The sequence below is a fragment of the Engystomops pustulosus genome, chromosome 4, assembly GCF_040894005.1.
Source record: "Engystomops pustulosus chromosome 4, aEngPut4.maternal, whole genome shotgun sequence".
Lineage (NCBI taxonomy): Eukaryota > Metazoa > Chordata > Amphibia > Anura > Leptodactylidae > Engystomops > Engystomops pustulosus.
The window spans coordinates 13604494-13676582 of record NC_092414.1 but is presented as its reverse complement, the minus strand read 5'-3'; the positions used below and the strand labels follow the sequence as shown (position 1 = coordinate 13676582).

General features: G+C 46.8%; 3 protein-coding genes across 4 annotated transcripts; all 3 read left to right on the top strand.

Annotated features, from left to right (window-relative positions):
• Nucleotides 1-2481: 2481 nt before the first annotated feature.
• Nucleotides 2482-10894, top strand: SSBP1 (single stranded DNA binding protein 1). 2 transcript variants are annotated; one of them, XM_072150558.1, is made up of 7 exons: nucleotides 2482-2616; nucleotides 2846-2913; nucleotides 3018-3072; nucleotides 5425-5565; nucleotides 5809-5899; nucleotides 5989-6077; nucleotides 10744-10894. In XM_072150558.1, the coding sequence occupies exons 2-7, from the start codon at nucleotides 2890-2892 to the stop codon at nucleotides 10782-10784; spliced, it is 441 nt and encodes a 146-aa protein (XP_072006659.1). In that variant the 5' UTR covers nucleotides 2482-2616; nucleotides 2846-2889; the 3' UTR covers nucleotides 10785-10894. The 2 variants fall into 2 exon arrangements, with proteins under 2 accessions (XP_072006659.1, XP_072006660.1); XM_072150559.1 differs by having other exon boundaries at nucleotides 2533-2611.
• An 18661-nt stretch (nucleotides 10895-29555) lies between these two features.
• Nucleotides 29556-66810, top strand: CREB3L2 (cAMP responsive element binding protein 3 like 2). Its single transcript, XM_072145201.1, has 12 exons — nucleotides 29556-30055; nucleotides 56925-57141; nucleotides 59364-59554; nucleotides 59664-59751; nucleotides 60230-60417; nucleotides 61458-61604; nucleotides 61723-61781; nucleotides 61902-61970; nucleotides 62097-62196; nucleotides 65003-65132; nucleotides 65213-65426; nucleotides 65544-66810. The coding sequence occupies exons 1-12, from the start codon at nucleotides 29960-29962 to the stop codon at nucleotides 65617-65619; spliced, it is 1575 nt and encodes a 524-aa protein (XP_072001302.1). The 5' UTR covers nucleotides 29556-29959; the 3' UTR covers nucleotides 65620-66810.
• A 1810-nt stretch (nucleotides 66811-68620) lies between these two features.
• Nucleotides 68621-71792, top strand: LOC140126091 (E3 ubiquitin-protein ligase TRIM11-like). Its single transcript, XM_072145197.1, has one exon. The coding sequence runs from the start codon at nucleotides 68757-68759 to the stop codon at nucleotides 70359-70361; it is 1605 nt and encodes a 534-aa protein (XP_072001298.1). The 5' UTR covers nucleotides 68621-68756; the 3' UTR covers nucleotides 70362-71792.
• Nucleotides 71793-72089: the final 297 nt, after the last annotated feature.

The following is a 72089-nucleotide window of genomic DNA, read 5'->3' as shown; positions in this document are numbered from 1 at the left end:
CTTTCCCTTGGAATAATAAAGAAAGGGTGAGCCTCACTGCTTTAGAAGACATGCGGCCCGCTCCATTCCTGTTCCGAGCGCCACTTCGGGTGCTCGTAGTCGAAACCGGAAGTGACTATGCATCACTTCCGGTGCGCGCTATCCACTCACCCCCGTTGTCCTACCAGCCAAGTTCCGGCCGCGGTTCTGCACGCACAGAGGGAGGAAGCGCCACTACCTCATCCCCACACCGGAGGATAGAACTGACGGCGTCCCACACTCCTTTCATGGAGAAGGGTAAGTGAGACACCGCAGGGACACCTTCATCACGGCGTGCTCAGGTCTCCTTCCAAGGACAGGAAACCAAACTGAGTTGGAGTAGGAGGAGCCTCTTTTTTATGCTCAGGTTTCCTGTTCTTGGAGGGCGGATCCCTATCTCTCTGGTGGTGCCGTCGTGATGAAGGGTAAAAAAAAGTTTTGCCTCTCTAAGTTTATTGTCCCGTCACATTGGTAGTCGTCATGTTCTCATGATCTCTGTGGGGTCCCATCAGTCACACCCAGCAATAACCTACCTTCTATCCTGTATGTAACACCCCAGGTAAGATCTGCCGCTGCACGTGAGGCCCAATTGTCGGTCCAATAACCTGATTTGCTGCTCTTACCCTATGTGGGGTGTCGATGGCCCTGTGAATAAGATGCAGGACTATTGGCCATAATATGGACATTCATGTCTCTTGGGCCGGTATTGTACCACCAGACAGATAATTGTTTAAAAGGGGTTTTCCCCTGGAGAAAATATTCTTAATGTACTCAGGATAACAAAAAAAACATTCTCTTATACACTGTTATTAACAAATACAGCATTTCACAGATATAAGTCTAACCTGTCTCTATTAGTCCCGGCGTACACAATTATGGTTGTCCTTGGATACAACCGTAAATTTTATGACTGGTCGGATTGTTCTCTTGAATAGCTTCTCCTGTCTGCACACTGCAGTGCTCTCTGCCTCCTTCCCCTCCACCTGCATTAAAGACCAGTTCAGGCATTTCCTATTGGCAAGCCGCAGTGTATAGCAGGGGAAAGAGGTATAGCAGAGCTGACTGTTCTAGTTAAGACAAATCCGAAGTGGAGTCCATTGTGTGTTATATTCATCTCATGGATCTCCATCTATGCTCTCTATTTCTGATATGTGTCAGATACAAGTAGAATGTTTAAAACCTAAATACATGTAGAGATAAACCCTGTACCCTGATAATCTAAGCACATTGTCAGTACATAGCATTTTACAGCACAGAGGGATCATGAAGTTTCTGCTTAGAGACCCTGCCCACACCCTGGAATTTTGCACTGAGAGAGCTTTATTGCTGTTTTAGCTGGTAAAGAAAGGGGTTAATGATCTTATGTAAACATCACAAGGGGATTAAAATTTGAGAACTTTCTTTCATGGGCATGGTCCCAGCCCTGGCATACTAGAGCTGCAGAGAATTGGGATGTGGAGGCTACAATATGAGAGGGATCATGGAGGGCAGGACTATATAAAAGGGATGGATGAGGACAAAAGAGAAGGACAATATGAGTGGGATCACAGAGGACACAATATGAGAGGGATGGAGGACAGGAGGCCACAATATGAGGGAGGATGGAGGACAGGAGGCCACAATATGAGGGAGGATGGAGGACAGGAGGACACAATATGAGGGAGGATGGAGGACAGAGGCCACAATATGAGGGAGGATGGAGGACAGGAGGCCACAATATGAGGGAGGATGGAGGACAGGAGGCCACAGTATGAGGGAGGATGGAGGACAGGGGGCACAATATGAGGGAGGATGGAGGACAGAGGCCACAATATGAGGGAGGGTGGAGGACAGGAGGCCACAGTATGAGGGAGGATGGAGGACAGGAGGCCACTATATGAGGGAGGATGGAGGACAGGAGGCCACAATATGAGGGAGGATGGAGGACAGGAGGCCACAATATGAGGGAGGATGGAGGACAGAGGCCACAATATGAGGGAGGATAAAGATTATGTTTGAGGGTGGGACAATGTTCCTTGGTTCCTGAAACAAAATGTCCCTCTTTCTCTAGCCCAAAAGTTGTGAGGGTTCAGACGTTACATTGCTCACTGCTATTTTTTGGGAAAATGTGTTTCCTATGACCACAATGTGAAGGAAAATGATTCAATATTATAGTCATGTTACCATTACCACAGCCACAGCCCTGATATATAGCATTACACTGGTTATAATAGTCCACCTCTATCATCACATCACAACGACATGCAGCGCCACCTACAGGCGACTCCAGGAATTACCTACACAATCCCCTACTGACAGCGCCACCCGCTGACAGCGTCAGGAATTGCATCAGAGCAAGATTCAAAATCGGAATAAATACTCACAAATCAGATGCTTAGCAAAACGCAAAGTCTGACTGGGATTATCGCTGTCTTTAGCTCGAAGGAAATTTCTTTGTTTTGTTTATTAAAGTTTACTTCAAACCGGAAGTGGGGCTGACGGGACGGTGCCGGAAGTGGGGCGGATATGACGGACCTGTGCCGGAAGTGAGGCGTTGTGTAGCCGAATTTGTCTTCCCCCAGCTGCTGATCACGTGTAGGAGACAGTGACCCTGGTGAGGTGAGTGCGAGGCAGTGGGGTTAGGAAAGATATGATATCACCCCTGTATATAATGGACTACACGTATGTGGCATGCTGGGACTTGTAGTTCCACATAAGATATAGTGATGGATATAGAGGAAATTGTTCCACAGAAATGTCAGTCGCAGAGTGAAGGATTAGCCCTAAAATACTGTTCCCCCATAGTAGAGAAGGGTCTGACCTAAAATTTTGTATCTTTTTTACATAGGTGATAAATATTTTTGGAGGATCCGGACGCATAGATCGTCGCTGATGTTTCGCAGAGCCGCCACGCAGGTCTGTATCATCACCTTTGTGTATCCCAGCCTGTACAGCCAATCAGATCCCTGCTGTCAACCTTCTAGAATCAATTTTTTTTTTCGTTTTATTTTTGTTTACAGATTTTCCGGCAGTCTGTCCGGTTTCAGACTTCAGATTCTGGGGTTCTGGAAAGATGTGAGTAAAAAGGGTCCAATGAGTCAGAACTCCTCCCCTCAAGCAATCAGATACTTGTGTCCTATACTGAAAAAAAAGATAAATGTCCTTTGGTGTTTCCCTTAAAGGGGTTTTCTCACCAAAGCAAAGATGGGCCCTAACTTGCTGATCAGTGGGGGTCTCAGTGATGAGACCCGAGCAGATCCCCAAAACGAGGGATCACTCGTTGCTCTGTCCGACTAATGGAGCAGACGGCTGCGCATGACCATTCTGCTCTATTAATCTCTATGGAGAATTTCCGTCAGCTCCATAGAGATTACCGTAATAGAGCAGAATGGTCATGCCCGGCCGTCTGCTCCATTCTGATGGAACGACGAGGGGTCTGATGGATCCTTCGTTCTCACAATCTGTGGGAGTCTCAGCACTGAGACCCCCACTGATCAGCAAGTTAGGCCCTATCCCGTGGATAGGCCCTAACTTTGCTTCGTGGGAAAACCCTTTTAAAATAAAGGGCTAATGTAGTAGTAATAATAATTCCTATATATATTGCGCACACAGATTACACAGCTCTGCACAGAGCTTGTCACATCCGTCCTGTGCATGTACTGTCCCAGGAGTGCACTAGAGAAGAAGCCAGATCGTGCAGGAACTCCTAGACCCACCTTACCCCAAACAGGACCAGTTCCTACCGATTGAACGTATTCAAACCCTATATCAGACCCTAGACTTCTAAGGTCCTGAGTCTCTAGTACTTGTTGTTGTACTGTCCCAGGAGTTCATAGAAGTCCTACTCCACCGGCCTGCGCTACAGCACACAAGGTCCTGATGCTGACTAGCATGAGGCTTGTCTTATATCTTGTCTAAGGTGGTCACTAGAGAAGAAGCCAGATAGTGTAGGGACTCAAAGACCTGAAACCTAGATGAATTTAGACCTTCAAACTGATTCAGATCCCAGATTTTTAGGCAACACAGCACATAATGTCCTGGCATGAGCCGTTTATTACATCTTGCTTGCATTGTCCCAGGAGTTCACTAGAGAAGAAGCTACAGGGTATAGGAACTCCTTGACCTGATACCTAGTCAAATTCAGACCCCAAACCAGAGCAGTGAACTGATATAGACCCCAGATTTTTAGGCAACACATCATACAAGGACCTGATTCTGACTGCCATGAGTCTTATGTTGTATCTGGTTTGCCTCATGTGTGCACTAGAGAAGAAGCCAGACAGCGTAAGACCTCCAACCCTGAGACTTAGACAAATTCAGACCCCAAACCAGAACCTTAAACTGATTTAGACCCCAGATTTTTTTAGGCAACACAGCGCCTGAGTCTTGTGTTACATCTTGGTTGCAAAGTCCGAGGAGTGCAATAGAGAAGCTACATAGTATAGGAACTCCTTGACCTGATACCTAGACAAATTCAGACCCCAAACCAGACGATTGAATTGATTTAGACCCCACACACATCACATATGGTCCTGATATCCTTACATGAGTCTTATGTTACATCTTGGTTGCAAATTCCCAGGGGTGCAATAGAGAAGAAGCTACATTGTATAGAAACTCCTTGACCTGATGCCTAAAAATTGACCCCAAACCCTAATACTGATTTAGACCCCAGATTTTAGGCAACACATCACACAAGGACCTGATTCTGACTGCCATTAGTCTTATATCTGGTTTTCCTCATGTGTGCACTAGAGAAGGAGCCAGAGAGTGTAAGACCTCCAATACTGAGACTTAGGCAAATTCAGACCCCAAACCAGACCCTTAAACTGATTCAGACCCCAGATTAATTTTCAATACCGCGCTCAAGATGCTGAAGCTGACTGCCATGAGACTTGTGTTATATCTTGTTTGTGCACTAGAGACGAAGTCTGATGGTGTGGCAGCTCTCAGACCTGAATCCTAAACAAATTGAGACCCCAAACCCGACCCTTAAACTGATCCCCCAGATTTTCCGGCACCTAAGGTCCTAATACTGACTAGTACTGGTCTTTTTTCATACCTGCAATAGAGAAGAAGCCAAATAGTGTAGGAACTCCCAGATCTGAACCGTAGATCTATTGTGACCCCCAAACCAGAACCTTAACTTAATTCGGACCCAAAGCTTCCAGATACAACCGTACACAAGGTCCTGATGCTTGCAGGTTCCAGGACCTTTGACATGGGACCTCCCCTATAGTTCCTGTTAGCAGAACTGCCATCATAGATGTATTGAATATATGACATCAGGACCAACTGGTTCTTGATTCGGACCTAGGTCCTTCAATAGGATTGAAGAATGTGGGACACATAATATTTCAGGAATAATGGGAAAAATAAACATTAAAAAAAAAATGACAATTAAATAAATCGTGGTTTTTTTTCCAGCTCTGAACCGGGTGCAGCTTTTGGGCCGAGTCGGGCAGGATCCGGTAATGAGACAAGCCGACGGCAAGAACCCGGTTACTATCTTCTCGGTGGCCACCAATGAACTCTGGAGGTCGGGAGAGAGCGAGGTCTATCAGACAAGTGAGGACATGATGTGAACGTTTTAACCCCACTACAATTATACCCAATAGTCACAACTAATTAGAAAACAGCGCCACCTCCCTATATGTGGCCATTGCCGGTACTGCAGCTGCATTCATTTCTTAGAGTCCCACCATCAAATTCTACTGCCGGGGGGTGCACAGCCATCTTTGAAGGGGAGGGGCTTAAGATATACATATTAGGAAATGTGATGTCATCACCTGTGACCTCATTCTTTATCAGCGGGAGACATCAACCAGAAGACGACCTGGCACAGGATTTCGGTTTTCCGCCCTGGGCTCCGGGATGTAGCGTATCAGCACATCAAGAAAGGGTGAGTCCTCCAGCTGGCAGGATATGATGGGAGTTGTAGTCTCTCCACCGAATTGCTTATATGACCATTCTGTAAATTTCTTTTCCCAGGGCTCGGGTCTATGTAGAAGGCAAAATTGACTACGGCGAGTACGTGGACAAGAACAACGTCCGCAGGCAGGCGACCACTGTCATTGCAGGTGGGTGCGGTGATATCCTCCTTATTAAAATCCCTTTTTATCAATATTTTCCTGCTAAAGTGATCTGCATAGCTCCGCCCACTATCTCCTAGCCAATACCATCAAGTTTTAAAGGATTTTGAGCCGCCTCACCAATAGGCGGAGATTACATAAGATTTATTTGGCTCCCAATCACTGAAATCTGTATGCAATGAGCTCCCCCTAGTGGTAGGATCTGTGCATATAACTTTCTAGCTGCGGGTTTGGGGCTTTGTGTTGGAAAAAGAGCCGAGGTATAAGATGAATGAATGAGGATTTCGGATATAGAAATGACTGTCTTTTACGATCTGCCAGCAGGGGGCAATAGTGTAACATGTATGTACACAGTGACTGCACCAGCAGCAGAATAGTGAGTGCAGCTCTGGAGTATAATACAGGATGTAACTCAGGATCAGTACAGGATAAGTAATGTCATGTATGTACACAGTGACTGCACCAGCAGCAGAATAGTGAGTGCAGCTCTGGGGTATAATACAGGATGTAACTCAGGATCAGTACAGGATAAGTAATGTCATGTATGTACACAGTGACTGCACCAGCAGCAGAATAGTGAGTGCAGCTCTGGAGTATAATACAGGATGTAACTCAGGATCAGTACAGGATAAGTAATGTCATGTATGTACACAGTGACTGCACCAGCAGCAGAATAGTGAGTGCAGCTCTGGGGTATAATACAGGATGTAACTCAGGATCAGTACAGGATAAGTAATGTCATGTATGTACACAGTGACTGCACCAGCAGCAGAATAGTGAGTGCAGCTCTGGGGTATAATACAGGATGTAACTCAGGATCAGTACAGGATAAGTAATGTCATGTATGTACACAGTGACCGCACCAGCAGCAGAATAGTGAGTGCAGCTCTGGAGTATAGTACAGGATGTAACTCAGGATCAGTACAGGATAAGTAATGTCATGTATGTACACAGTGACTGCACCAGCAGCAGAATAGTGAGTGCAGCTCTGGGGTATAATACAGGATGTAACTCAGGATCAGTACAGGATAAGTAATGTCATGTATGTACACAGTGACTGCACCAGCAGCAGAATAGTGAGTGCAGCTCTGGGGTATAATACAGGATGTAACTCAGGATCAGTACAGGATAAGTAATGTCATGTATGTACAGTGACTGCACCAGCAGCAGAATAGTGAGTGCAGCTCTGGGGTATATTACAGGATGTAACTCAGGATCAGTACAGGATAAGTAATGTCATGTATGTACACAGTGACTGCACCAGCAGCAGAATAGTGAGTGCAGCTCTGGAGTATAATACAGGATGTAACTCAGGATCAGTACAGGATAAGTAATGTCATGTATGTACACAGTGACTGCACCAGCAGCAGAATAGTGAGTGCGGCTCTGGGGTATAATACAGGATGTATTTGGTGATGGATGATGAGGTATTAGTGGGGGCTGCAGGGTGTAGGTCGGGGCATCTCCCGCTGCAGGTTGCGGCTCCTCTCGGGACGTTCTGTGCTCTGCAGATTATTGCAGCAGAGAAAATATTTGCTGTTATTAATAAATTCCCGGGTCCGGTTGTCAGTGGTGACTGGATAATTACTGGGCCGGGATCCAAACATGAATGGTGAGAGGCGACAGGACACGACTGGGGATCGGTTGGAGCTTGGACTACAACTCCCATCGTCTCCTGTTAGTTAGCTAACAAAGGCAGAAGGTCACACTCAGAATTACCAATTTGCCCCCGTACAGATTGTAACCCAGCTTTCCTAGGTTCTTGAGTTCGTAGGAATGTGTCACTGATTGTGTAGACTTGCCTGCCATTCAGGAGCCTGTGAAAGCTGAATACCAACTCTTGTTGGAAAGGAAGCAGCAGCCATATTGGTTTTCAATATAAATTCCAGGTTTATTATAACTAATCTTGCTTAATTTGCTTTTCAGGACACTGGGAAAGTTTAGTGACAACCCATGTAGTGGTGTCATGTTTATATTGGTAATCATCCAGCTTTTCCAGAAACAGTAAATCTTGGCCAAAGAGAAGTTCTGGATGTTTTCTCAATTGATTTGACATTCAGGAGACTGGGAAAGCTGAGTGATACACCGTTAGTGTCTTTATTTGTGATCACCCGGCTTTTTTAGGTTTCTAGAGGGAAGCACAGGATGTATTATTACTTGTCTAGGCAGATTTGGCATTCAGGGCCTGGGAAAGCTGAGTGACCACCAATGTGAAGCAACTGCAAATCTTCAGCAAAGAAATGCAAGCACCGGATGCATCACTACTTGTCTGGGGAGTTTTGACATTCAGGGGCCTGGGGAAGCTGAGTGACAGCCTATGTGATGGCTGTAGTTGAAAATCTTATGCAAAGAAATGTGATCACTTTCTAGTAGGCAACGTTGCAGTTCAGGAATATTGGAAAGCTGAGTAGCAGCACTTAAGAATTCTACAGTATGGGGTATTCAGCTTTAGCAAACCCACCTTGATGGCGTGTCACTGCTTGTCATGGTTGGAAAAGCTGAGTGACTGTCCCTATGGGAACTGCAAAAGTGTTTATCATCAATCACCTAACTTTGTTACACTCTGGAACAGAAATTAAATTGCTAATAGGTAGCAATGTATCAGTGCTTGTCTAGACTGATTTGTCATTCAGGAGTCTGGGACAGCTGAGTGATCATCTGGGAACAGTAATGGTGTCCAAATTAGTATCCACCCAGCTTTCCTACACTCTAGAACACCATGCAAACAGATGGAAACCTGGGATATATAGTTGGCTGTGTAGGGTCATCTTCCTTTCAGGAGTCTGTAAAAGCTGAGTAGCAACCCTTGAGGAAAAGAAGATCATCTAATTTTTTTTCTATCCAGCTTTTCTAAACTTCAGAACAGCAACTCTTAAGACGTGACAATGTGTCACTGCTTGTCTAGGTTAATTTGCCATTCAGGAGACTGGAAAAGTTGAGTGACAATTTGTTTTGTAATGTTGTCCTTGTTCGTAATCACCCAGCTTTCCGACACTCCAGAAGACTATGGTTCCAGAGATCATGGACAAGCGGTGGTTTATACTTGCACTATTTTGGGGTTTGGGAAAGCTGAGTAGTGACACTCATGGTGTACCCAGCTTTCCCAAACTGCATAATGGCAAATACTATGAATATTGATGATTTGCTGCTTGTTTAGGTTGGAAAATTCAGGAGGCTGGAAAAGCTGAATGACCATTCATTTGGGGTCTGTATTGGTAATCACCCAGCTTTTCCATACTCCAGACTATGGGGAACATAGTATAAACTACTGTTTGTCTAGGCTCTATTACCATTCAGGGGTTCCGTAAAGCTGAATAGCTTGTGGTCCTATTATTTTCACACAGCTTTGCCAGATCACAAGATAGCAAATCTTATGAAAATGAATGATGTGTCGTTGCTTGTTTAGATTGATGTGACATTCAGGAGCCTGGGAAAGCTGAGTGACCATTTGGTATCTGTCCTGGGGCCCATATTGGTAATAACCCATTTTTCCCACACTCCAGAACACTAAGAAATGGGAACCTGGGATATATCTTACCTTTGCTTAGCTGCCGTTCAGAAGTCTGGAAAAGCTGAGTAGCAACACTTGTGGAGCCACCATGATTGTCATACTATTTTTACCCAGCTTTCCTAAGCCCCTTTACAGCAAATCCTTTGAATATTGAAGTTGCTTTGCAATCAGGCATTGCTGATTGTTTACATTTATGTGACATTCAGGAGGCTGGAAAAGCTGAGTGACCGTTTGGGAACTGTATTGGTGTTCCAGCTAGTTGTCCAGCTTCCCACATTTCAGATGACTATGTACATAGTATACACTACTGCTTGTCTAGGCTCTATTACCATTCAGGAGTTTGGGAAAGCTGAGCAGCAACACTTATTGTTTTCACCCAGCTTTCCAAAACGCCATAACAGCAAATCCTATTGAATATTGATGATGTGTTAGTGCTTGTTTAGGTTGATGTGACATTCAGGAGCCTGGTAAAGCTGAGTGGCCATTCATTTGGGAACTGTTATGGTGTCTATGTTTGTAGTCTCTCAGCTTTCCCACACTCCAGAACACTAAGAACTGAAATCCTGAGAACAATCATTCATCTTATCTAGGCTGAGATGCTGTTTAGATGTCTGGAAAAGCTGAGTAGCAACACTCGGGCAGCCACCATGATGGTCATAAAATTTTCACCCAGCTTTCCCAAATGCTATGAATATTGATGATGTGTTGCTGATTGTTTAGGTTGATGTGACATTCAGGAGGCTGGAAAAGCTGAATGACTGTTCATGTGGTGGACACAGATAATCACCCAGCTTTCCCACACTCAAGAATATTATTGGGAAAACATAATATAAACCACTGCTTTTCTATGCTTTGTTACCATTCAGGGGTCTGGGAAAGCCAAGTAGCGACATTTAACGATGGTTATTACATTTTCACCCAGCTTTCCCAAGCCCCATGATGGCAAACCCAATGACTATTGATAATGCCTCGCTACTTGTTTTGGTTGATGTTGCATTCAGGAGCCTGGAAAAGCTGAGTGACCGTTTGCGAACTGTATTGGTAGTCATATTGGTAGTCACTCAGCTGCCGTTCAGGAGTCTTGAAAAGCTGAGTTTATTCAAATACTTCAATTCCCGATTCCATCTTCTTCTTCTTCCACAGATAACATCATCTTCCTGAGCGACATGCGGGACCGGTCATGATGTCCTCCCGCCTGCGGGGGCGCCCTGTACATAGAGCTCTTAGCCTAGAAGGCGTTAGAACATTTTCTTTTCTTTGTATATTCTTAAGGGAATAAAATATTTTCTAAGAACGGAGCGTCCTGGTCTCATGACTCGCGGATAGAATTCCGGAATGACGGAAGATCCGGATGTGGCAAACGCTTACATACATGCGCTGAGGATATCAGGACACCCGTCATCTGCTTTATTACAGCACATGCTCATTATCTTAAAGGGAATGTGTCACTACATCGGGGGTGCCCCAAATCTGGTCACCCATCTTGGTCAGAACCCGGCACCTGTGACCGTTTTTCGCGTGTCAGTCTTCACTGTCGCTCTAGGATTCTAGGATATATATAAAGGGAACCTGTCAGCTGTGTTTAGGGCCCCTAAACTGGAAGCCTATCCTTATAATGTGGGGGGTTAGGTGACCCCAGTCAGGACTGTTTTGGGCACCATGATTCCCAGTTGTATAAGGATACGCCCCTTGTTTAGGGGTCCCAAATACAATGACAGGTTCCCTTGTTGATGAATAGAATTTTAGAAATACGGTAAAGACTGACACATGGAAATCATTTACAAGCCCTGCTCTTCCATGGAGAGAGGGGGTAGGACTGGAAGCACTGCTTCCTTGTGTCGGAGTCCCTGGGGAGAGTCGGAGTCCCTGGGGAGAGTCGGAGTCCCTGGGGAGAGTCGGAGTCCCTGGGGAGAGTCGGAGTCCCTGGGGAGAGTCGGAGTCCCTGGGGAGAGTCGGAGTCCCTGGGGAGAGTCGGAGTCCCTGGGGAGAGTCGGAGTCCCTGGGGAGAGTCGGAGTCCCTGGGGAGAGTCGGAGTCCTTATCCCAAAACGACAGTGAAGACTGACACATGGGAAACTTTACATGCTCTGAATGGAGCGAGGGGTGTCACCGCGAACCCTGATGCGTAAAAAAAAGACCAGCCTTTCCGATGGGTTGTCCTTAATTATCTGGGAATAGAATCCGAAAAATGGCGGTCACTACGGACACCCACGGATAATAATGGACGATTTGTCACAATAAATGTTAAAAAACGGACAATAACCGACACGTCTTCAGTTTATTTATCATCCGTTTTTTCTGACGGAGATGGAGAGAATTCCTGAGTGTAGCGTGAACTTGGCCTTAGGCTCCCTACACAGCTGGATGGTGATTGGATATTGAGGAATTGTCTAGGATGGCTCCTCCCCCTGGATATTGAATTTGTCTCCGATCCTAGTTCCTTTTATAGTGCGTTTTCCACCGGAGCGAAACGTCCATTACTGTTCTGCAAACATTTGCTTTGGCGCGGGATCCTCCAGGTTGATGGATGTTAAAGCTACAGCCGCACTACGTCTGTTATCCTTCCACCCTGCATCCCCTTTAAATCCGCTTCACCTGCTGTCACACTATTAAATACTCTGACTATACGCCAGCTGTCTAGTTATACAGAGACACACCCCCATAGGTTGGAAAATTTGGTGCCCGCCCCTTTAAGAGCACTAACCATTAATGGTCACCCATCTTTCTACAGAACAGAGAAAGATCCCCTAGATTAAATCGTAGCAACATCTGCGCTCCAGTTGTTGGAAGACTACAATTCCCAGCATGCACTGCAGTAAACGTCACGTAAAGGGGGCACATATTTTTGCTTTTTACCAGCAAACTACATCTCTCAGCATGCCCTATAGTGGAGGTAAGTTAGGAGGAGGTGTACATTATGACATAACAGCTCTTATTAGAGGGAGGGGGCTTATTGATAGCAAGCATTACTACATCTCGTCAAACTACAACTCCCACTGTGCCCTGCAGTTGATGTAAGATGCCACTATGGGGGGTCCCATATTTTACAATGAAATACAAAAAAAATTAACATGCCCCCCCCATTTAGTAGAGTGGTTCCTTCCATTAGCCGCATGGCATGCTGGGAGTTGTAGTTTCCTAAGAAAAGGCTAAATATCACTGTTCAAATCTTCTAAAGGGTCTAGTCACGGCATGCTGGGAGTTGTAGTGTCCAACTACCCTACACTATAGAATCCAAAGTATGTGCCCCCCCTCATAATAAAAGCTTGCTCTGATCAGGGCATGCTGGGAGTTGTAGTTTCCAAGTCACTTGCCTACTCTATACAATATGTGGTTCTCCAGTTGTTGGAAACTACAACTCCCAACATGCCCTGATCTGGGAAACCCTCCGTTTAGAGAGGAGCACATACTTTTGATCCTCTAGGGCAGTGGTGGCGAACCTATGGCACTGGTGCCAGAGATGGCACTCGGAGGCCTCTCTGTGGGCACACAGGCTGTCTCCCAGGCACAGAGTTTGCGAGACATGGCATCTTCCTGCAGTCTCAGGCAGTCCAAGTAGTGCCCTGCTATTGTAAAGTGACCCATCCTGTGCTGCCTGGTCCTGTCCGAAGAGTGAAAAGGTGTCGGATTGGAGCTCAAAGATTCTGGTAGCAATAAGTTTGTTACTGCCTAAATTGCTGTGATGGCACTTTGGGAAAAGCTAGTGGTTTTTGAGTCTCACTTTGGGCACTCGATCTCTAAAAGGTTCACCAACACTGCTCTAGGGTAAAGCAGCGGTATTCAATCTGTTGTTAGGACACTACAACTCCCAGCATGCCCTCACACCCAACAAAAACAAACATTCTACTTATAAGTGGGGGTCACATACTTTTAGTTCTCTAGTGTAGGGTGGTGGTCCTTAACAAGTGATCCTCTTATTAGTTGGAGAACTACAACTCTCACCGTTCCCTGACTGAAGTATACATTGTAAGTATAGGGAAGCTCAGCCTGAGGACATGCTGGGAGTTGTAGTCTCGTGGTGTTTTGTGTTGGAGCGCTGTTTGCTCTGTACTTTCCCTTATGTAAACATGTTCCTCCGTCATTTTAATCAACTATAATAATTCTCTCAGTCATCCCTCGCCCGCACACCCATGGCAATTATACTTTATTAAACGCCCTTATTGGATTTCCGTGTGACATTCATTCCAAGAAACGGCCACTAAGTCCATAAGTCAACTTAAAGGGAAACTCCATTTTGGCTCCACATAAACAATTGCTTTCTTCCACAAACAGCGCCACTCCTATCTACAGGTCATGTGTGGTAATGTACCTCCAGCACAACCTGTGGACACTTGTGACACTGTTTACCAAGGCCCAGACAGGCCTCAAATTAAAACTACTTATGATACTCATAGCAACCAATCACAGCACGGCTTTCATTTTGAATTTATCTATTGAAACATGACAGCTGCTCTGTGATTGCTTTCAATGGACATCAAAGGCCTTTTCACTTTTATACTAATTAATTGCCATTTTTAAGATCTCTGCTTGCTGTGAATGTACTGAATTATATTCTAGTTATGTCCAGATGCTAAAAACTGACCCTAATTATATGCTGTTCACAGATGCGGTACTTGGTACAGTGTTTTAAGGCTTTCTCTTGCAATTGTACATGAAGGACATGGCCTATGGATGTAAATAAGAGTATTTCTATTCACTGACTGCTATGTAGACCCTTGCAGAATATTTATGCAAGTGTATATGAAAGTGGAATACCCCTTTAAGTTTTAAGGACATAAATTCACCCCTAATTCTTATTTTTTATTTTTATATATGCTGCTGATACATCTTTAGGGGGGTTTTCTTCTAAGATTTCTGTGTTTGATGTCAATAAATTAGGCTACATTCACACGAATGTGTGGGGTACGTATACATGTCCTCCATACACTTCTATGGGCTCACGGTGCTGTACGGGAGCGGTGCAGCACCATAACACGGTGCCGTGCGCTGTATATTCCTATGGAGAGGGCCGGGGGTGAGCTCCTCTGCGCAGCGCCGATGTATGCCCGTCACGGTACGGCGGGAATACATCGTGTGAATGTAGCTTTAAAGGGGTTCTCTATCTTTGTGAGGCCGGTCTTGAATTTTATGTCACTGGCAAAGCTGAACTGCTTTAACCGTGCCCGTTTGAGAGCTGGACTTCCGCGTTCTGGATGATCAATGGGTGTGTTGAGTTTTGAACCCCCATTGATATGATAGGTTATCAGTAAAATACAAGACCCTGTTCATTTTAGATATTTCCCTCCATATCTGTCAACAGCAACTTGCTGATGGTTTCCACTTTGCATCTTTCAGTTTAATTGTTCTGCAATCGTTTGCTCAGCCGGATCTTCAGGTGCTATTACATGGGCGCTACGGCAGATCTGCGTCTTTGTTGCAGTTCATTACCAGTACAATAAACCCATGTTTGCCTAGGATGGTCCTGTGTACGTCAAACGAGGCAAACTTCACTGGGAGGGACACGGTTAACTTCCCTGGGAGTGTTTGCCGCGTACACAATGGGACGTCAGAGGCATGTCATGGCATTATCTCAGGTCGATGCCCTAAATAATCCACAATATCTAAATCAAGCATATGATAATAGTGACACTATATATGCAAAGCAAAAAAATGATTACAATGGGTGATGCCGGGTGACGGAGTACTGCGCGGGCGCGACTACTTGTACTGCACACTACGTCAACGAGTAACCAATGTATGCATAAATTACAGGCAGTCCCCGGGTTACGTACAAGATAGGTTCTGTAGGTCTGTTCTTAAGTTGAATTTGTATGTAAGTCGAACCCATGGAGTGGGCAAAGGGTTTCTGCCACAACATTTTGGAGATACATGCAGGGGTGCAGACACCAGGAGGCGAGTTGAGCCTTTTGCCAAAGGCAGCACCCCTTGCTGCAAAATGGGGTGTGCAGCATCGGGGGCCCCACTTACAAAAAAATATATATATATAAATACATAACCTGTTACATTACTAATTAGTAGTGATGTGAACAACGGGAGCCGGCTCCCGTTGGGCTCACTTAACCCCGCCCCTAACCGGCTCACCACGCCCCCTTTAACCCCATACAATCTGGTTAAAAGTGGAGTGGTGTGGTGTGGGGTGACTGACTGGCCTCCGGCTCCCTATTACAGGCAGCCCCCGGGTTATATACAAGATAGGGTCCATAGGTTTGTACTTGAAGCAAGAGAGAAATAATTCTCGAAAATGTACATAATTCTGTAAAAATTCACAGATTTTAGACCAGATTTACCACAGATTTTACCACCTGTCCGCCAAATCTAAAGAAAAAGCTGTGTTTGTTAGGCAAAGTGTCGTCTGACAGTCTGATACCTCAGATTTAACACCTTGTCCTCCAACTCTATAGAAAGAACAGTGGTCATTAGGAAAAGTGTCCATAGCATGGACACAGTCCAATTCACAGATTTCGGCCTTGATTTATCACAGATGTACTGCTTTCTCTGACAACTTTATAGAAAAAGCGGCAGTTGTCCATATAACCTAATGATAGAGGAAAAATCCTTGAAGAATTTGCAGATTTTCCACATACATGCAGTCCCCGGGTTACATACAAGATAGGGTATGTAGGTTTGTTCTTAAGTTGAATTTGTATGTAAGTCGGAACTGTATATTTTATCATTGTAGCCCCAGCCAGAATTTTTTTGTTCTCTGTGACAATTGGATTTTAAAAATGTTGGATTGTCATAAGAACCAGGATTAACAATAAAGCTTAATTACAGATACATTTAATAACTGTTACAGCTGTTTATTGTAGCCTAGGGCTAAAGTACAGTAAATGACTAATATCCAGTGGTCCGTTTGTAAGTAGGGGTTGTCTGTAAGTAGGGTGTTCTTAAAGGAAACCTACCACCACAAATCTACCTATAAAGGTAGATCGGGTGGTAGGTGAATCAATGGGATGTGCGGATAGCCCTTTTAAGGGCTAATCCTCGCGTCCCCGCACTTTTATTACCCTAATATGTAAATTTTGTTATGCGGCTACTGGGGCGTGGAGTAGCCGCATCTGAGGTTACACGAGGCGGCTACTCCACGCCCCGGTAGCCACTTTACCCCTCCTACTCACCATCTTCGGCGCGCAGCTGCTCGTAGCTGTGCGCCCTCGTCCGACGATCCTGCGGTCTGCGCATGCGCAGAACAGTAGGCCCGCGCCTGCGCGGTCATTGCTCCGAAGCCGGGGCTGCACAGGCGCAGGCCTGCTGTTCTGCGCATGCGCACACGGCAGGATCGTCGGACGAGGGCGCGCAGCTACGAGCAGCTGCGCGCCGAAGATGGTGAGTAGGAGGAGTAAAGTGGCTACCGGGGCGTGGAGTAGCCGCCTCGTGTAACCTCAGATGCGGCTACACCACGCCCCAGTAGCCCCATAACAAAATTTACATATTAGGGTAATAAAAGTTTCCAAAAAAGTGCGGGGACGCGAGGATTAGCCCTTAAAAGGGCTATCCTCACATCCCATTGATTCACCTACCACCCGATCTACCTTTATAGGTAGATTTGTGGTGGTAGGTGCCCTTTAAGTAGGGGACAGCCTGTATTTTGTTTGACAATTCTATAGAAGTGACTGTGGCTAGTTGGTCTATGAGAGTAATTCTCTGAGAATTCACAAATTTTGAGCCGGATTTACCACATATTTAATGCTCTGTCTGACACCACAGTACTATGTCTGCTGTTTTACTAATCAGATTTTTTTTCTGACAAAAATACATGAGGTAAAAAATTCTTCTAGGAAGGGTTTCTCCTTTAAGATAAGTTCTATAAAATAATGAACCCTTGAAATCTCATATTAACCGTAGAGAGGGGGGATTATAGACAGCAGGTAACACAGGAGCCATTGTACCCGTCCGGGAGCAGAATAGGAGGTCTTTGTGAGACAGTGTTTCCTCGCCTTGTGTGTATAAGGATCAGGGTCACTGAGGTCTCCCACCTGAAGAAGGTCTGAGGTGGGGTGTTAACAGGAAGAGCGTCGGGGAGGGGGGCGCTATACAGAGGACTTTACTTGTAAGAGGTATTCACCATTATGTAAGACGGCTTAGCAGCACAGTGTGCTATTTATACCCGTCTCCCGGCTTACACAGGGGCCTGTCATCCGCCAAATTCTCTGAAATAATACAAGCCGGGCCACTGACAACGAGGCCCTGTCCTGACAAGGACCTTGCTAAATTTACCTGCACGCGCTTTCTGACCGCCCTCGACGCCGGTAATTAGGATAATCAAAGTGTCATTAAGTATAATAAGCCCATATTGGATTAGGCGAACAATACATGGGGGATTTTGTCACGTGATGAGTCTCAATGTCCCAATGCATGGCCACATAGACATGGTCACCCTATAAAACTTTGTCTCTTTTCCATAAGTTGGAGTGACATGGAGGTTGCATACAACTTATGTGATCGACGACAAATGTCTGTTTGCTTTATAGGGGTCCGCAAGTACCCCAGAATCCCCCAGAGCTCTATTCACTTCTAGGGTACTATGGTCAGGGGCGTAACTAGTAGAAGCAGGGCCCCATAGCAGACGTTTGAATGGGGCCCCCTTCCCGCTTTCAAATATGCATATTACCCTCACATATAACACTTATATATCTGTATACATAAACATACAGTTTTTCACTAATTCACACACTTTTATAGACTCTTGTACCCACACATATAGAGCATATACACACACACACATATACAGCATATATACATCATATATATGTTATGTACATATGCTGTACAATGTACATATACTGTATATATATATATATATATATGCAACATCCCCCACCGGGGCCTAGCCCTTGAGGTGAGGCCTGGAGACAGCCGGGGCCCGCGGTACCGGAGTGGCTGGCGGTTGCGGCCTAAGCACGCTATTGTCACGGTGCTTGGTACGGGGTAACCGGAGGGCTGTCCTACAGCCTGGCAGGTCTCCAGCAGGGTGGTGTTGGCAAGAAAAGATGAGGGAGCGGCTGCTATAGCGGATCTCCCTGGGGCAACCCCTTAATGTCCCGAGTGTGAGTCTCTGGGTGATGGACAGGGTGCCGGTGATGTAGGCAGGGGTAATAGCAGGGACCAGACGGAGGCAGAAGTTGAAGGAAACAACTTACAGTTCGTTTATTGCAACCGGCAGGAACTGCAGAAAACGTGCCTTTAACAGGTGGAGTACTGGAGAGGTATTTGGAGGGAGCCACAGGATGTAGATCACCAGCCTGGATGTAAGAGCAGGCTGGGAGACAGCTGTGTCCTTAGAGGATGCTTCAGCTCGGTCCTGGATCTCTTCAGGTATCACCCTTGAAGGTAAGATGATACCCCTTTCCTCACTACACTAGCTCTAGTCTTATCTTCCACTTCAGGCAGGGGCTAGGCTCTTCCTGCACTGGTCTGGTGTGCTAGAGACTCTGAGCTACTGCTCAGCTAACTACTCTCTGCTTGCGTCCTGCAGACCCAGAGGGCCTGACTAGGACCGGTCTCTCTCCTGAGAGAGATTTCTCTCTTTCTCCTCTAGAACATTCCAGGCTAGGGGGTTTTATTACCTCCCTTTTGTCAGGTGGTGGCTGCTCCTCCAATTACCTCTCAGTGCACAGAGACAGGATGCAACACATATCATTGGATAATAGAAATTACATCACATATTAACATCTGCCTTGCCAGGCAGGATTAACCACTGCAATTTCCCCTTGATCCTATAAGGACCATGTAGTGTAATGTGGTGTTACCTACAAGTGGGACGTATTCGCAAGCACTACCTCGCCATTGCATCGGCGAGGGTGTTGCATACCCCGGGGGCAATTGAAAGAGCCGCCCTCGGCTCGACTACAGATGTTTTGGGGCACAGAGGGGGCTAAGGGCACTTCTGGAAAGTGCAGGCTATGTGAGGTGTAGGGACAAACCGCCCATGGTCCTGGAGACAGGCACCTGGGTTGGTGTCGGACTAAGACAAAAATATGTAGCTGTATGACAGTTGGTCGCTGACGCCATTAAACCGAACTGTACAGTAGGAAAGGTGTGGTGTCATGTCCTGTAATCCACTCCTTGCACCAAGGCCTGTATATTTGTTTGATCAACGCTTCTTCCCTGGCGGCAATTATATGGTGTCTATCTGCATTGCGTTAGCATATGCGACACAAGTACCTCCTGACTGACAACCTTACCCATGTATGAGTGGCATCCAGGTGCTATCTGTGTAACACCCCCGGTCCCCTAAAGACCCGCAGTTTACGGACTACCCCCATGTGCAAACCTCAGTTTGAGGGATCAGGTAGCGGTCAGTGTTTTACACAAAAAGACGGTCCGACACAGCCACACTACAACCTGAAAAGCCTATAAAAGGGTTAATGCAGACTACTGGCAGATATGACAGTGTGCAACAGGTTAAGATCACATTGGCTTAGGAGCCCAATGGGTACACATCTTATAACGTGACAACGTTACATAGGTAAATAGGCTACTCAGGGTAGCAGCATAAAATGTCTCTTTTCCTGAAAAGGAAAGGCATAAAAGTGCATGCATAATGTCCGTACCTAAAAAGGAAGGCATTAAGTGCAGAATAATAAGTCAATAGACATAGCAACTTTTCCCTGGAGTATCTGGCAAAAGTCTCACAGAAGGTCTCTAATGATAAAGTCCATCTTCTGGGTACAGCCCTTGATGTGGGGGAAAAGTGCAATGAAGAAGCAAAGGGTCTCCTCTATTTGGAGAGGGACAGAGTCCTTTGAAGAAATCTCTGCTGTGGCAGAGGAAGAGGTGCTATCATAGCACATGGCAATGTATAATCTCTTGACTGAGATAAATAAGGGTAAGAGTCTCAGGACTGTCTCTGGCTCTTTGGGGAAAATGGAGCTATACACACAATATGTACAAAGTACCTGGAGAGGGCTACAGCCCTTCAGGGATTAGTCAGTATCGCTGGGTTCAGCAAAGACAGGATCCAGCTCCTGCAGGGAATCCTGTGCGTCCTCAGCGGGAGTAGGTACCGGCTGGGGACACCCGGTGGCAGCAGTGGGTACTGCAGGTGCAGCAACATCCTCCGGACCTTCAGGGGGAGGAGCGCTGTCGCCCGGGGTGTCGGCTGTTCCAGCCGGGGGCTCAACTGAGCCAGGGACCACGGAGGGGTCCAGGAAAAAATAAACGGAGTCCAGCGGCCGCGCCGCGGCTCCTTCCAGCTCCGGTTCTTCCGGGGCCGGGTCATCACCCCATTGGTAACCGGCAAGGGGAGATGCGGGCCTAGATGGAACCTCCGGACAAGGTTCGCTAGCCGGGATGTCTTCTCCCACAGAAGAGCCGCGGGACCTGGCAATGCTCCCGGCAGGGGAACCGGTGGGGGTGGCGCCCTGTATCATGCCCGGCCCATGGATGGCAATGGGACCCGTACTCACAATTACTGTGGATGGGGCATTCACGTGGGTCACCGCCCGGGGACTTGCAGCCGAGGAGGAAGAGGTGTTCGGAGACTCCGGCCACTCGTCGTCCTCATACCAGTCGTCCTGCGGGAAGTAGCGGTCCTCGTCGGAATCGGGGATCCGGATCACGCCAGCCGCCCAGGGTCCTCGAGGTCCTTCCTGCAGGGAGAACTCGATGCACTCTCCCGGCTTCAGGTTGTGCAGGCTCTCCGGCAGATCAGGTCTCTTGACGGACCGGCGGGGTATAAATACTTCCCGTCCGGTGTAGTCCTGGGTGGCGAAGCCATAGCCCTTCCGCTTGTCGAAGAACCGGACCATGCCGGTGGTGCGGTTCTTCTCGACCCAAGCTCCAGCTGTAGATCGACCGGCCATGTACCGCTGGGCCTCCTTCTCTCTGCGTCGCTGGTCCGAGACAGCGTCTCGGAGTCGCCGGCGGGCGGCCTCACCTCGGCCTTGAGGCTGCGGAGGTTTCGGTGCTGGGGCTCGTGGCTCCGGTTCAGGCTCGGATCTCCTTGGGCGACAGGTCGGTGCCGGAACAGGAGCAGGAACCACCGGAGGGTCAGGAGCCACTACAGCGGGGCTAGCAGGCCGCGCAGCAGGAGTAGTAGGCCTCGGAGCAGGTGGAGCGGCCACACTAGGCCCAGGCGTTGGCTCAGCAGGAGTCGGGGCCTCCCCACGTGGCGCCTCCACGTGGACCCGCGGTACCGGAATGGTAGCCGGGATAGGGACGAGGAACCGCCCGGGTGGGATTTGGTACTGCGTCACCGTTTGGTAGCATGTCCTGGTGACGAAGGCCCGAGTCAATCCTCGGTGCAGCCGATGTCCAGCGGAGGGTCTTCGGACGGGCTGCGCAGAGACCACCACCATAGTCTCTAAGACCTCATAAAACTCCGGACGCTCCACAGGAGGGAAAGGCGGAGGACCCCACATGGCGTTGTCCTCTCTGTCCAAAGTCCACTCCAGTTCTGGCGCTTCTCTGAGGCAGGGCAGGAAGTCCGCCTCGAGCCAGTGGGAGGAGTCCGAGTCCTTCCCGCCAAGAGCTGTGGCGGGCTCTAATTTTTCCTGCGCCACAGGAGGCGGGGTTCGCGCGCTTCGCGCGTGGGTGGAGCTTGATGCGTCATCTGGGTTTCCCGCCAGTGAAGGTTTTGGCGGGCTGGAATTATTTGCTGCGCCACAGTTTCTGAGGTAAAAATCTTCGGGCGCGGCAGCGCCGGATGTAGCAGAGCTGGTACAGTTCTTGCCAGGATTAACCTCTGGAGTGCGGGAGCGGCGCTCGACCGCACGTGGCAGCAGTATAACACAGTTCATTCCAGAAACGTACAAGTCCTTAGGCCTAAACCCGGATGGCAGCAGGGTTAGGCAGCACAGTCTTTTAATAAAGGAAAGTCTCTAATGCCGTAATAAGGCACAGAAGTCTATATCCTGTTCGTGACGCCACTTGCAACATCCCCCACCGGGGCCTAGCCCTTGAGGTGAGGCCTGGAGACAGCCGGGGCCCGCGGTACCGGAGTGGCTGGCGGTTGCGGCCTAAGCACGCTATTGTCACGGTGCTTGGTACGGGGTAACCGGAGGGCTGTCCTACAGCCTGGCAGGTCTCCAGCAGGGTGGTGTTGGCAAGAAAAGATGAGGGAGCGGCTGCTATAGCGGATCTCCCTGGGGCAACCCCTTAATGTCCCGAGTGTGAGTCTCTGGGTGATGGACAGGGTGCCGGTGATGTAGGCAGGGGTAGTAGCAGGGACCAGACGGAGGCAGAAGTTGAAGGAAACAACTTACAGTTCGTTTATTGCAACCGGCAGGAACTGCAGAAAACGTGCCTTTAACAGGTGGAGTACTGGAGAGGTATTTGGAGGGAGCCACAGGATGTAGATCACCAGCCTGGATGTAAGAGCAGGCTGGGAGGCAGCTGTGTCCTTAGAGGATGCTTCAGCTCGGTCCTGGATCTCTTCAGGTATCACCCTTGAAGGTAGGATGATACCCCTATCCTCACTACACTAGCTCTAGTCTTATCTTCCACTTCAGGCAGGGGCTAGGCTCTTCCTGCACTGGTCTGGTGTGCTAGAGACTCTGAGCTACTGCTCAGCTAACTACTCTCTGCTTGCGTCCTGCAGACCCAGAGGGCCTGACTAGGACCGGTCTCTCTCCTGAGAGAGATTTCTCTCTTTCTCCTCTAGAACATTCCAGGCTAGGGGGTTTTATTACCTCCCTTTTGTCAGGTGGTGGCTGCTCCTCCAATTACCTCTCAGTGCACAGAGACAGGATGCAACACATATCATTGGATAATAGAAATTACATCACATATTAACATCTGCCTTGCCAGGCAGGATTAACCACTGCAATTTCCCCTTGATCCTATAAGGACCATGTAGTGTAATGTGGTGTTACCTACAAGTGGGACGTATTCGCAAGCACTACCTCGCCATTGCATCGGCGAGGGTGTTGCATATATATATATATATATATATATATATCGTTCACATGCTCCATTCTTTATTATCAGGTTGGATGACGGGGCCCCCTGACACTGTGGGCCCCATAGCGGCTGCTTTGGCTGCTACCACTGTAGTTACGCCCCTGACTATGGTAGATTCCCGTCCTGGAAGTATAATCTATAACCATGTTCGTCACACAAAAGATGTACCTGTACCCCAACAAATCCTCCAGTAATTATCTAGAGGTCATGGGACGTACTCGGCCCCACCCGGCCCTCTAAGTATTATACATTGACAGACTCATGACTATTCATGTACCTTCCAGTGACTGCCATTATCTCTGGATCTTGGCTTGTAGACTAGGTAAACCCTACCTTTAGCTATTATCTTGTCTTGTAGGTCATGGTGCTTACAGAGAAGAGACAGAACATTAGTGTATTGTAGGTGGTGCGACATATAAACAAGGAGATAAGTAATAACATCATAGGCACTGGAAGGGTGTAATTGTTCTTCTAAATGACTGTAAGAAGATTTTTCAGAATGGAAGACTGAGAACAGTGAAATAATGACACCCGAGGTGCAAAACAATGATAAATAATGACACTTGGGGGACAGGGCAGGGACACACTGACACATGGTGGACAGGACAGGGCAGGGACACGCTGACACTTGGGGGACAGGGCAGGGACACACTGACACATGGTGGACAGGACAGGGCAGGGACACACTGACACTTGGGGGACAGGGACACACTGACACATGGTGGACAGGACAGGGCAGGGATATGCTGACACTTTGGGTACAGGGCAAGGACAAGCTGACACTTGGGGGACAGGGCAGGGACATGCTGACACATGCTCCGCGTTTCAGTAGGCCCCTGGGCGACAGAGCCTCAGTGGACTCTGTTTCAGTGATCTGCATTAAAAATTCAGAAACTAAAAGAGTCTCCTGTTCCCTAAAATATTCCCTAGTTTATCATTCCAAACAGCCCCCTCTTGAGGGACAGAGCAGGGACACGCTGACTCTTGGGGTATGGGACAATGAAACGCTGACACATGGTGGACAAGACAGGGCAGGGACACGCTGACATTTGGGGGACAGGGCAGAGACGCTGACACTTGGGGGACAGGACAGGGACACGCTGACACTTGGGGGACAGGACAGGGCACGCTGACCCTTTGGGTACAGGGCAGGGACACGCTGACACTTGGGGGACAGGGCAGGGACACGCTGACACTTGGTGGACAGGACAAGGACACGCTGACACTTGGGGGACAGGGCAGAGACACGCTGACCTTAAGGTATAGGACGGTTACACAATGACACTTGGGGTCAGCGTCGGCTCCGCGTTTCAGTAGGCCCCTGGGCGACAGAGCCTCAGTGGGCTCCTTTTCAGTAATCTGCATTAAAAATTCAGAAACTAAAAGAGTCTCCTGTTCCCTAAAATATTCCCTAGTTTATCATTCCAAACAGCCCCCTCATGGGTATTTTATATTAATCCCCCTCACCTCCTATGGATTCATTGGATACAGCCCCCCTCACCCACATGGATTCCTTATGTGCAGCCTTATATTGGCCCCGGGTATGCCCAGTGCTGGCGCCGGCCCTGCTTGGTGTACAGGACGGGGACATGCTGACACTTGGCGTTCTACTACATGTACAACTTTCCAAAGGCTTAATTAATTCAGTCTGTAGCCCAGGCTGCTTAGATTACAAAGGATTGTCTAGAATGGATGAAACTGTAGCAAAGCCTCAGCTGTGAGAAGCACTAGGGTTACAGCTACTGTATGAAAATGAGGATTTTCCCATTCACTGACAGCAAGCAGAAATCCTGGACACAGTGAGAAATTCAAGCACAAACTATATGATGTGATCGTACTGGTGGATCCTGGAAATCCCTATAAATTTGGCGTTACGTGATGTCACCAGAAATTACCCATATTCTTCCACAGATACCAGGGCGAATTCCTGAGTGTGCACCGTATCACGATGTATCCAATAATAGACACAACCTTCCTGTCTGACCTGGGATACAGGTCGGACGCTGCGGCGTTCCCTTTGAGGAGCAGGAGCTCCCCAGCTGTCCAAACCCACAGTTCACACCTGGAAGAGACATTTACATTCCTATTGTGCTTCTCACACTCTCATTTCACTATCACTTGTTTTTACATCGTGTGTTTATGTAATTTTTGGCCTGGCTGCATTCCCCTTGGTGAGAGTCAACAACCTTTACATCCCTGCTAATTAATTTTAATGGCTTACAGGGTATGTATACTTTTGCAATCACTTCTTTATTGCTCCACTGCTTGTACTATGAAAGACAAAGCATTTATTCAGAAAAGATTTGACTGAGACTTTCTTGTCGTATTGTGTATGCAGCTCCTATGCAGATCTATGTGTGTCTTGGGTTACAAACATACTCTGTGTGTGGTGTAATCCATCTACATTCTGTCTACGGACAGTAGAAAACGAGGTAGAATGAGAAAAAAACTGGATTGCAGGATCAGACTACATACAGGGTTTGTTTGTAGTCTGTTACCAGGGGTGACACATAGGTTTGCATAGATGCTGTTTGTCATAGATGGTGCATAGGTGGTTACTCAGGAAAGTAACATGGTCAGGACCAGGGAATGGAGTTCTGCAGCAGGAACAGAGGGAAATTTAGCTGTAGACTAAATGTGACCAATATTTCCGTTCACTTTTATTTTAAACTTTCAGACATCCCCTTTAAGTAATACAATTAATACCATATCACACCACGTTGAAGGTGTATTCAGGTCATAACAGGTTATCCCCTATCGACAGCTTAACGGGTAACTTTCAGAGGTCCAACTACTGTGACCCCCCACGATCAGGAGAACAGGGATTATTGCATCCCCCAATAAAGGGATTGGATGGTCACTTTGATGGGAATTCTGGAGAGGAACGGATGGGCACATGTGACCACCATCTCTACTCACAGGGTACAAGGGAACCAGCAGTGGCTTAACTAGAAGCTGATGGGCCCCAATGCAAAGTCTGTGCCAGGCCCCCGCCTATAATGTATGGTTAATAGTAATAGTCTTCTCATATGGGAAAGTGACACCATAGGGGCCCCCTAAACCTCTTGGGCCCAGGCGCGATCGCAACCTCTGCACCCCCTAAAGTTACGCCCCTGGGAACCAGTGTGCCAATGGTTGGACCCTCACTAATAAGGAACTTGACAGTATCAGGGTATCCCTTTAAGGCCATTTTTATGTAAATAGGAACCTATGGGCAGCATATGGCATCTATTGGAACAGGAATAAGGGAAACATCATTGTGTCATGTCCGATAAAAGTCCCGATAGTCTACAAAGAAGGAACTTTTAGGGTCTTGCGGTTGCAGCAATGGAGTCTTTTAGTGTAGCTTCTTAAACTGAGATGCCCCCGAGGGTATACTCTTTACACAGACGTAAACAATGTGTGTCTATGTGGGTGGGGATGAACTCCTTCCCTCCAGACATAATAGAATAGGGGCAATCCTCTTCAAACAGTGCTGATAACTCACAGCAGGTCACTCATCATGGTGCCACAAAATGGCCGCATTACAATACTAATGTAATCATGAGATGCTTATTCCGATCCGCTCCCTCAATTCAAACTGGTAAAGCCCAAAGTGTAAAATTTTCTCAACACCCCATCCTCCCTCATTAAATTCTTTCATAATTTACCTCAGATTTTATTTCAGTTCTTTCTCCTAGGCCACAACCAAGATGGCCGCCAATTTTCTTCAGCAGAACATGATTCGCCTAGCTACATGGATATTTTGGGTCTCGGGATAAATCCAATCTAAACAGAAATATGGGTGACTGAAAATAATAAGGCCATATATCTGTACAGCGGCCCCCAGCATCTCACTAATGAGGTCCTATAATGGAAACTGGGTTAAAGAGGTGTTAAAAATGGCTGAAAATGATGATTCAGTCATTGTGCCTATGACACTTCTATAATAAGAGCCAGGGAGCTCCTTTAAGAGGCTCATTGTCCATAACAAGCATTATTGTAATGGGGGTATGGAAACACGTCAGAAGGGAAACGGCACTGACTATGTTTTTGGGGGTAAAAAATACTGGACACAATAAGGGGCAGTCAGTGTCCAACTGGAGTTACTTGGGCCCAACCGATAAAATAATTTTGAGGGCCTGTCCTCCATCAACCCCTAGTAAAAAAAAACCTAATTGCCCCTAAATGCAATGTCTTCTACTGATCCTCAGGTGCCAAGTATTGTGTGAGTACCCGGACCCACCGGAGGATCCTCTGGGAATCTGGTGGGCCAGTCCAACACTGGGCAACTCAGGAACCGAAGCTGCTAACACGTTTATGAGGCTGGTAAATAATTACTGACCAGGTTGGTACTGTGTTGGCTAAGTGACCACCAAGACTGTCATGGTCCCTGGGCTGCATGAATAGTATAGCCCCTACAAGTCTGAAATTCACTTCCTACATGTGGTACTAGAATTAATCTTCTTGGGGTATGGAGGAGGTGTCCCTTCTGTAGCCAGTATCCGACTAAAGTTACTTGGGCCCAACCGATAAAATAATTTTGAGGGCCTGTCCTACATCAACCCCTAGTAAAAAGACCCTAATTGCCCCTAAATGCAATGTCTTCTACTGATCCTCAGGTGCCAAGTATTGTGTGAGTACCTGGACCCACCGGAGGATCCTCTCGGGATCTGGTGGGCCAGTCCAAGACTACGCAACTCAGGGACTGTAGTTGCTAACACATTAATGGGGCTGGTAAATAATTACTGACCAGGTTGGTACTGTGTTGGCTAAGTGACAACCAAAGCTGAATTAAGACTACCATGATCCCCGGGCTGTAGTATAGCCCCTACAAGTCTGAAATTAATTCCCTACATGTGGTACTAGCTTCTTGGGGAATGGAGGAAGTGTCCCTTCTGCCTTCTTAAATCTATGGTTTCAGGACATTTGGAGGACCTTCAAGGGTCCTAAAATGGCACTTGTGTAAATGTGTATTGAGAGCAGGTGCAGATGTCCAAAGATTTCATGGTTGAAGATCCTTCTCGGTACAAAATTTGGTGGGCCCTAGAAGGCTCGGGCCCCGGGCTACCGCCCAAACTGCCTGTATTATAATCCACTTCTGGTGACAACCTTAGTTGGTGGATGAGATGCTAGAAGTAGTAAAATGAGGGTCCCAATATCAAGAATTGGGTAGCAGAGATTGACTAATAAGTGCAGGGCCAAGAGGGGACTTTTTGTGGGAGGGTAGGTGAGCAGAATCTACTTTTTGGGTTGTGTGCCGGAAACTCACCCCCACAACCAACATTTTGACAGTTGAATTGATGCATGTAGTTAGTAGCCAAAATAGAAGGGGGTATTATATATTTGGTGGGGGGGGGGGGGGGGTATTTTATATGGGGGTGCTACAGGAAAGGGGGCATAAATCGGTGAGCTATGGAAGGGGGCTGGTGAAGGGAACATTATATGTTTGGGCCAAAAATATACTTAGTGGACAGTCTAGGGGGGGTCAAGATTTTGGGCTTGCAAGTAATTTTTTAGAAATTGTGGGGCATTTTGGGTTATGTAAATGAGTGAAGCGATTGACTATCCGGACTGGAATTCGGGGGAAAGTACAGCCCTGGCTAATGGAGTCCGGTTTTACAACAACCATCACTATTATGAAGTTATATTAATTGCATTTATTTATTATTAGTCATTATACTTTATTATGTGCTTTATTATAGCATTATAACGCAGGATCGGTGATATCCCAGAATGCCTCTCTGTCCCATTGGGACACTGTAATCCTTGCCTCCATCCTGTAATAACCATATTACAAGTTCAGCCCTTATAATAAACCCTCACAACTCAGCTGCCTCCTTATAGCCGCACGTGTGGGCGGGGCTTCGCGTGTGTTTGGCTGCACAGATATTCTTGTCCTTATCTCATTGGACGCGCCATCTTACCTCTCTCGCCTAATTGGTCTGTCGGCGCGTCAGTCATCTACCCGACTCGCGTTCTCTACCGGGTTTAACTCGCACCGCGCTCTCTGATTGGCAGACGCAGGTATCAAACACCAGAAGCCCCGCCCGCATTCCTGTGAACTGCAGCTGCGTTTTCCCTCGAGGCATCAAGTGCTCGCCGATTGGTCGGGAGCACAGCTGCCAACGCCCTCATTGGCGGAGAGGGAAACGGGGCGTGTTTTGTGTACAGGAGGGCGTGTGCTGCCTCTGGGAGACTGTCAGTCTGATCCTGGACATTGAGGCAGTTGGATCTCTGAGCTTTGCACTGACTACTATCACCCTGACCTCCCACTGGACCCTACAGACCCTCACATTGGACTGAAGCCTCTGCCATCACCTAATTCTCCATAGCAGCCTCACCACTGATCCTACAAGACCCTCCATTACCAAAATTACTAATTTTCCCCCTTTTAACCGGACTCATCAGCTGATCCCTTTAACAATTAACCCCAAAAATTCCCCCCAAAAAAGTGCAATTAACCCTTCGCGTTGACCATGGAGATACTGGAGAGCGGAGACGCGGTCATACAATGGGACCGTAAGCTGAGTGAGCTGTCCGAGGTGGCCGAGAGCGACTCGCTCTACAATACGGTAAGCGTGCGCCGCTGTCGATAAAGTTTATTTAATTCGTCTCTGAAACTCAGGATAATGGGTTGTAAGGGTAGTCACCCAATTTACAAAATGTTCTTAAAAAAAAAAAAATAACTTAGAGCGCTCCCTTTAATGACCAACCGATACTCGTTTTTGGGGCTTTCAGATTTATTTTTGGAAGTTTTTTTTTTTTTAGACGACTTCTTCCCATTTTCTCCATCCGGATCCTTTAAAGGGGAAGATGCGGCTGCCTGCAGATGTTATAACTCTGCACACCTGGATGGGGGCCAGCAGCTGTGCTCACTGTACAAGAAGAAAAGGGGGGGGGGGGAACACATGCGAAAACTTTACACTTTTTCACTGCACTTTTTTTCTTTTTTTTTTGCAAATTTTATAATTTTTTTATTTTTCATTTTTTTTTAGAATTTTTGATTATGAATTTGTTACTTTTTTACAGCTTTTTTGCAAATTTTATAATTTTTTTAATTACACTACATTTTTTAAAGTTTTTTTTTTAGAGTTTTTGGTTATGAATTTGTTTTCTCGTTCTGACGCCCCCTGTGTACGGTTTCGCCTGAGGCTAGTTTTTGACCAGGGTGCAAAAATGGTGCAGCTGTTTTTCCATTTTCCTGCAGATTTTAGTTTTGAAAAATTAAAAAATGTATTATTTTTGCAAAATTTTTTTTTTTTTAGTTTTATTTCCTCTCCCGTCGCCCCCCTGTGTAGTTCCTGACCAGCTGTTATTTTTTAAAATAATTTTTGTAAAGTGACTTCGCACTCATTAGGGGGTCATCTTCTTAGGTTGTAAATAAATTCATGGGATTCTTGTGAAACTAGAGGGGTCGTAAATTAGTTGCGTACCTTGATGACGGCTCGTTGCCTGGCAACAGGACCGATTCCTTGATCCTGGGGACGTTGTTGATGTTTCCATCCTCGTAGTCGTTCACATTGAGTTAAAGGGGCTCTCCTGTATAAAGTTTTGCAACTTGTGTCTAGATCTGCTTGCTGTCAGTGAGTAGAAACACGCCTTCCGTTTAGAAATTAAAAACCTGTGTGCGTTCACACGTGTCAAATTTTGCGAATTAGCCCCATCAGATGATGGACCATCATGGAAAAATTGCACAGCTGAGCGTTTGCTACAGTTGTATTCTGTCTAAACACTGTGTGTATATAGATGTATATATCAGCACCATGCATCTCTCTCCTGAAGGTTTGTTGCAGTGTATCAGTGCGGACCTAAAGTTTCGAGTAACAAATTTGAGACAATTGTCGCAAACCCTCAGCTGAGAAAAGTCTGTACAGTTCTGAAAAGTTCTGTAGAAATTTTGTTAAACCCGAAAAATACCATTTTCACAAACCAGATTTTTGAGGGGGGTCTTCAGGACCCTTATCTTTTGGCTCCAGAGACCTCCTCTTGCTTTGCAGGTCCTGGCATGTCCATACATTACACAGACAGCTCTTGTATTGAATTGTAAATTGTGTAATACTTCATCCGTCCTCTGGGGGCGCTGTAGCGGAATAGAACACTTGTTATTAATTAGATTCCACCACAGATTATGGACCATAACTGTTGGTCTTGGTCTGTAGAATCAGGTTGTCAGTGTCGGAGTGGGACTTTAAGGAGGGGGGGGTCCTCTTTAAGTCCCTATATATACATTATACCGATGTGTAATCAGCGGGGTTGGGGAAAGGTTTGTTAAACAGGATTTACCTTAAAGGTCACCTGCTCTGAGATGAAACGTTGACCTTTCCGGCAAATCCCTCATGTTTATATATCGGTAGCAAATAGAGCCATGTGATAGTTTTTTTTTTTTGTGTGACTCATCCTAAGTGTCTCCATGGTAACAGACTACAAGCAAACCTGTGTGTAGTCTGATCACGCCTTTATTGCCGCTTCCATCTTACACTTACAACTTGTATAGGTTCTAATTAAAGGGGTTGGCCGGAGGTTGGAAAAAAAAAACCAAGGCTGCTTTTTTCCAAAAACAGCGCCACCCTTGACCATGGTTTGTGCCGGTATTGCAACTCAGCGGCATAGAGAGGAATGGAGTTGAGTTGCAATGCCAACGCAAACCATGTTCAGGTATGGCGCAGCCATGTTTGTCAGCCTCCAGATGACCCCTTTAAATGCTCATTCAGTTGACAGCCAGTTGTCAGAATTCTCTCTTATGTGTATAAGAAGTAGGCGATGGAAGGGATTATGACTGCAGCACGGGACTACATAGCGTTTGTTTGTAGTCTGTAACCATGGAGACATGGATTCTACAGGTGAATTTGCATAGACTGGATACAAACCTATTCGCTCTTTATAGGTTTACTACCTCTGTGGATGGTAATAGGGTAATAAATGCCACCCCCGTCCCCTGGCAGTGCTTACCCTGGACAAAATTGAGCAGAAATATGGCAAACATGGCCGCCAACTCTCAATCTGGTACCCGGTACCTAGGGACATGCTGCTGGTGTCATATTAAAGATAAAAATCTCATCTTTCAAATGGAATCAGGCTTGTGCTACAGAACTGGACGTACAGGCAGCTAAATTGAATCTACATCTACATCTGCTTGCTCTGTGCAGGCCCTCGCATGTCCGTCGCTCACCTCCTCCGTGTAGACAGACGGAATTCGCTGGTGTGGAATTCTTGGCCGTGGTACAGAATGTCTGGAAAGACTCATTCCTGTACCAGGAGCCCCCAGCGGCCTCTCTCTGTGCCGGCTCCTGACGAGAGACTTCCACGACTTCAACTATAATTACGGTATATATGGATACTACACGTGGTATGGAAAACTACAACTCCTAGCAGATTTAGTAGGGGATTTCAACTCTCCAAAGGAGACCCGCAGCAGAATATGAACATGCCTTATATTAGGTTATATATGTGTGTATTACAAGGTTTTTTTACACACAGTTGGGCCCCTTCGCACAGACAACCACCACTAATTTGAATAGAAAATCTACAGTTCACCCGAATAACGATTTATTACAGATTTGGTTAAGAATTTCAACTCTTTCAAGTGGATCCGCAGCAGAATATAAAGATGCTGTAAATTAGGTTACGCTGGCTATTTCCGTGTGTTACAAAATTCCTTCTACACCCTTCGCACAGACAACCACCACCGATTCCGATAGAAAATACACAGTTGGGCTACATTCACACGAACGTATGGGGGATGTATATATGGCCGACGTATATATACGGCATATACACATCCCCCATAGATGGCAATGGGTGCACTGCGCCGTACAGGGGCGGTACGGTGCCGCAGCCGGGAAAAATATAGGACACGTCCTATCTTTCCCTGGAATACGGCGCCGTGCGCCATGTATCACTATGGAGAGGGGCGGGGGTGTGCAGAACTCACCCCCATCCTCCTCTCCCCGGCGCCAACGTGTGCCCGCCGTACTACGGGCACACATCTGTGAATGTAACCTTAACCTGAATATACTCGATACACCCGATTCACTAAAGATTGTCCAGATTTACCGGGAATTTTAACACTCTCAAGGAGTCCCGCAGCAGAAGCGATCCGCAGCAGAATATTAAGATGCTGTAAATTAGGTTATGCTGACCCTCTTTGTGTATTACAAGGTCCCCCCGACACAGTACGGCCCTTACGCACAGCCAACCACCACCAATTCCGTTAGAAAATCCAGTGAACCTGCACACGGATTCACTGCAGATTCAGGAGAAATGTTCAACTTTCTCATGACGATCCGCAGCAGAAAATGAACTTGTGCGTATATTACAAGGTTCCTTCCACGCAGTACCACCCCCCGGGGCACAGTAATCCACAAACAATTCCGAATTTGGTCGCGTATGGAGCAGAGAGTGAGAGATGTGTAATCCGCAGCAGAAAATTAACCTGCTGCAGAGTGCAAAATCTACACCCACGTTCAGCAGAAAACCAATATGCGGATTGTAACATCTACAACGCGTTTCGGTGCGGCTTGCAAATGGCAACCTGTTGATAAGGTTTCACAAATGTCATTTAATACTTTACGGAGCAGATTTTCCGCAGGGAAATTTGCTGGAAACCCCCAATCCTAAGTGTAGATGAAGATGAATGCATCTAAATCTGGCCGTAAACCCACAAGAAATCTGCTGCGGATTGGCTTCCTCAATGCTACGTAATCTTATTGATATCAAACGCGTCAGATTTTCGACATGCAATTACGTATGGAAATTCTACTCCGAAATCTTCTAACTGAACAAAGTCAACTGGAGAAGGGGCTCACGAGGCCCGCTTATCTGGCGTTGGAAATGGTGGTGGTGGTGGGGGGGGTCTGTAAGCTGAGACCCCATATATTATTGTGTCTTTGCCCAATAATATATATTTTTGTTAGAATCCCGCATCTCCATAATCCTGCGACCATAACCGCGTCCTAATCACAGAGCCGTACATCTGGCAGGGGGTTATGGGGGTGCAGGTTTTCGTTGTCTTCCCGAAACCCTTTGAAATGTGATCCCGAAGCTTCCGTCTACAGATGACTGGATGTCACTAGACCAGATGCTGCTGGCAGCGCTGACGGTCTGCGGCCTGTCACTACCGTATAAAAATGGCCGCCTGTTCAAAAACAACGCAAAAGAAAAGTGGCTGAAAGATTGTGTCTCCCTTTAAATACAATTTTTTTTAAACAAAAAGACCGTCCCTTTAATGAGGGGTTCTTTCACCACAACCACAAAGAGCCGTGTAGTTATAGCCGTGTCTGCCGAGCTGGTGCCAGGCAGGAACAAGAGCCTTATAATAACACAGCTAAATATATATCTCCGCATAGACGGAATCTCTGTGTGTGGGGGAAGGGGGCGAAGATCGGACAAAGGGCCCCTTCACCCCCCCGGCTCCTATTCCTCTGTTATCAAAAGAGAAATCGTGTATTGTTATAGTCATATGACGAAAACCGAGATGTGACTTCAGTACGGTGTTCGTATCCCTTTAAGTGGGGGGTAATTATCCCCAATTTCCTATTGTAAACTCAATAAACCTTCATATTTTACCTGAGATGAGTCATGTTTAGAGGCCGGAAGAGGGGGGAGTGTCAATTCAGTCACCCCTTCTTTTCGTTCTGTAGTACACAGCATGCGGCTGGTGTCATATTAAAGATAAAAATCTCATCTTTCAGATGGCATCAGGCTTGTGCTACAGAACTGGACGTACAGGCAGCTAAATTGGATCTACATCTGCAGCTCACATTTTGCTTGTATCTCCGGTTCTGTTTGCTCAAAGAACCACCATCCTGATACGATCCGGAGAATGAGATTCTATTCTTTCATATGACACCAGCAGAATGTTTCTAAACTTGACTCATCTCAAGTAAAATATGACCCTTCTCTGCTCATTGTCACATGTCTTTAGAGGAGATTTTTTTAAAGGTAAACAAATGATATTTTACATAAGAGGGAATTCTAGAAAGGACATTTCATACCCTATCTGATGGGGGTAGTAGTTTAATAGCCTAAAACCTGGTGACAGGGTTTATTTAACTAATGCAATGCCCAACCATGACTCCTTTAATGTAGACCCCCAAACCAAAACATGTCCCCTATACTGATTCAGACAAAAAACAACCACCCTAAAACTAATATAGACCCTTAAACTACAAGCCCAAGTCCCCTTAGTTCAGATCTGCTCCCTAGACTAGGATCTATAGACGCGGTTCTGAATCAGCCTGTAAAATATTGTAGGCCTCATGCTGAGCCAGTGTAGAGTTGAACAGTTGCCACTAGCAACCAATCAGATTCCAGCTTGCATCTTTACAGTGCAGGTTAGAAAATAAGAGCAGCGATCTGATTGGGTAACTGCTCTTGCTCCTTCCCCAGGCCCGGGATGTGCCCGGCTGTATATGGCTGAGGTTGTGGGAAGACTTCTGCACATTCCTCTCCCCCCTGTTTCACCTCGTGTGACTCTCCAGCTGCTGACTGCCGAGAATTCCGGCTCATCCCAAAACGGAGACGTTTCCTCAGTGGGGGGACTGTTGTGATGGGCACTTACCCCCGGGGCTATCATCTTTACAACCCAGACATGTATTTATCTGCCCTCCAATGGTCGGGCTTGTACTTGTTTTATCACGTCTGGTCAGTCGGGGTCACGCTTTAACCTTCTGGCAATTAAAGGGCAATTTACATCTACATTAGATGGCACCCAGCTTTCCCAAACCCCTGAATGGCAAATTAACTTTGCTTTGCTGTGACGTGGGGCAAAATGACGGAGCTGGACAGACATTTCATGTAAAAATCTCGATTTTTACTTGTCACTCAGCTTTCCTAGGTGCAGATAGATCATAAAAAGCTGGAATATCCCTGTAAACAAGTGATGCTGATATCAGTCAGACATAGGGGCGGAGGTGTTGGCTTTTCTGACTCTAACCCCTGCCCCGTGGCTGATAAAGGGGAGCACTAGCTTGCAAAGCAAGCAAAGACTTTGCATTAGATATCCCTTTAAGAAAATCTAAGCGTTCATGTTTCCTGCATCCTACATTCTTCATTCCATAGGGAAAAAGTGAGCTAACTCAGCCAGAATCTTTCCTTATGACTCACAGGGTGGGCTGGATATTGTTTTGGGGGGTGGGGGTGTCTCTGACAAACCCCCCCCCCCCCCCAAATCTTCCATTGTGGGAAACTTTACTGTTTTGCATTTTTGTTTGGTTCCTCCTAAATTTCACTGGAATGCGTTAAAAATGCTCTTGTATCTTGAGAACAGTCAGCTGTGGAGTCATTTCGCTCCTGCCATAGTGCTAATTGCATGGCAAATAACAACTTTATATTTCCATTAAAGGGGTTGTCCGGGACTGGAAAAACATCTTATAGAAATAGCGCCACCTTTTGTCCACAGGTTACGTGTGGGATTGCAGAGCAGCCCAGATTTAGTGGATCTGAGCTGCAATACCACATAAACCAAAGGACGGATGTGGTGCCGTTTCTGAACGAAAACAGTATTCTTATTTAAATGGTGTACAACCCCTTTAAGGCTGTCACCCAGCTTTCTACAGACCTTGACTGTTAACTTGATTTCTGTATAGAACGTTGCTGTGCAAAATAATCATAATGGTGTGTCAAGTCATGCAGGATCTAAAGAAAGCTCAGTGGCAACTCTTAAAGGGATTGTCTCCTCAAAATCTTGTACAGCGTACAGTTGACTTTAGGAGCGTGCTAGAAAGTTGCAATGTTACACCCTCTAAATAAAGAGCTAGGCTTGCCACTTGAAACCAATATTCCCTTTAAAGGGGTTACCTACTGTTTAGAAAACCCATTATCGTTCACCCTGTTAGGAAATTATAGGTGGCTCAGTGGTAAGCACTACAGCCTTGCAGCGCTTCATGTCCCATTCAGGGTTCAAGTCCCATCCAAGTCAACATCTGCAAAGAGTTTGTATGTTCTCTCCGTGTTTACGTGGGTTTCCTCCGGTTTCCTCCCACACTCCAAAACATACTGGTAGGTTGATTAGATTGTGACAAGGACAGATTTGGCAAGCTCTGTGCGGTGCTGCATAATCTGTGTGCGCTATATAAAATAATAAATATCAATGTTTAGAGTGTGGGTCTTCTGGCTTAGAGAAGACAGTCCTAAATAGAATGGAGGATAGCCACAAAGAGCGACGATAGAGGTCCAATCCTTGATTACATTGGGAACAGGTTGGATGAATTTGAATGGACATTGTGTAATACTTTAATTTTTCCTGATGGGGGCGCTGTATGGAAGTTGAACCCTGACTACCATGTTTTCCCACAGAGTTAGGGTAACACATTGAATCAGAATTATTGTAGAGGGCCTGGTAGAAATGCCTTTAAGGGAACTATCATGACTGCCACCCCTGGTTGTCACCCATCAGACCATAATGAAGAGGACATCAGGCTAACGTAATAATGTATGTAAAAACTAAAAATTGCAACCAGGCATTTTGAAAGAGAAGTTGGTTTCCACCATCAAAGGCCTCGTTGTCCCGATACAGCGCGGTCCGTGTTCTTCGGGTGCTGGCTCACTCACGTTAGGGGCTGAGCTACTGTAAAAGGCCAATTCAGACAACAAAGAGTCATTGAAAGTGACCACAAGCAGCAGAATTTCTGTGGCTTGCTCATTTTTCGGCATTCTAGGATATGTTAAATTTCACGAAGGGGCGAGAGGTGCAAACGTACCATCTAGGTATCTGAGAAAGTTTGGAGACTCCCGATTGTAGTCAGTGATTTGCTTAGCTTCTAAATGGTTCAATAGTCCTGACATCAACTTGACAGATGATGATGGTAGAAGGGCCCCCAAGTCAATGACTAATTTAGCTTTCACCTAATGGTTTCGTAGTAGAAGGACCCCCAAGTCAATGACTAATTTAGCTTTTACCTAATGGTTTCGTAGTAGAAGGACCCCCAAGTCAATGACTAATTTTAGCTTTTACCTAATGGTTTGGTAGTAGAAGGACCCCCAAGTCAATGACTAATTTTAGCTTTTACCTAATGGTTTGGTAGTAGAAGGACCCCCAAGTCAATGACTAATTTTAGCTTTTACCTAATGGTTTGGTAGTAGAAGGACCCCCAAGTCAATGACTAATTTAGCTTTTACCTAATGGTTTGGTAGTAGAAGGACCCCCAAGTCAATGACTAATTTAGCTTTTACCTAATAGTTCGGGAGACCAGATATCGATGTAACAGATGAGGATAGTGGAAAGACCTCCATTTTACGAACCTTACTCGCTTCAACCCAACGTCTCGATAGACCAAACATTGACCTGACAGATGAGGACAGTAGGAGAACCTCCAACTCATTGACTTGTTCTGCCTAATGGCTTGATAGACCTAATTTTGACTTGACCAACGAGGACGACAGTAGGATCTCCAAGCAATTGACTTGCTTTGCTCTACCTCTTGGCTCGATAGACTTGATATCGACCCAACAGACAAGAACTACGGAAGGACTTCCAAGTCATCCTAGCTCTAACTGATGTCTTAATAGATCTGATATCGCTCTGACAGAAGAGGACAGGGCAAGGACCTCCAAGTCTCCGACTTAGTTCAAATCAAGGACAAGGCAAGGACCCCCAAGTCTCCGACTTACTTAGTTCAAACTTAGGACAAACGAGGACAAGGTAAGGACCTCCAAGTCTCCGACTTAGTTCAAACTAATGTCTTGAGAGACCCGACATCGACCTGACAGATTATGACAATGGAAGGTTTGACTTTGGATAGACACCTGATGGCTTGATAGACCTCATACCAGCTTGACAGAGGCGGAAGTGAAGTGAAGGATCAAACCACATTTTTTGGGGAGGTTTTTTTTTACCTTTCACATTTTATTTGTGAACAGGCATGAGTCTCTTTCCCTACACTTTGTCATCTTTGTGCCAAAGTCTAAAGATTGCTACGCTCCTACTTCTCCTATCAGATGTTTGATATAATTCTACGAAGAGAAATTGTGTGTCCTCCTTCTGAGACAAATGGACTTTCCCTTAGGATCGAAAGTCCTCACGTGGGGACTATACAAGGACTGGATCCTTGTTGTGGTGTTTGCGTTTTCCTTTAATGGGTCTTCTAGCCCCAGAAAATTGCTGTTCCACTTCTTTCTATTTGCCAATCGTTGTAAACAACTAAAGTTTTACTTGTATCGAAGTAAGTTTTTTCCAGTCGCATCCAAAAAGTTGAGCTCAAGTTTATAAACTCTCCCCCGATTGTAGACAGTGTAGCCAAGAAAGACATCTGTATTTTCCTTCTTGTAAACTCTTTCAGTCTTTTCGAGCCTCCGTTCCTGGTGGAGGATGGGAAGAAAGTTTGAAAAACAGCCAAACTAAATACAGATGTTAAAGAGTTCTATGACGGAGCTGATCACTAATGGCTGCCAGATGTGGCTGTAGCTTCGCCAGAAGGACTGGTGGTGTTGTCACATTGGTACTGCCAGACCTTGAAGAAAACAAAACAGTCTGATGGTGGACTGTCTCGGGACGACCTGTCACTATTCTGCTTTGTTTATATTACGGGGTCACACTAAGGTTTCTCTGATGTGGTCGTGGGGGTTTCCAAATCACTTTTTTACCGTCTATTTTTTGGTCTCTTCTTTAATTTCTCTTCTCTTAAATTTTATTTTCATATTTCCACTGCTTTTTGAGCCGAGTATCTCTTACGCAAATTCCTCGCTTAAACATTGATGGCCATCAATGTATGATCAAGCAGGACCCCACGGGTCACCACCATGAAAGAGACCATTTCTAGAGCTCGGAACTCTACAGATCAAACCATGATGGTCTACTCTAAGGTTTAATGAAAAACGTATCACAGTATCTAGATATCCACACCCAACCCGTGTGCCACCATGACTCTTAGTGTTCATCCTAACCAGAGATCTTCTGAAGGTGTTAATCCAGGCTGAAAACTCATTCTTTTCGTCTTGGCCACGGAAAAGCGAGCTAATTTGTCCAAATACTTGGACCTTGTACTCAAGGAAGAGAAGAGAACCTCTAGAGATCATGGTCTTTACTACTCAGAAGGCTTTAGGATGAACCATTGTCTGATGTCTCTTAGACCTCCCTCAACTAGGGCCTTACAATGTTCACATGGACAACTCTATGAGAAAAACTTACCTCCCCTCGAGGGTTATCAAGTATTTTTGGTTCTTCTCTATGTGAATTCCTCAGTCGTTGGTGATTATTTTGAGGGATGACCTAGAAACTTAGTCATCACAAGAACCTTCTATGGTAGAAAGAAGATGCTCCCTCCAGACAACTGATTCACTACTTTTACATTTTTACAAGACCATAAAACTTTTGGTTGCTTGGGATTATGGGTGTCTAAAGACCTCTCCTGTATAGCAAAAGGAAAGTCATACCCAACCTTCGACATGGCTACAACATACGTCTAGTCAACAGTGGATGCGTTAGTTGGTGAGCAGTCAACGTTGTTCTCCGTTTTCTTCTGGATCGACAACTTCTCCTAAGTCTGGCATAGCTTGCCCATGGTACTTAGTGTTATCTTTATTGTAAACTGTAATGGTATGATTATATAGCTTCACCGAGCCAATACCTACCCCTATAATATGGCCAAAACTATTGACGGCTAAGGAGGCTCTCCATTGTGTCCTGCTGTGCCCAGAGGGGCAGACTAATCTAGTCTCTTGTATTTCTGGTTCCGTGTTACCATTTACGTAAGCTGCACCTGCAAGTCTCCACGTGCATTCCCTTTAATTGACATTTTCCATGTGTACAGACACCCGGGCGTACTGAATGGGATTAGTTTACTGACAGACAATTGAAATGTCAGTTCCCCCCTCGGGGCGATTAGCTGTGTGGCATTTGCGGTACCTGGTGGGTTAATTACGGGGTCTGGCATTTCAGTCTACTCCACATTTTGTGTTCTGACAAGTCCGGTTGGTTAGGGGGGTACTGCAGTATTAATTGGATGCACATAGGGTATCATTAACAGTGACCCCCTTCGGGCATTAAATGAAATGTCCAAAACCGTGCACAACTTTTTAAATGCAACTTTTTGAAAATCGCTTTGAGGAGGAAAGAGGGGCCTTTAAGGTAACGTCGAGGAATAAGGCATACAGTCGATGAGGTGTGATTGGCTCGGTGAAATCTCCTCACCTCCTCCCGGAGGAATGCGTATCGGCTGTCTTGAAATCGTTCTTTTTTTTGAAAGTGTGCCATCCTCACAGGACTTCTGCAGAAATGTTCAAATTCACGAGAAAATCGCTTTGTCTTACGGGTAATGATGTTTTTTTAAAGAGATACCGTTGGCCTTTCCTTAGGATAGGATCACAAGGTGGTATCCGACACCTCCACGATCATCTAATGCACCTGCAGGTAGCTCCGTACAATGAATAGTGGCCATTCCGGGGTATTGCGGCTCAGCTCCCACTTTAGGGGATCGGAGCGGAGTTGCAATATGGCGGCACACCTGTTGGCACAATGTTGGCACATTGGTTGTTGGACCCTTCAGTCTGAAATTAAAGACTGTTCCTAAATATAGGAGTACTATGTCCAAGTCCTGGACACTTTTTGTAGGTGGTTATTTTATTCCATATCAGTCAGCCAACATTTGTTTCTCCCAAAACCTCTATAGAGATCGGTAAAAAAAACTTTTGTTGGCTTACCTATCCCGGGAACAAAGAGATTGAGTGGTGAAACTCAACATGCCCCATCCTTCTTTCTCTCTTCTCGTGAGGGTTGTCCGAGGTCTCTGCATACATTTAGATCCTGCCAAAACGATCTGGCCTGGCCAGCTATTTGGACCATTACTCAGATCAGAAACCTGGGGATCCTATGCATAACGAAGAGTCCAGGAGACCAGGAGATCGACTTTGGGTTAATAGAACCGTGTCGGAAGAGACGTTAGCAAAGTCCTCCCTTAAGATTGAGCTAAAGACAAAGCCATTAATTCTTGGCTCTCTTCTTCCGAGGCCAGAAGGAGTTAATTTTTTTAAAACTACATTTTGAGATCATGTCCAGGCCCCAACCATAGTTTGTTTTTCTGGTTAGGTCATCCTGTTGGCCCACAGGACGATTGGCTTTCTGGAAACTTCACCCTGTACTCGGCTAGCAGCTAGAGATATGCGAAGTGACTCACCACGAATACCATTTCTGTAAGCTCTTTCAGTCCTCGGCCCAGCTCCGAGGGTCTCTAAGGGCTGATAAACTGGACTGCGCCGTTCTCGACCGATGCCAAGAAATAAAAAATGACGAGTTCTCAAGAAAACTTCTTTGTCTCCTGGTGAAGACACTGGAACTATTGTTCTCGATGGAGTATATTATTCAGAAATATTACTGTAAATGTATTAATTTTTTTCGGTAAATTGAGGAAAAATATACCCAGATGCTCCAGTGAGGACACATGTAGGAGATATAAATTAAGTCTTGATTGAGACATCCCAGTCCAAGACTAGATGGTCCTTTGAGGTCCTACAAGGAGGTTACAAATTGAGACTCTATAGAGGCTTTGGAATCGGAAGGTTAGATGTTCCTATGGGGACCGGTATGGGGGGTAAAAATGTAGAACTTTACGGAAACTTTATAATCCAAGGATCTGAGGCAAGATGGTACTTGCCATGAGGGCATATGTTTCAGTCTTGATTGAGACTTCAGAATAGAAGCCAGGGGTACGATGAGGTCCTACGTTGGCACAAAAAGTTGAAGCTCGATTGAGACGTCAGGATCAGAAAACAGATAGTCCTATGAGGTCCTACGTGGGGGCAAAAAGTTGAGACTCGATTGAGACTTCAGGATCAGAAAACAGATAGTCCTATGAGGTCCTACGTGGGGGCAAAAAGTTGAGACTCGATTGAGACTATATAATCTATGACAAAATGGTCCTTCATGGGGGTAAACCGTTGAGACTCGGTTTAGATCTAAGAGGTCCTACAAGTGGACAAACATTTGAGTCTTGACTGAGACTTCAGCATTAGAAGCCAGATGTTACAGTGAGCTCCTACGTGTGGGCAAAAAGTTGAGGCTCAATTGAAACCTCAGTTTCTCCTCAGAGATAAGATGGTCCTTACTGGGGATAAAGAACTTCAGGCTGAATTGAGTCCCCAAGTCAACAGCAGATTGTCCTCTGAGTTCATACATGTGGACGAAAATTGATTGAGACTTCAGCATAGGAACCAGATGGTACCGGAGGTCTTACATTAGATAAAAAGTTGAGGCTTCATTAAGACTTCAGAGTCAGAGATGAGAAGGTCCAGTTGGATGGTACATGGGGATAAAAAGTTGAGGCTCCATTTAGATCTAAGAGGTCCTACAAGTGGACAAAAATTTGAATCTTGACTGAGACTTCAGCATAAGAAGCCAGATGTTACTGTGTGGGCAAAAAGTTGAGGCTCAATTGAAACCTCAGAATCGGAGATCAGATGGTCCTTACCGGGGATAAAGAACTTCAGGCTGAATTAAAGTCAACACCAGATTGTCCTCTGAGTTCCTACAAGTGGACGGAAATTGATTGAGACTTCAGCATAGGAACCAGATGGTACCGGAGGTCCTACATTAGATAAAAAGTTGAGGCTTCATTAAGACTTCAGAGTCAGAGATGAGATGGTCCAGTTGGATGGTACATGGGGATAAAACGTTGAGGCTCAATTTAGATCTAAGAGGTCCTACAAGTGGACAAACATTTTGAGTCTTGACTGAGACTTCAGCCTAAGAAGCCAGATGTTACTGTGAGCTCCTACGTGCGGGCAAAAAGTTGAAGCTCAATTGAAATCTCAGAATCGGAGATCAGATGGTCCTTACCGGGGATAAAGAACTTCAGGCTGAATTAAAGTCAACACCAGATTGTCCTCTGAGTTCCTACAAGTGGACGGAAATTGATTGAGACTTCAGCATAGGAACCAGATGGTACCGGAGGTCCTACATTAGATAAAAAGTTGAGGCTTCATTAAGACTTCAGAGTCAGAGATGAGATGGTCCAGTTGGATGGTACATGGGGATAAAACGTTGAGGCTCAATTTAGATCTAAGAGGTCCTACAAGTGGACAAACATTTTGAGTCTTGACTGAGACTTCAGCCTAAGAAGCCAGATGTTACTGTGAGCTCCTACGTGCGGGCAAAAAGTTGAAGCTCAATTGAAATCTCAGAATCGGAGATCAGATGGTCCTTACCGGGGATAAAGAACTTCAGGCTGAATTGAAGTCAACACCAGATTGTCCTCTGAGTTCCTACAAGTGGACGGAAATTGATTGCGTCTTCAGCCTTAGAAGCCAGATGGGACTGTGAGGTCCTCCATTGGATAAAAAGTTGAGGCTTCATCAAGACTTCAGAGTCAGAGATGAGAAGGTCCAGTTGGATGGTACATGGGGATAAAAAGTTGAGGCTCCATTTAGATCTAAGAGGTCCTACAAGTCTTGACTGAGACTAGATGGCTCTATGGCTAAGATGGCGAAGTAAAGACTAGATGGTCGTATGAGGAAAGTTGAGCCCAAATTACAAAGTTTACTTACATCATACCCGACCAAGTCTGTTTTCTTTCTGTAATTCCTGGTAAGGGGGTCATTGTCCAAGCCCGCGCCTCCGCTGTGGACTCTGATGTCGGAAATCAGGGTCACCTTGAACCGTATTGGATTTGGCTCGGATTCTGCAGATAGGACAATGCATAACGAGATAACGTGTACCTGTCATCCACACTGACCTGTGCGCTGTCCTTAAAGACGGCTAATCAATATTTTTTTCCCATCATGCTTCAGGATAGAGTCCAGATTGCATAAGTTTTTTTTCCTGTGGTCTTCCCACTCGTTGAACAAATTTGCTCTACGAGGATCGGGAGAAGGGAAGTGACAACCACCACGAGTAGAATTTCTGGATCAGAATAGTGGTCACTCTCTCTTTTAAAGGGGATTTACCGATGGGATAAGTCGTTCCTTGGAGGTCCAACTGTATTACCCCACTGTCGATCAGTTGATTTTGTAGGAACGGCTCAGTTTTCTATGCAATCGATCGGGTCAGTAACACAAGCCGGCCACTAAACAAGACAACGGAGCTGTCCTTATCAAATCAGCTGATCCATAGGGGTCCCCTGGGTCGCCCAGTCCCAAACTATAACTACGTGGGGTTTCTCTTGCTCTGGAGGACCCGAGGTAGATTGAATTTCAATAGGAACCATGTAATACCCCCTTCTGGACAGTGGTGGCACTGTGGAGAATACAAGGTCTCCTTCTCGATCCAAACTGATCACTGTGATCGGCTTCTACCAAAGCAAGATTGTTTCGAAGGCCGTATTTTGGATCTTCTTGACCGATGATGTCCGAGGTTGTAGCACCAGGGCACACCGGCTCCTCAGGGGACTGTATGGCCCCTTTCTTGGGGCTCAGCATCCTTGGTCCCCCGTGGAGTAAATCTGCTTCTCATTGCCCGTTTTCTTTACCCTTTGACCCCATGTGCTTGCGCCACACAACAAATCTAGAAGATGATATCCAGTGACATGGACCGGAGGGCTATCTGACATCACATTTTTGCCTTCTTAAAGGGGCGGCGCACACATATGTCTGTATATACAGTGTATATCGGCGATGGCTTTCGTGGTATGTAGACACAATGTAATACGACCAGTCCCTCTAACCCTCCGGGCAGCGCCTCCTCCTCCTCGCCAGTACTCCGGATCTTGTATTTATGGGTCTTTAGGAAGACAGTCCCAGAAATTTTGAGCAAAGTCATTGCCTCCAGTCAGAGAGTTTATCTATATAAATAATACCGCCATATGCTGCTCAAATAATACCGCCATATGCTGCTCAAATAATACCGCCATATGCTGCTCAAATAATACCGCCATATGCTGCTCAAATAATACCGTCATACACCATTCAAATAATACTGTCATACGTTGCTCAAAGATCACCATATGCTGCTCAAATGATATCGCCATACACTGCTCAAGTAATACCATCATACTCTGCTCATATAATACCGCCATATAGTACTGTCATGGTACTTTTAAATTCCTACTTTAGACCAGCTAGCAGAATGCCACGTCGGCCCCAAGTTTTATCATCATGAGGTTAGGTACAAGTTGAGAAGAGTTGAACAATGATACAATGCGGGAGAGTACCACATATCACACAAATAGTACCGCCATACGTACCACCTTATTGCAGACACATGAAATGCCCAAGTAGCTTGCAATGTTCTAATGGTAACACTGTAGAGCACTTAGAAAGTACCGCCATACGGTGCTCTGCTAGGACTCACATTAGTACCGCCATAAGGTGCTCTGCTAGAACTCGCATTAGTACCGCCATACGGTGCTCTGCTAGAACTCACATTAGTACCGCCATACGGTGCTCTGCTAGAACTCACATTAGTACCGCCATACGGTGCTCTGCTAGAACTCACATTAGTACAGTGCTCTCGTGCTGTTGTTCTGCCATACAGGGCTTTAATTCTACAGCTATACAATCCTCTTATTGTACTGCCATACGGTGCTGTGCCAGAACTCACATTAGTACTGCCATATGTTGCTCTCATAGCACTTCCATACGGTGCTCATGCTCTTATTGTACTGCCATACATGGCTTTAATCCTATAGTTATACGGTCCTCTCATGGTGCTAGTAGTATCACAACACTGTGCTCCAGTAGTGCCGCCATACAGTGCTCTAGTAGTATCATCATACAGTGCTCCAGTAGTGCCGCCATACAGTGCTCTAGTAGTATCACCATACTACAGTAGTGCTCCAGTAGTGCCGCCATACAGTGCTCTAGTAGAATCACCATACTACAGTAGTGCTCCAGTAGTGCCACCATACAGTGCTCTAGTAGTATCACCATACAGTGCTCCAGTAGTGCCACCATACAGTGCTCTAGTAGTATCACCATACAGTGCTCTAGTAGTATCACCATACAGTGCTCCAGTAGTGCCACCATACAGTGCTCTAGTAGTATCACCATACAGTGCTCTAGTAGTATCACCATACAGTGCTCTAGTAGTATCACCATACAGTGCTCCAGTAGTGCCACCATACAGTGCTCTAGTAGTATCACCATACAGTGCTCTAGTAGTATCACCATACAGTGCTCTAGTAGTATCACCATACAGTGCTCCAGTAGTGCCGCCATACAGTGCTCTAGTAGTGCCGCCATACAGTGCTCTAGTAGTGCCGCCATACAGTGCTCCAGTAGTGCCGCCATACAGTGCTCTAGTAGTATCACCATACTACAGTAGTGCTCCAGTAGTGCCGCCATACAGTGCTCTAGTAGTATCACCATACAGTGCTCCAGTAGTGCCGCCATACAGTGCTCCAGTAGTGCCGCCATACAGTGCTCCAGTAGTGCCGCCATACAGTGCTCCAGTAGTGCCGCCATACAGTGCTCCAGTAGTGCCGCCATACAGTGCTCCAGTAGTGCCGCCATACAGTGCTCCAGTAGTGCCGCCATACAGTGCTCCAGTAGTGCCGCCATACAGTGCTCTAGTAGTATCACCATACTAGAGTAGTGCTCCAGTAGTGCCGCCATACAGTGCTCCAGTAGTGCCGCCATACAGTGCTCCAGTAGTGCCGCCATACAGTGCTCTAGTAGTATCACCATACTAGAGTAGTGCCGCCATACAGTGCTCCAGTAGTGCCGCCATACAGTGCTCTAGTAGTATCACCATACTACAGTAGTGCTGCCATACAGTGCTCCAGTAGTGCCGCCATACAGTGCTCCAGTAGTGCCGCCATACAGTGCTCTAAGTAGGTGCCTGTATTCTGTAAATGACATCTGCATCCAGTTCTATACTAGTTCCTCCCTCTCCGGAGCAGGGAAAGCTGGGTGAGGACCTACTGACGCACAGAAGTGATTAGCTCTCACAATGAGGCGGATTATTAATGACGCAGCATTGGTTATATTACCGCCCCCTCCATGACACCGGACCCCCGCTGTCACCTCCAGGGATTAGTGATCGGCCATTCATCCCACGGCGCATAATCACCCCTCATTTATGAGCAAAGTTCTTGGAAAATCGTCTCTCGGTTCCAGGTGTAATTAACACTTCACCCCCCGCGTGGCGGCACAGGCCCTGCGCTCTGTAACTAATACCGACCTATAGTGAGGCTCCGCTATACACGGGCCGTATACTGCATATTGATCCCAGATGCTCTGCAGATCCTTATAGGGACATAAGGTGGGATTTATAGTGTGGTGGGGAAGGTTTCACTTCAGGTAATATGACCATACGGTGCTCGTATAATACCGCCATACGGTGCTCGTATAATACCGCCATACCGTGCTCGTATAATACCGCCATACCGTGCTCGTATAATACCGCCATACCGTGCTCGTATAATACCGCCATACCGTGCTCGTATAATACCGCCATACCGTGCTCGTATAATACCGCCATACCGTGCTCGTATAATACCGCCATACCGTGCTCGTATAATACCGCCATACCGTGCTCGTATAATACCGCCATACCGTGCTCGTATAATACCGCCATACCGTGCTCGTATAATACCGCCATACCGTGCTCGTATAATACCGCCATACCGTGCTCGTATAATACCGCCATACCGTGCTCGTATAATACCGCCATACCGTGCTCGTATAATACCGCCATACCGTGCTCGTATAATACCGCCATACCGTGCTCGTATAATACCGCCATACCGTGCTCGTATAATACCGCCATACCGTGCTCGTATAATACCATACAGAGCTCATATAAAGCCGCCATACAGAGCTCATATAATGCCGCCACACAGAGCTCATATAATACTACCATATAGTACTCATATAATACTGCCATACAGAGCTCCTATAATATCGAAATACAGAGCTCATATAGTATTGCCATACAGAGCTCATATAATACCGCCATACAGAACACATATAATGCCGCCATACAGAGCTCATATAATACCGCCATACAGAGCACATATAATGCCGCCATACAGAGCTCATATAATACCGCCATACAGAACACATATAATGCCGCCATACAGAGCTCATATAATACCGCCATACAGAACACATATAATACCGCCATACAGAGCTCATATAATACCGCCATACAGAGCTCATATAATACCGCCATACAGAGCTCATATAATACCACCATATGGTGCTCGGGTAACTGCTGCCTACAGTTCTGTTGCTAAAATGGTACCATCAAGGTGTGGCCAAACTTCGGTCCCACGGTTGCACATCCCCCAAGGCCAGACCTGTGTACAGGATCCTCCTTGTACATGTATAACTAGGTGGATTTGACATTCAGGGGCCTGGGAAAGCTGAGTGAGGACAGTAATTGTAGCGTTGGTACTTTGTTACCCAGCTTTCCCATAAACACTCAGTCATTGTATAGACCCTTTATCTATGTATAAACACAGTTTGTTGATAAAGGGAAGGCCCCCCGCCCCCCCCCCCCCCGATGATGTGGGTTTCCTCTCGCTGTACGTCCCTCAGCCGCGCCGTCTATACAGCGATTGTTGTGTTTGAATGTCGCACCCCCCCCCCTTACCCTTCTATAAGCTGCGCTGCCAAGCGAGGTTCTGCTATGATGGACTCCAGATGTTGTATGGAGCAGGCCGGACCCTGGCCGCCTCCTACACTAGAGTCCCGTTTCCTGATCGCAGCCAGAATCCGGATCATCTGCCCCCCAGAAAGGTCCTAAAGCCCTGGACGTGGTCACGGGCAAGGTCACCGCGCCTCTGCGTATTCAGTACAATTCTATTATTCCGTCTTAGAACCATTCGGAATACAATTTTTACTTTGCGAAAAAAGTTTTGTTGGTGGGGGGGGGGGGCTGGGGGCGGGTTTGAAGTATAAAAAAAAAAAAAACATAAAAAGTGCTCGCAACAGGAAATTTGCCGTTACTGAACCCACAGATTATAGATAGAGAATATGATTTCACACATGGGGATGTACACACTATACTTGCCGTGTTAACCCTTGCCTAAGATGACCGTTTCAAAGGGTCTATCTTTTCGGAGGTCTTAAAGGGCCCCTAGATCGGGTGCCCCACTCTGTAATGTCCATATACCCTTATAGGGTACGATTGATACTCTCCTGTTATATATGAAGACCTGGTAGAATTTTATGTAACAATTTTCATAGGGCGATTAATGCAAGTTGATCGGCGCTCGATTTGTCATGACTGATCCATCTCAAGTGCGATCAGTGATCGACGACGCAGCATGTTAATAGAGCTAAACCATTCAGTTTTCTATATGACTGACGAACAAGTGAATCGGTGCTCCATTCGTCAAGACTGATCCTTCTTGAGTGCGATCGGTGATCGACGACGCAGCACGTAAATAGAGCTAAACCATTCAGTTTTCTATCTGAAGGACGTTCAAGTTAATCGGCGCTCAATTTGTCATGACTGATCCTTCTCAAGTGCGATCAGTCATGACGAATGCGATCTCTCGATGATGATCTCCAGTGTGATCTCTTGATCGATCAATGATGCTTCACGTAATTGGAACTAAACCATTCAATTTTCTATTTGATTGACGTACAAGTTAATCAGCGCTCGATTCGTCATGACTGATCCATGTCAATGTGCCAGTATCTGTGTGTGGGCACCCATTAAAGGATGCTGAGACATGGAGGTGGTGGGGGCTCCCACTAACACTCAATTTCGTAAGATAACGTAAGACACAGCTGAAATCTTTGCAAGATGTAGCCAGATAACACTTTCAGTTAAAGTCGTTGGACGGCGCATCACTATCAGTGTAACTGACCTCCCTCCTCATAAACTTTACTTGCTCTGTGTCCTAAGAAGTTTCTAGAAAGAAAAAGTGAAAATTCCCTGAACATTCCTTCTATGAAGAGCCGGAGCCTCCAGGTATCTCGAGTCCCCGGCAGGAATGTCTTCTCCCTCCTCTGCCGGACGATGGATTCCTGTCTCATGAAGAGATTCTTTGTACTTTTTTTTTTTTTCTCGCTTCCAGGTAACCACCTGGGCTCACATTTCTGCGCTCGGCAAGCCTGGATTTCGTCGAGACATGTCTACTTACCTCCAAGGCTCGGAATAGACGACTCCGGCTCGGTGGTATGGTCAGGCTTAGGGGCTAGCTTCACCTCTTCCCTCTCCACCTGTCTGAACTTGTTATGAATTGGGGTTAAACATTTTAATAAATCTTCGATCTCCATTTTATGAATTAAAAAAAAAAATTATAAAATTGACCTCCAGTCCATTGGGGGCGCTGTGGAAGAACTACCTGAATAGAGAAGAAATAACATGTTTCTATTCTAGAAACCACTAACCCAGAGGAGTAGGTGGCCATTGTACCACATGTACCATGTAATATATAACTTTTATCTATTTTCTTTAGAAGTCTGGAGGGCGGAGCCTAAATTTAAAGGGGAAATTCAGGGGATAAATTTTTGTCCATTTTTGGATTCAAATCGTTTATATCTGCCCTCAGGGACCTAACGACCTCACAGATTAGTCTAAGTCCTTTGTCATCTTCTGTAAGGCTAGCAGGAGGCGGCCATCTTGTAATATTTTTTGGTTGATGACATCATAGAAGTAGAGTCGCCATTTATCCGATAAAGCGTCTTTATTCATTTTCTGTGTAAACATCAACGGTAAAGACAAATGGATTTCATTGTTTTGATTGGCAGATTACCCATCGGGGGCAGTAAACGTTTCCCTGTTTCCCCCCCACTGTTGTTCTAGTCAACACTGAGCCCGGGGCTCCCTTTGGTCCACAGCCAGGATAGATTAGAAAGTAAAGCGAATGTGGATGCGATCAGGGGACCCCCTGTTGGAAAATAAATCACCGTCTGTTTCTTGTATGGTAGGGAGGGTGGATGGGGGGCTTCAGGAAGAGATGATGCAATGCCGGATCGGGTCTGTGTAATCCTGACTCTGGAAAGTGTGTGCAGCCTCAAACATCTGGTTCCCATCCCTTCTCCATTGCACAGCCTGCCTCTACATAAACCTCATCCTGTCTACTGCTGGTTGCCATACTGCTTCCTTTCCACCCTTCATTCACTGACAGCTAGCAGGGTCTTGAAAAGGGCATTTCCGAATTCATAATAGTTGCATCCTTTAGGCGCTGCTCAACTGATTCCGGCGCAGTTGGAATTTTTTCTCTAGCCCTTACCGTTCCCGAGCAATTGCTGCTGGTAGTTTCTACAGTTAATATGCTAATTAGGCTCTCTAGAGTTAGATGGGGAGGTGGAGGGCTCCATCCCAGGACCGCCCACCTGACAATAGAGTCTGAACTAACGACACTGATTGCTCGGGAATGGCAAGGGCTAGAGAAAAAATTCTAACTGCACTGGAATCAGTAGAGTGAGGTCTATCAAAGGATGCAGAGACCTGGAGGTGATGAAATTTCCCCTTTAAGTATATTTAAAAGTTCCAAAATTTCAGCTCTCATCACCAGTTCCTTTTTCGACAGCGCCAGTGGCTTTGCAGGAGATATCCCCGACTTCATGTTCCGTCTTTAGCACATTCCAATTTTTTTTTTTGGTGGAAAATGTGCCATGACTCATGGAAAACTGATCGGGTTTCAGACTCGGGGTGTTTGTCTGGATTTGTGGTGACTCCACGTTACTGTCTGGATTTACGTTTCATCTGTGGGTCTGACCTCTTAACGCCGTCGATGCTGCAGATGTCTCTGACTTTATTACTTTTCCCGAAGCATTTCCCGAAGTGGTAAAGGGTTAAGGCTCGGATGATTGCAGCTGACGAGGTGCCAGATGACTCCACCTCTGCCGCTTCTTAAAGGGATTTAAGTTGGCATCTTATAATTTCGCAGCACCTATCGAGATTAACACAAAACCTTCTATAGTGGATGTTCTTATTATGGACCAATCACCTAAATAGACCCCCATAAATAAATACGGACCCCACAATTATATACAGATTGCAGATCTGATCCCTAAATAATTTTATGCCCCAAACCAGATCCCCTTTAACAAATTCTAACCCAATACCAGCCCGCTCTTTGATAAGATCCCTCTAAACAAATACAAACCCCAGACCAAATCCCATAAATGTATGCAGACCCCAGACCAGATGCTGGAAATGCACACAGATCCCCTCAATACAGACAGACCCCAGACCAGACCCCTAAATGTATACAGTCCCCAGATCAAATGCCCCTTATATACAGATGCCCCAAAATACATACAGACCCCAGGCCGGGTGCCTCGAAATACATACGGACCCCAGGCCGGGTGCCTCGAAATACATACAGACCCCAGGCCGGGTGCCCCGAAATACATACAGACCCCAGGCCGGGTGCCCCGAAATACATACAGACCCCAGGCCGGGTGCCCCGAAATACATACATACCCCAGGCCGGGTGCCGCGAAATACATACAGACCCCAGGCCGGGTGCCGCGAAATACCTACAGGCCCCAGGCCGGGTGCCCCGAAATACCTACAGGCCCCAGGCCGGGTGCCCCGAAATACCTACAGGCCCCAGGCCGGGTGCCCCGAAATACCTACAGGCCCCAGGCCGGGTGCCCCGAAATACCTACAGGCCCCAGGCCGGGTGCCCCGAAATACCTACAGACCCCAGGCTGGGTGCCCCGAAACACCTACAGACCCCAGGCCGGGTGCCCCGAAATACCTACAGACCCCAGGCCGGGTGCCCCGAAATACATACAGACCCCAGGCCGGGTGCTTCGAAATACCTACAGGCCCCAGGCCGGGTGCCCCGAAATACATACAGACCCCAGGCCGGGTGCCCCGAAATACATACAGACCCCAGGCCGGGTGCCCCGAAACACCTACAGACCCCAGGCCGGGTGCCCCGAAATACATACAGACCCCAGGCCGGGTGCCCCGAAACACCTACAGACCCCAGGCCGGGTGCCCCGAAACACCTACAGGCCCCAGGCCGGGTGCCACGAAATACATACAGGCCCCAGGCCGGGTGCCACGAAATACATACAGGCCCCAGGCCGGGTGCCTCGAAATACATACAGGCCCCAGGCCGGGTGCCTCGAAATACCTACAGACCCCAGGCCGGGTGCCCTGAAACACCTACAGACCCCAGGCCGGGTGCCACGAAACACCTACAGATCCCCCCCCCCCCGGTGGCTGCAGGTAGAAGCCCCGGGCCCTATGTACACATGTGTTTGCTGAGGCTTTTCACACTGATGGGCGGCTGGTTCAGTTCTCACTCGTGTACTGTACACACAATGGGCGTTTGTATGGGGACGGCCATATGGGATATGCTCAGCTGTTTACATAGTAGGGAGGGGAGACCGGGTGGCATCCTGTCCTCACAATCCTGTAAAATCCTTTCTTCACCTTGGAAAGCTGGGTGACAACAACAAGCAGTGGTAAATATCCTTTATATTGGAAAATTGCTTAGAATGCAATGTCTATAATTGTAAGTGTAAGGTCCCCATTGAGAGATCTTATAATAATGCGACGCAGCGCTGGAGGGGTCACTGCTGTCTGACCAAATTTCAGAAACTCAGGAAGTAGACGTTTCCTCATTGTGACTCAATGGACTCTCAAAACACATGCATATCTAAAACCGTATCCCTTAAACAAATACAGGCCCCCCAGGCTAAACACAACCTTCAAAACTCATACAGACCCCAGACCGTATCCCTTAAACAAGTATTGGCCCCCAGACCAGAAATAACCCGCAAAACACTTACTACTTTAAGGTATAGACCCCAGACCGTATCCTTTAAAAAATTACAGAGCAGGTTACTTCAAATAAAAAGTTCTACCCTTCGACAAATAAAAACCCAAAAAATAAACTCAGACCCCAGACCAGATAATGATAATATACAGACCCCAGATCATAAACTTTATCATAAACTTTTTAACTTTATATACCAGTACTGACCCCCCCCCCCCCAGACCAGAAACCATATTGAGAAATGGGCCATAGACACGACCCTCAAAACACATACAGACCCCAGACCGGACCTTGTAGATAAACAGACCCCAGACCGGACCTTGTAGATAAACAGACCCCAGACCGACCTTGTAGATAAACAGACCCCAGACCGGACCTTGTAGATAAATAGACCCCAGACCGGACCTTGTAGATAAATAGACCCCAGACCGGACCTTGTAGATAAACAGACCCCAGACCGGACCTCAAAACCCCTAAATCCTAATAGTTTCTAGATTCTCTCTGTATGTTTTGTAGGGGGGTTTCGGGGCTCAAATTTGCAGCTTGTCTGGAAGGTCGTCCTTCTTGAGTTTTTAGGCCCTTTCAGCCTCTGTCCTGTCTGTATATTTTTGGGGGATCAGCCTCAGCCTCATCCTGGCTACTACATTGGACTCTTGAGTGCAGGGTGATCTTATTTCGGCCGAGTGGTAGGACAGAAGGCAAGAAGTGTTATCATGGGGACAGAGGAGCAGAGGCTTCTCTGTAGGGCTCACGATTTACATAGAAGGGCTGGGGGTATGAAGTTTTTGGAGAACTTCCTTGTTCCTTCAAGGGTTAAGCTGGGTGCAGCGATGGTGACTTACATCCTGTTTACACTGTGCTGCTTGTCCCCAGCTGTGGTCCTAGCGGGAGGTCCCCACCGCTCACTGGTGGCCTGTTTACATCTCCCCCCTCTACTGTCACCACCACCATAAACATTGTCCCTTATTGTCTTTTCTCACCAGTGCATGATGGGAAAGTGTAACGTTTACCTGTCATTATATACATGGGGGGGGGGGGGGAAGACCTACATTTGTCTACAGGGAAAGCTGGGGGGGCTACCATTATGGCTATAAATGAAGATAGTGTTAGGTATTGTCCCTGGAGAGATGTGTCATCATATCTGTGTATGTGATTAGTAGCAGCAGGACTGTGAAATATGGATATGTATTAGAGGATTGTGCTGGGTTTATGTCTATACACTACTGCTTTCTGTACAGAACATGTTAGGTATTGTCCCTGGTGAGAGGTGTATTTTCTACTTTTATGTATGTACTTAGTTGCAGCAGGACTGTGAAATATGGATATATATTAGAGGATTGTGCTGGGGCCAATGTCTACACATTACTGTTTTCTGTGCAGAACATGTTAGGTATTGTCCCTGGTGAGAGGTGTATTTTCTACTTTTATGTATGTACTTAGTAGCAGCAGGACTGTGAAATACGGATTTATAGTCTAGTATTGTATAGGGGGTGTTTCCTCACACTGCTGTTTCCTGTGCTATATGCAGACCGTATTAAGTATTGTCCCTGAAGAGATGTGTAATTATATGTATGTGGTTAGGAGCAGCAGGACTGTTATCAAGGTTTACACCGCCGGGAGAGGGGTCCTCACACTGCTGTGCTCTTAGCTCTCTGCATGGAGCTGTTACTCAGCCACACTTCAGTAAAAGTTTTTGCAGAATATTACTGCACTTATTGAGAGGGGAAGGGCTTCTGCACCGTTCAGTACAGAGAGAGAAGAGCACAGCAGTGTGAGGACACGCCCCCTCGGAGCTACAGCCCTGTAATCTAGACACGACTAGAAGATCCAGAGTGATATCAGAGGTCTGAATTTCCTCCTTTCTTTTCTACAGCCCTTCTCGGAGCTCCTGGATGACACGGCCCTGTTGGACGCCCTGGGACAACTCATCGGAGACCCCTTCCTGACCGAGAAGTACGAAATGATGGAAGTGGAGAATCCGAGTTCTCCTTCTCCCATGATTAAGGCAGAACACAGCTACTCCCTGTGTGGGGATTCGCGCCCGCAGTCGCCCTTCACTCACGGATCTTCAGATGACAACTTCAGTGATGGTATATAATTGGTATTTTTATATATGGTCCTACGGGTCGGGCCTCGTATATCTTCAAGGGGAACTTATCACCTCAAAGCCACACACAAAACCCTAGTACCCTATACAAGACTGTAATTATGTCTCCTTGCTTCCAGTGTGGCTCCTAAAAGTTGCTTCTTCAGCCCAAAAACTCGCCAAAAGTATTGTCCACAACGTACGAGAGCCACACTAGAACCACGGAGACGCATTTACAGCCTACCTGTCAGGGGGTTTAGTTGTGGGTCTGAGGTGACGGGTTCCCTGGTTTGCAAAGTTTGACTGTTCTGGCCTCATATTGATGGCACCTAGCCCCAATTTCATTGGGGCCAACCGTCTGTTGAATGTTCCAACCTTTTAAAGTTGTATGACTAGTCCTCTTTAAAGCTTCCTGTGATCTTGGGCATCGTGGTAGATCGGGGTCTTGGGCTTTGTGTGGGATCGGCCTCTGGGGCTCGTCGTGGGATCGGCCTCTGGGGCTCGTCGTGGGATCGGCCTCTGGGGCTCGTCGTGGGATCGGCCTCTGGGGCTCGTCGTGGGATCGGCCTCTGGGGCTCGTCGTGGGATCGGCCTCTGGGGCTCGTCGTGGGATCGGCCTCTGGGGCTCGTCGTGGGATCGGCCTCTGGGGCTCGTCGTGGGATCGGCCTCTGGGGCTCGTCGTGGGATCGGCCTCTGGGGCTCGTCGTGGGATCGGCCTCTGGGGCTCGTCGTGGGATCGGCCTCTGGGGCTCGTCGTGGGATCGGCCTCTGGGGCTCGTCGTGGGATCGGCCTCTGGGGCTCGTCGTGGGATCGGCCTCTGGGGCTCGTCGTGGGATCGGCCTCTGGGGCTCGTCGTGGGATCGGCCTCTGGGGCTCGTCGTGGGATCGGCCTCTGGGGCTCGTCGTGGGATGCGGCTCTGGGGCTCGGAGTCGGATGCGGCTCTGGGGCTTGTCGTGGGATCGGGCACGGGGGCTCGGCGTGGGATCTGGGTGGGAACGGGCACTGGGGCTTTGATTCAGATTGGGGTTGTGAGGGTCCCTTTATGACTCTTGCCAAGCAGAGACCCCGATTACTTAGTCAGCGAGAGTGACTGTAACAGGTTCTCCACCCTGATGTTGACAAGTGAAGAGTCGGGTCTTATTCTCCACTGCTGTAGGCGTCCAGGCTGTCAGGCGGAATTTCCTGGTGTAACTGGTCTTCTATTGTTTGGACAACCTGACACCTTCATGACGGGACAATGCGAGGGAGTCTTCCACCAGCGCGCTGTGTTTGTGTATAGCGTTACTCTTCCTGGTCGTCTCTATACATAGCGTGAGCATTCAAAGTCCAGGCAAGGGTTAAAGTCTAAACCGAGGCGACACCCAGAAGCCGTAAGGTGTCATATTCTCCCGCTGACGTCAAGTGACGCTTCTCGGGGAAAACTTCTAATTCTTTTCCTTGCTGGACGGTTGACAGGTCCTCAGCGCTTGTCATAGTGCACGGGCCGGCCAAGAATATGTCACATTGTGGTGTTTCATATTATCGCCCTATTGTTAGACCCGGTGTCGGTCAATAAACACTACGTTCTCTGTTGGGCCGAACCCATCCCGTGTGCCTACATATTCGGGGACAGTCCCCTACCCCCAGGGATATCACAACCGAGTTTTCGAAGCTCATTGAGATGCCAGAACGGGTCTTTTATAAGGAGCATCTTCTCAAGTCCTCGGTTGGAGTTGTCACCCTATCAGAACATCCCCCTATTGTTAGACCTGGTGTCGGTCAATAAACACTACGTTCTCTGTTGGGCTGAACCCATCCCGCGTGCCTACATATTCGGGGACAGTCCCCTACCCCCAGGGATATCACAACCAAGTTTTCGAAGCTCATTGAGATACCAGAATGGGTCTTCTATAAGGCGGCATCTTCTCAAGTCCTTGGTTGGAGATGTCACCCTATCAGAACATCACCCTATTGTTAGACCCGGTGTCAGTCAATAAACACTACGTTCTCTGTTGGGCCGAACCCATCCCGTGTGCCTACGCATTCGGAGACAGTCCCCTACCCCCAGGGATATCACGACCAGAGTTTTCGAAACTCATTGAGATACCAGGACGGGTCTTCTATAAGGCGGCATCTTCTCAAGTCCTTGGTTGGAGATGTCACCCTATTAGAACTGTATCCTATTAGGGAGTTTCACCCTATATTCTCCCGTCCCACACTTATCCTATATCCTTCCCACCATAGGGGATCTCACAGGAGAAGACTGGTGCCTAGGAGGGGAACTGACTCCTACCAAAATTAAGATGGAAGTCCCCGTGGAGGAAAACCCAGGCCTGGCTCCTTCCGTGACCCTCACCACCACCACCTCCACCACCACCACGGTGACGACTCCTCTGGAGGTAGAAGCACTGCCACAACTGCCGGAGCCAGACCAGGTAAGTGCCCTCATCTATAGGGTCCACCTGGGCCTGTGTATGTAGGTACCACATCTGATTGACTGTGCCCCTTCCAATCCTAATATCTTCCCTCTTCTCTCATCTACAGCACAAGCCTCTGAGCCCAAAGTCCATGCCGCAGATTAAACTGGAGCCCCACGAGGTGGATCAGTTCCTGAACCTGTGTCCTAAAGAAGGTGAGGTCCTCTCCACGTCCCCCCCTGCTCGCCACGTCCCCCCCCCTGCTCGCCACGTCCCCCCACCTGCTCGCCACGTCCCCCCCCCTGCTCGCCACGTCCCCCCCCTGCTCGCCACGTCCCCCCCCCTTCTCGCCACGTCCCCCCCCCTGCTCGCCACGTCCCCCTCCCTGCTCGCCACGCCCCCCCTGCTCGCCACGTCCCCCCCCCTGCTCACCACGTCCCCCCCCCTGCTCGCCACGTCCCCCCCCTGCTCGCCACGTCCCCCCCCTGCTCGCCACGTCCCCCCCCCTGCTCGCCACGTCCCCCCCCCTGCTCGCCACGTCCCCCCCCCTGCTCGCCACGTCCCCCCCCCTGCTCGCCACGTCCCCCCCCCCTGCTCGCCACGTCCCCCCCCCTGCTCGCCACGTCCCCCCCCCCTGCTCGCCACATGTCGGATCATCTCTACCTTACTGACCGTTTCCTCCCTTCCTTACAGTTGTCTCATCCGATAGTCTACAACTGCCCCCGACTCCCCCGAGCAGCCATGGAAGCGATTCCGAAGGAGGCCAAAGCCCGAGCAGATCCCTGCCGCCCTCCAGCCCCATCCAGTCACAGCCCGGAAATAAAGGGGCGGTCCGCAGTCCCTCCGCGCTCTCCAATTCTCCTCTCCTGACTGCTCCTCATGTAAGTTTGCCATGCTTAGCATCCTGAAGACCCCTTAGATGCAGCTGTGGATATTGACCACAGCATCTACTGTAAGTGGTTAAAGGGGGATTTCAAACATTTCTGTCAGACTAGGAGTGATGTCATAAGCGTGAGGCGTGTGCCCATTCTTTGGCCGTTGTGATGTCATGATCCGGAGACTGGAGAGACCTCTTTCAATTGTAGAAACCCCCCCCCATCATCTTCTAGGATGTGCCAATGATAATGAAACTATACTGTTACAATACTCGGTAGGAATATGAACAGTTAAAGGGAATGTCCAACTTTTAAAATTGAAAATATATGTATTTGTAAGCTCGTGGCTCAGTGGTTAGCACTACAGCCTTGCAGCATGGTGGCTCAGTGGTTAGCACTACAGCCTTGCAGCGCTGGGGACTTGAGTTCATATCCCAGTGTCAACATCTGCAAAGAGTTTGTATGTTCACTCCGTGGATTGTACTGGTTAGTCCAGGATTGTACTGGTGGAGTGTCCTCACACTGCTGTGCTCTGTGCTCTCTGCTCTCTGCAGCCAGTGTTATGTATTTTCTCTGGAGAGATGTGTAATCAGACCTTTGTGTATGTAAATGGCAGCAAGACTGTGAAATATGGATCAATAGTCCAGGATCATACTGGGGGTGTGTCCTCACACTGCTGTGCTCTCTGCAGCCTGTGTTATGTATTTCCCCTGGATGTGTAATCATACCTTTGTGTATGTTATTGGCAGCAGGACTGTGAAATATAGCCTCTATACTCTCACGACTGTGCTCTCAGCATTTTGCACAGAGCTAAAAGCATAGCAGTGTTAGGACACGCCCCTAAATTTTTTATTCTGGAATAAAAATATATTTTTTTCACTAAGATCATAAACAGAGGTATAATTACACATCACTCTTGGGGAAAATGCCCAACACAGGCCACAGTCTGCATGACCCCAACTGCTGACCGAGGGTTCTCTTTACAAGGGTTACGTTTCATGTCCAGCTCCTAGGATCTAAATAAAGTTTTGTTTTTTTCTTTGCAGAAGCTGCAGGGCACTGGCCCCCTCATGCTCACTGAAGAAGAGAAACGAACCCTGGTGGCTGAAGGATACCCCATCCCCACAAAGCTGCCGCTCACCAAGGCCGAGGAGAAGGCCCTGAAGAAGATCCGCAGGAAGATAAAGAACAAGGTAACGGGCAGGATGCAGACCACGCCCCCAATTATAAGCCACGCCCCCTAATGACAGCTGGAGCGTCTCCGTAATCAGCGCCGAATCAGTAACGTATATCATTATTACATCTCTTCAGATCTCAGCCCAGGAAAGTCGTAGGAAGAAGAAGGAATATATGGACAGCCTGGAGAAGAGGTTTGTACATGTTGTGAGTCTTGGCCAGATAGAATTTTTCTGTTTCTGGGAAAGCTGGGTGACAACCAATATGTCCTCCATTCATTTTCCTTCTCCTTGACTCTGACTTATTTCCGATAGGGTGGAGAACTGTTCCTCCGAAAACGGTGACCTGCGCAAGAAGGTGGAAGTCCTAGAAAACACTAATAGGTGAGGCCATCTCCTTCTTCAGTGCCCCCCGGAACTGTGGGTTGGGTTTACTTTGGGGCCTTTTTAGTCTTTGGGGTCCAGAGAGGATTTGTTGAACTCATACTTCAATCTCATTCTACTCCTCAGGACCCTCTTACAACAGCTGCAGCGTCTACAGGCAATGGTCGCCGGCAAAGTATCCCGCTCGTATAAAGCTGCCAGCACCCAAACAAGTACCTGCCTCATGGTAAGTAAATTACCTCTATTTGAGAGATGTATCTCTATCTCTGGAGGTTTTAAATTCTACCACCACTAGGGGGAGCTCACTGCAAATTTAATTTGTACAGAACTTTGGATAAGGGTTCCATATGCAATATGATACTAATATACCAGCAGTGAATATACTGCACATAAATATATACCGGTAATGAATATACCACATATATATATGCCAGCAGTGACTATACTACACATAAAAATATATAAACGCAATGACTGTTCCACACAAAAAAAATATATAAACACAGTGGCTATACTGAACATAAAAAATATACCAGCAGTAACTGTACTGCACATAAAAAATATGTACCAGCAGTGAGTATACTACACATTAAAAAAATATATACCAGCAGTGACTATACCACACATAAAAAATATATAAACACAGTGCCTATACTGAACATAAAAAAAATATACCAGCAGTAACTGTACCGCACATAAAAAATATGTACCAGCAGTGAGTATACCGCACACAAAAATATATATTCCAGCAGTGCACATAAAAATATATACCAGCAGTTAACTATACCATACCCGAAAAACATATACTAGCAGTGACTATACTGCACCCAAAAATCTATCATCATTGAATATACCGCAACTAAAAAATATATACACGCAGTGACTGTAGCACACATAAAAAAATATATACACATAGTGACTGTACCGCAGTAAAAAGTATATACCAGCAGCGACTATACCGCACATAAAAATATATACCATAAAATACATTACACTAGGGCTGCCAACAGGCAGAGTTAGACAGACATAACTTACTGCTATCATCAGTCACAGCTGCTGCCTTCTTACTCTTTTCTGGACAGGTCTGTCTGGTGGTGACTTCTCCCTTCATTGAGTTATTGCTTCAGGATTTGCTACAGAGGCGTCATTAGGTGTTTGTAGCACATCTCCACACTGCGCACCTAAAGATACCATCATATGTAGCACCCACTAATTTTTTTTTAAACAGAACAAACATTTATATGGTGGGACAGTAATCCCTGATTAATTCATATGCAGAGGCAGCACCACCTCATTAATATATAGTACAGCAGCTCCCCCCCCGCCTTATTCATTCATATTCTGCCCCAGGACTGTGGGCCAAAAAACATACGTCCATAGACATGATGTCACGGCTGATACGCACTTTAACGTGTAGGGGCAGCACTTATACATGGGCATTACTATTCAGCTCCTTATCAGAGGGGCATGAAGCCGGGGGTTCCTAGAAGAAGTCTCTTTAACCGTTCATTTGCTGACATCCGGACAATGGTTTTCGTTACATTGTTTATCTGGGCCGTTCTAATTATAACGTAACCAGATCTGTCTGGGTTATGCTGCCTCCAGCAGAGGATCCTATTGTTACATCTCCACGCGGGGTTAATGGCAGATAAAGATGATGGAAGCCGCCGTCATGTAATAAAAGGGGAAAGTTCTGTATAATAGTAGCTGTAGTATCATCTGTGCTATTCTAGAGAAAAGACTCAATAAAAAGTAACACATTCCTAGTGCTGCCACTAGAGGGACACAATTCATTTTGTTCACATGTGTAAATCTGCTTGGAGTGAGCTCCCCCTAGTGGTGGGTGCAGTATATTATCATATAATTCTAACTTCTCTTATCCTGTGTTATACCCCAGAGCTGCACTCACTATTCTGCTGCTGGTGCAGTCACTGTGTACATACATGACATTACTTATCCTGTACTGATCCTGAGTTACATCCTGTATTATACCCCAGAGCTGCACTCACTATTCTGCTGCTGGTGCAGTCACTGTGTACATACATGACATTACTTATCCTGTACTGATCCTGAGTTACATCCTGTATTATACTCCAGAGCTGCACTCACTATTCTGCTGCTGGTGCAGTCACTGTGTACATACATGACATTACTTATCCTGTACTGATCCTGAGTTACATCCTGTATTATACCCCAGAGCTGCACTCACTATTCTGCTGCTGGTGCAGTCACTGTGTACATACATGACATTACTTATCCTGTACTGATCCTGAGTTACATCCTGTATTATACCCCAGAGCTGCACTCACTATTCTGCTGCTGGTGCAGTCACTGTGTACATACATGACATTACTTATCCTGCACTGATCCTGAGTTACATCCTGTATTATACCCCAGAGCTGCACTCACTATTCTGCTGCTGGTGCAGTCACTGTGTACGTACATGACATTACTTATCCTGTACTGATCCTGAGTTACATCCTGTATTATACCCCAGAGCTGCACTCACTATTCTGCTGCTGGTGCAGTCACTGTGTACATACATGACATTACTTATCCTGTACTGATCCTGAGTTACATCCTGTATTATACCCCAGAGCTGCACTCACTATTCTGCTGCTGGTGCAGTCACTGTGTACATACATGACATTACTTATCCTGTACTGATCCTGAGTTACATCCTGTATTATACTCCAGAGCTGCACTCACTATTCTGCTGCTGGTGCAGTCACTGTGTACATACATGACATTACTTATCCTGTACTGATCCTGAGTTACATCCTGTATTATACCCCAGAGCTGCACTCACTATTCTGCTGCTGGTGCAGTCACTGTGTACATACATGACATTACTTATCCTGTACTGATCCTGAGTTACATCCTGTATTATACTCCAGAGCTGCACTCACTATTCTGCTGCTGGTGCAGTCACTGTGTACATACCTGACATTACTTATCCTGTATTATACTCCAGAGCTGTGCTCTGCTCTCTTCTCCATTTCTGAACCCTTCTTTCACTTTTTTCCTCTCAGGTTGTCGTCTTGTGCTTTGCAGTCATTTTCGGCAGTTTCTCACAGACCTTTGACCCCTACCCATCAGCCACCAAGGCATTACCAGACCCTAGTGTGCATTCAGGGCAGGAGTCCTACGCAGCGGCGATAGGTGAGTGACACTTTTATATGTGATGAGACCTGTGGTTACATCCCACGGCAGTCCTTGACCACGTCCGGTTTCTCTCGCAGTGCGGTCTAGAAATATCCTTTCCTTCGAGGAGCATCACGGCTGGGAAGAGTTGTACAGCTCTGCCGTCACAGTGGAGTCTGCGGACGCCTTGGAAAGGAGCAAAGACGTCATGTCTCAGCATCACCCGGCCGCGTTTGAGGAGCTCGGCCTGTCTCAGGAGAAGACACTCACACTGTCCAACGACAGCAGCCTGGACCCGGCACTACGGCACAGGTGAGCGCACCGGAAATTGTGGTGGGAAGTGATCAAAGGTCCATAGAGGGGCCCTGTATGACACCTCTATGGACCGAACCCTCTCCAAGTGCTGACGTTACTTTCTTTACTACACAGGTTCCATTCGGATTTCGGAGAAAGCGAAACGACCAACGTAATAGAACTGGACAGAAGAGTAAACACCACGTCTTAGTATCAACTTCCCTTCCTTTCCTCAATTCTTACAGCCCCCTTCCCTCCTCCGACGCAGCCACATCCTCAAGTTCCCGCACTGAGCCGGCCCCTTCGGACTTTAAGCCTCCATTGTCAGGCGAAGGAAGCCGGGACTCTAGACTTGATGGTGGCGGATGATAAAAAAAAACGGCGAGACGATCAGGATCTGCCCCCGATTTTCTTGAACGTCTTATTCATCGGAAGATTACTGATGATTCATAGCTTGGAGACTCGAAGGAAACGGTCTCCGCAGCCCATCGCCCTGGTGATGAATAAATAAAGACTTATTATTTATACGATTATTAACCTTTTCAACCCAAAATGTTGCGAGAATTCTCCGCAGAGAAGACCAGAAGAAGACATTCCACCCGAGACATGACTAGTATCATCCAGCCCACTAGGCACATACATATATTAGCAGTTCCCCTTTGGTAGACAGCTTTAAGCCCCACCCACAGAGAGAAACTGGGTGGATGGAAAGTATGAAAACATTTCGGGTTGGATCAGGCACTGCCATGAAGAACCATACTGGAACTTCTAGTTCCACTCGTCGTAAAGGTTCCCCTAATACCCTGCCCCGTTATCCAGCATCAGTCAGTGCCGTATATTCCGGAATTATATTCCGAACTTTCAGCCTATAAACCCCCATTATTGTCCTCTCCACTGCTCTGTATGTACTGGGACGTGACACGGAGCCATTTCTTTCTATAGTCCATTGAATTGTGTCGCTTCATTATACAAGTGACTGGTTCAGCTTCCAGTACTTGCCCCGATGCCACAGAGCTGCCCCTCCTGCTGTTGTAAATAGTATTTATTAGTTTTATTCGCTACTTTTTTATCATCAATAGCCCAGTAGAGGGCGCTCTCCCCCCCCCCACCTCTGTCCAATGATTATTATCGCCAGTACATAGTGCCCCATGTACACATGTGCAGGACCGTGACAGGGAAACCAAACCCCATCCTGACTCTTAGAGCTCCCTCTGGTTCTCTGTGGCCAGCTAAGGATTCTGGGATTAATCAGCATTACCATTCTGTATGATAAGCCGGAGCGGGCAATATCAATATGGCACTAAGAGGGTTGGGGAGGGGCATAATTCTGTTCCTTGTTTTAAGCTTGTTTTTTTGGTATAATAATTTTTTATAAAATGAAAAACTCAATAAAAAGTAGCAGCATATCCAGTGGTTTTTATTGTGTTACTCTAATCTTGTGGAGGGGTCTGTGGTCATGGACAGACTGAGATCATATGTTCATACAACAATCGCCCTGCCAAGTAGGAAGGGCAATTGCTCATGGATAGTAAAAGATCACATGACCTTCCATCTGCAGCCATTTTATGGTCAGGAATCTCTGGCTGATGAGGTAAAAGACCATAAGCTTCACATATGAAGAAAGTGGAGCAGAGCTTTTAACCTGTAACCGTATTAGTACGTCACACGTCGGCTGCGGGTGTATAGAGAGGGCTCACAAGCTCCATACAAGGTGGGTGTTTGCTGCATATTGCTGGAAACACCCACTGGTAACATTCACGATCGGTGCTGTTAAACCTTCGATCACCACGGGCAAAGGCACCGACGGCGTGTGGGTGCTGCCATATTGGCTTAGATCGTCATTCCCGTGACGTCATCAGGAAGTGACCAGTCTTTGTCAGACCAGAGTCTCTATCAGGCTGCCCTCACATGGAATAGTGCTGATTTCCATCTGGAAACAGCAGTCATCTCGCCCATCGGGGACAGTAATACAAGACTGCAGGAGCCGCAAATGGAATGGAAACAGCCTTTTGCATGAGCCCATACAAGAGACTGGGGTCCTGTGCTAGCCGTAGAATAATAATAATAATAATTCCTGTATTTATATAGCGCACACAAATTCTGCATAGAGCTTCCAAATCATTCCCTGTCCTCAATGGGGCTCACAATCTAATCATCCTACCAGTATGTTTTGGAGTGTGAAAGGAAACTGGAGGACCCGGAGGAAACCCACGCAAACACGGATAGAACATAGAAACTCTTTACACCGGTGGACCCTGGATGGGATTTGAACCCAAGATCTCAGCGCTGCAAGGTTGTAGTGCTAACCACAGAGCCACCATGCTGGTCTGGTCTGGCTGTCTGACACTGAGGCCTGTTCCCACGTGACATTTTTGTCACGTTTTTAAATGCAAGTGGAAGGGGGTTTGGCCAAAAAGCATATGCATTTCCAATAAACCACATACCTTTCATTGGAAATGCATATGAGTTATGGGCAAAACCAATCCAACTTGCGTTTTAGATGTGTTTAAAACCGCAACAAAACTGCCATGTGGGAACTCGCCTTCACATTTCTCAGCCAATCTAAGCCATAGCTTCTCTCCGGATTGGCTGTGAGGCCGCGGTCACACGTACCGCTAGGTGTCCGTCATAACACGACGCTAGCGCACAGGGGGAGGTCCTCGGCCCGAATGCACATGCGTTTCCAGGGAAACGCATGCGATTGTTAAGCAGATCGACGTCTAGCGGTACGTGTGACCGCAGCCTTAGGCTGCTAATCTGACAATATGTTTGGCTTAGGCGGGACCACTCATCTCTACATATGGGATGGTTACTTTTCATGCACCGGAGCCCCGCACTGGCTAGGTCCATCTCCAGACCCTGTACAGGTTGGTTGTTCTGGCTGCTTTCAGGTGTTGGGACCCATAGGATCAACAGAGAATGGAGCAGAAAGAACGGCACAGATTTCTGCTTCGTGGCCGAGCGGTGGTACTGCACATCAGTGTATTGTATATATGAGCACATTAATGTATAGAATAGATGCTTCATGATTCTTACTAGTGTCCATCAATAGGTTACATAGGACATATCTTGTGATGTTCGGCCCTGTCCTGCGGAAACAACTACAAAACTTTACCTTCATTATTGTCACAGAATTGTGGTTTAGTTTTCCTTTTGTCAGCAGTGGCTTCCATGTATATATAGCAGAGCAAATGTACAGAATATAGATTCTTACAAGTGTCCAGTAATGGGTTAATAGAGACTGATCTTGTGCTGTACAGCCCCGCCCTGTGCACACAGGTACAACACTTCTCCTTCCTGATTGTCCTAGAATTGTAGTTTCGTTTCTCTCTTCCTGCTCTGTCAGCCATGGCGTCTGCTGATCTGAGAGAGGAGCTGGACTGCTCCATCTGTCTGACCACTTATACAGATCCTGTAATGCTGAGATGTGGACACAACTTCTGCCGGGTCTGTATTGATCGTGTGCTGGATACACAGGACGGGTCTGGAGGTTATTCCTGTCCTGAATGTAGAGAAGAGTTTCAGGAGCGGCCGGCACTGATGAGGAACTTAGTTCTGCTTAAATTAATGGAGAATTTACTGACTACTCAACCAACACCGAGAGAAACCGGGATCTGCTGCACTTACTGTGTGGACTCTCCTGTACCTGCTGTGAGGTCCTGTCTACATTGTGAGGCTTCTCTGTGTGATAAACACCTGAAAGTCCACAGCAAATCACCAGAACACGTCTTATCTGACCCCAGCACTTCCCTGGAGAAACGGAAATGTTCTGTCCATAAGAAGGTCCTGGAATATTACTGCACTGAGGATGCTACATGTATCTGTGTGTCCTGCAGTTTGGCCGGAGAACACTGGGGACATAGAGTGGAGATGCTGGATGAGGCCTCTGAGAAGAAGAAGAAGAAACTGAGAAATGTTCTCCAGAAACTGATCACAAAGAGGAAGGAGACTGAGGAAAGAGTCCAGAGTCTGGAGGAGAGCAGGAGAAAAGCTCAAGAAAAAGCCTCTGGAGAAGCTGAGAGAGTCACTGCCCTGTTTATAGACATCAGGAGACGACTGGACGACCTGGAGAAGAGGGTCCTGAGTGACATCTCCAGGCAGGAGAAGGAAAAGTCCCTCTCACTGTCTGCTCTGATCCAGAAGCTGGAGATACAGAAGGACGAGCTGTCCAGGAAGATGAGGCACATTGAGGAGCTGTGTAACATGACTGATCCACTGACTGTGTTACAGGAACCAGACACAGGTGACTTGTGTGATCCTGAGGAGGGGGGAGGTGATGAGGACACAGGGGGACATGATAACCAGCGCCATGATGTAGATGGTCTGGATGTGACTGTGATCTCAGACACATTACACACATTATGTGACATAATATCAGGTATAAGGAGCGGGATCTATGTGATGGTCCCTGTAGACATATTACTAGATGTAAACACGGCTGATAATAATCTCCATATATCAGACGACCTGAAAACTGCAACCAGGACACAAGAGAAGCAGAATCGTCCAGAAACAGCAGAGAGATTCCAGGTTTATCCTCAAGTTATGAACAGACGGAGATTTACCTCAGGACGACATTACTGGGATGTGGAGATCAGTAGATCAGGGAGGTGGATGGTGGGGATGTGTTATCCCAGTATAGACAGGAGGGGAGATCAGTCGTGTATTGGATATAATAACAAGTCCTGGTGTTTGTGGAGATATAATAATGAGTATTATGTGACACATGACAGGAATGAGATCCAGTTACCTCACAATATCTCCAGTGATAGAGTCCGGATCTGTCTGGATTATGAGGCGGGGGAGTTGTCCTTCTATGAGCTGTGTGACCCCATCAGACACTTACACACCTTCACCACCACCTTCACCGAGCCTCTTCATGCTGCATTATGGGTAAGGGAAGGTTCTATAAAGATATTAGGGGGAGGCAGGAAGTGGGAGAAACCATCATAACCTAAGAAATCACCCACAGGCTGTATGAAGGCTTCAGGCCTCCACGGTTCAGTGGACAGGGTGAGTTGTGGACACTGGGAATCCTCCTCTCTCCTTTCATCTTTTGCCCCTGTCATTTTCCTAGGTTCAAAATACCAAATAAATAAAAACAAGAGGAAAGGACACGGCTTCAATGCAACAACATAAAAGGGAAAATCTTTATTTAGTAAACAACAATGGGAATGCATAAAATAGACTGAGAAGCATCTCAGAAAAGATACAAAAAGCACGCCAGGTAATACGTCCTAAAATACATGAACAAATGTAAAATGTACAATTGTAGTTTATCAGTAAGAGGCCTTCCTTTGGCTACATTGGTCGATATCACTGTCACTAGATTCTACCACTGTTACACTGTGCTTCTTTTGTTATTTTTTTGTATGTCATTTTCCTAGGTTGCTTTTCACTTATTTGCCACTTTGTGCTGCCTTCTAATCCTATAGTAGTGCATCCATTTTACTATGAGACTAATGAGATTTTGATTACAAAGGGAAAAGTGCAGTATAGTCTTAGCAATTAATTCATTGAGGAGCTTATGCAATAATTAATATACATGTGCAATGCAGTTACCAGTAAGGGCAAAATATAGAAAGATATAAGTTGCGGTATAATGTGAAACAAAAGGCTTTTACTAAAAATTATAAGCAGCATAGAGGAACCCCCAATGAGCCCCCAATTGTTTATTGTGTGTTAATCCTACCTGTAAATGTAAAATTATTAATTTCTAAATTTTAATAAATTCTTACTATTTTTCAATAAATCTTGGCTTTTAAACTCAAATTTTCTGTGTCGGTGTAGTCTTAGGACAACCCTAAAAAGGTATTATGGAGATAATTTTTGGATAAATAACTAAGAATTAGCATGTGCAACACCTCTGCCAACGTATAGGCAGGTTGGTAGTTGTGAATAGTGCCCTCTTCAGGTCAGGAGCTGTTAGGGGGAGTCTCGAAATCTCTATGAATGTTATGTGTTATATGTTATCCAATTATGTGGCTGTATTGTAAACTGGAGTGTGATTGGATAGGTGCTACCACCTTACCAGGGGAAGGATAAAGCCCCTGGGCAGTGGTAGCACAGGTCTTTTCGGCCCTAGGTCTCTTTACCACAAGGTCTCTTAGCACATGGATAGAGTGACCAGAGAGTACACCTTCAGTACTGTCACAGAACCCAATGCCAGGACCAGAGTCAGGAGACTGTAATCCAGAGCTGCAGCTTCCACAGTTTGGACACAGCTCCATCTCAGTTATCCCAGCCTGCATCTACTACCAGGCTGGTGCTTTATTCCTGAGGACCACTCTCCATGACCACTCCAGTACCAGAATCTGCTGTTAGACCATTGAGGCCCGTTGCCTGCTACCTGTTCAATAAAGAACCGTGAGTTGATTTGCACAATGTTGCCTCCGACTGATCCCTGGATACGGCTGTTACCACCACAGGCTCCCCATCCATTACCCAGACACTCCGGGGTTGCCCCAGGGAGAACCAGTACTACAGCCTCTCCCTCATCATTTCTTGCACACACCAGCTGCTGGAGACCTGCCAGGCTGTAGGACAGCCCTCCAGTCCCCATAACAAGCACGTGACATCAGCGTGCCCTAGGCCGCAACCGCCAGCCACTCAGGTATTGTGGGCCCCAGCTGCCTCCAGGCCCCAAGAAAAGGCTAGGCCCCTTGTGTCTCTGAAATTTGT

What these genes read in the sequence shown, in the direction of transcription:
- SSBP1 (XM_072150558.1), top strand. Translation starts at nt 2,890, where the DNA reads ATGTTTCGCAGAGCCGCCACGCAG. An exon ending in GAGCGAGGTCTATCAGACAA is followed by an intron (nt 5,566 to 5,808) that starts GTGAGGACATGA and finishes ATTCTTTATCAG; the next exon opens with CGGGAGACATCAACCAGAAG. An exon ending in GGCGACCACTGTCATTGCAG is followed by an intron (nt 6,078 to 10,743) that starts GTGGGTGCGGTG and finishes CTTCTTCCACAG; the next exon opens with ATAACATCATCTTCCTGAGC.
- CREB3L2 (XM_072145201.1), top strand. Translation starts at nt 29,960, where the DNA reads ATGGAGATACTGGAGAGCGGAGACGCGGTCATACAATGGGACCGTAAG. An exon ending in GCGACTCGCTCTACAATACG is followed by an intron (nt 30,056 to 56,924) that starts GTAAGCGTGCGC and finishes TCTTTTCTACAG; the next exon opens with CCCTTCTCGGAGCTCCTGGA. An exon ending in ATGGACAGCCTGGAGAAGAG is followed by an intron (nt 61,782 to 61,901) that starts GTTTGTACATGT and finishes TATTTCCGATAG; the next exon opens with GGTGGAGAACTGTTCCTCCG.
- LOC140126091 (XM_072145197.1), top strand. Translation starts at nt 68,757, where the DNA reads ATGGCGTCTGCTGATCTGAGAGAGGAGCTGGACTGCTCCATCTGTCTG.